Raw genomic sequence first — 72,089 nt, 5'->3', positions numbered from 1 at the left:
CTCTGTGAAACAAAAAGCAGTTTTCAACGCAAGAAGCATGCTTCTGTAAGTGCACAAAACAAGCTTTTGACTAATAAACAGTTTTTTTCTTGCAAAAGACATCTTTTCATGTTCCTCTCCATGCTCTGTTCAACAAAAAGCAGTTTTCAGTATAACCAGCATGATCCTGTGAGTTGAATGTGCACAAAACAAGTTTTTGACTAACACATAGTTTTTTCTTGCAAAAGACATCTTTTCATGCTCCTCTCATGCTCTGTGTAACAAAATGCAGTTTTCAGTATAAGAAGCATGTTTTTGAAAGTGCACAAAACAAGCTTTTGACTAATAAACTGTTTTTTTCTTGCAAAAGACATGTTTACATGGTCCTCTCATGCTCTGTGTAACAAAAAGCAGTTTTAAGTATAAGCAGCATGATCCTGTGAGTTGAATGTGCACAAAACAAGTTTTTGACTAATAAACTGTTTTTTCTGGCAAAAGACATCTTTTCATGGTCCTCTCATGCACAAAACAAGCTTTTGACTTATAAAAAGTTTTTCTTGCAAAAGACATCTTTACATGGTCTTCTCATGCTCTGTGTAACAAAAAGCAGTTTTCAGTGCAAGAATCATGCTTTTGAAAGTGCACAAAACAAGTTTTTTAACTAACAAATAGTTTTTTTCTTGCAAAAGACATCTTGTCATGCTCCTCTCATGCTCTGTGTAACAAAAAACAGGTTTCAGTATAAGAAGCATGATCCTATCAGTTGAATGTGCACAAAACAAGCTTTTGACTAACACATAGTTTTTTCTTGCAAAAGACATCTTTTCATGCTCCTCTCATGCTCTGTGAAACAAAAAGCAGTTTTCAGTATAAGAAGCATGTTTTTGAAAGTGCACAAAACAAGCTTTTGACTAATAAACTGTTTTTTTCTTGCAAAAGACATGTTTACATGGTCCTATCATGCAAAAAAAACAAGCTCTTGACTAATAAACTGATTTTCTTGCAAAAGACACCTTTTCATGGTCCTCTCATGCTCTGTGTAACAAAAAGCAGTTTTAAGTATAAGCAGCATGATCCTGTGAGTTGAATGTGCACAAAACAAGCTTTTGACTAATAAACTGTTTTTTTCTGGCAAAAGACATCTTTTCATGGTCCTCTCATGCACAAAACAAGCTTTTCCATCCATCCATTTTCTACCGCTTATCCGAACTACCTCGGGTCACGGGGAGCCTGCGCCTATCTCAGGATTCATCGGGCATCAAGGCCAAAACAAGCTTTTGACTTATAAAAAGTTTTTCTTGCAATAGACATCTTTACATGGTCTTCTCATGCTGTGTGTAACAAAAAGCAGTTTTCAGTGCAAGAATCATGCTTTTGAAAGTGCACAAAACAAGCTTTTGACCAACAAATAGTTTTTTCTTGCAAAAGACATCTTGTCATGCTCCCCTCATGCACTGTGTAACAAAAAACTGTTTTCAGTATAAGAAGCATGATCCTGTCAGTTGAATGTGCACAAAACAAGCTTTTGACTAATAAACAGTTTTTTCTTGCAAAAGAAACCCTCTCTTGGTCCTTTTATGCTCGGTGTAACAAAAGCAGTTTTCAATGAAAGAAGCATGCTTCTGTAAGTGCACAAAACAAGCTTTTGACTAATGAAACGTTTTTTTTCTGGCAAAAGACATCTTTTCATGGTCCTCTCATGCACAAAACAAGCTTTTGACTAATAAAAAGTTTTTCTTGCAAAAGACATCTTTACATGGTCTTGTCATGCTCTGTGTAACAAAACGCAGTTTTCAGTGCAAGAATCATGCTTTTGAAAGTGCACAAAACAAGCTTTTGACTAATAAACTGTTTTTTCTTGCAAAAGACATGTTTTCATGTTCCTCTTGTGCTCTGTGAAACAAAAAGCAGTTTTTCAGTGCAAGAAGCCTGCTTCTGAAAGTGCACAAAACAAGCTTTTGACTAATCAACTGTTTTTACTTGAAAAAGACATCTTTTCATGATCCTCTCATGCACAAAACAAGCTTTTGACTAATAAAAAGTTTTTCTTGCAAAAGACATCTTTACATGGTCTTCTCATGCTCTGTGTAACAAAAAGCAGTTTTCAGTGCAAGAATCATGCTTTTGAAAGTGCACAAAACAAGCTTTTGACTAATAAACTGTTTTTTCTTGCAAAAGACATCTTTTCATGCTCCTCTCATAATCTGTTGTACAAAAAGCAATTTTCAGTGCAAGAAGCATGCTTTTGAAAGTGCACAAAACAAGCTTTTGACTAATCAACTGTTTTTTCTTGCAAAAGACATGTTTTCATATTCCTCTTGTGCTCTGTGAAACAAAAAGCAGTTTTCAGTGCAAGAAGCCTGCTTCTGAAAGTGCACAAAACAAGCTTTTGACTAATCAACTGTTTTTTCTTGCAAAAGACATGTTTTCATGTTCCTCTTATGCTCTGTGTAACAAAAGCAGTTTTCAATGCAAGAAGCATGCTTCTGTAGGTGCACAAAACAAGAACTTGAAAAAGACATATTTTCATGGTCCTCTTCATGCACAAAACAAGCTTTTGACAAACACACTGTTTTTCTTGCAAAAGACATCATTAGGTGGTCCTCTCATACTCTGTTTTACAAAAAGCAGTTTTCAGTGCAAGAAGCATGTTTTTGAAAGTGAACAAAACAAGCTTTTGACTAATAAAATGTTTTTTTCTGGCAAAAGACATCTTTCATGGTTCTCTCATGCACAAAACAAGCTTTTGACTAATAAATAGTTTTTTCTTGCAAAAGACATCTTTTCATGTTCCTCTCATGCTCTGTGTAACAAAAAGCAGTTGTAAGTATAAGCAGCATGATCCTGTGAGTTGAATGTGCACAAAACAAGCTTTTGACTAATAAACTGTTTTTTCATGCAAAAGACATGTTTTCATGTTCCTCTCATGCTATGTGTAACAAAAAACAGTTTTCAGTATAAGCCGCATGATCCTGTGAGTTGAATGTGCACAAAACAAGCTTTTGACTAATAAACTGTTTTTACTTGCAAAAGACATCTTTTCATGCTCCTCTCATGCTCTGTGTAACAAAATGCAGTTTTCAGTATAAGAAGCATGTTTCTGAAAGTGCACAAAACAAGCTTTTGACTAATAAACTGCTTTTTCTTGCAAAAGACATGTTGACATGGTCCTCTCATGCTCTGCGTAACAAAAAGCAGTTTTAAGTATAAGCAGCATGATCCTGTGAGTTGAATGTGCACAAAACAAGTTTTTGACTAATAAACTGTTTTTTCTGGCAAAAGACATCTTTTCATGGTTTTCTCATGCACAAAACAAGCTTTTGACTAACAAATAGTTTTTTCTTGCAAAAGACATCTTGTCATGCTCCTCTCATGCTCTGTGTAACAAAAACAGTTTTCAGTATAAGATGCATGATCCTGTCAGTTGAATGTGCACAAAACATGTTTTTGACTAATAAACTGTTTTTTCTTGCAAAAGAAACCCTCTCTTGGTCCTTTTATGCTCTGTGTAACACAAGTAGTTTTCAATGAAAGAAGCATGCTTCTGTAAGTGCACAAAACAAGCTTTTGACTAATAAACAGTTTTTTCTTGCAAAAGACATCTTTTCATGGTCCTCTCATGCACAAAACAAGCTTTTGACTAATAAACAGTTTTTTCTTGCAAAAGACATCTTTTCATGTTCCTCTCCATGTTCTGTGTAACAAAAAGCAGTTTTCAGTATATGCAGCATGACCCTGTGAGTTGAATGTGCACAAAACAAGAATTTGACTAATAAAATGTTTTTTTCTGGCAAAAGACATCTTTTCATGCTCCTCTCATGCACAACCAAGCTTTTGACTAACAAATAGTTTTTTCTTGCAAAAGACATCTTTTCATGTTCCTCTCCATGCTCTGTGCAACAAAAAGCAGTTTTCAGTATAACCAGCATGATCCTGTGAGTTGAATGTGCACAAAACAAGTTTTTGACTAACACATAGTTTGTTCTTGCAAAAGACATCTTTCATGCTCCTCTCATGCTCTGTGTAACAAAAAGCAGTTTTCAGTATAAGAAGCATGTTTTTGAAAGTGCACAAAACAAGCTTTTGACTAATAAACTGTTTTTCTTGCAAAAGACATCTTTTCATGCTCCTCTCATGCTCTGTGAAACAAAAAGCAGTTTTCAACGCAAGAAGCATGCTTCTGTAAGTGCACAAAACAAGCTTTTGACTAATAAACAGTTTTTTTCTTGCAAAAGACATCTTTTCATGTTCCTCTCCATGCTCTGTGCAACAAAAAGCATTTTTCAGTATAACCAGCATGATCCTGTGAGTTGAATGTGCACAAAACAAGTTTTTGACTAACGCATAGTTTTTTCTTGCAAAATACATCTTTTCATGCTCCTCTCATGCTCTGTGTAACAAAATGCAGTTTTCAGTATAAGAAGCATGTTTCTGAAAGTGCACAAAACAAGCTTTTGACTAATAAACTGCTTTTTCTTGCAAAAGACATGTTGACATGGTCCTCTCATGCTCTGCGTAACAAAAAGCAGTTTTAAGTATAAGCAGCATGATCCTGTGAGTTGAATGTGCACAAAACAAGCTTTTGACTAATAAACAGTTTTTTCTGGCAAAAGACATCTTTTCATGGTTTTCTCATGCACAAAACAAGCTTTTGACTAACAAATAGTTTTTTCTTGCAAAAGACATCTTGTCATGCTCCTCTCATGCTCTGTGTAACAAAAACAGTTTTCAGTATAAGAAGCATGATCCTGTCAGTTGAATGTGCACAAAACATGTTTTTGACTAATAAACTGTTTTTTCTTGCAAAAGAAACCCTCTCTTGGTCCTTTTATGCTCTGTGTAACACAAGTAGTTTTCAATGAAAGAAGCATGCTTCTGTAAGTGCACAAAACAAGCTTTTGACTAATAAACAGTTTTTTCTTGCAAAAGACATCTTTTCATGGTCCTCTCATGCACAAAACAAGCTTTTGACTAATAAACAGTTTTTTCTTGCAAAAGACATCTTTTCATGTTCCTCTCCATGTTCTGTGTAACAAAAAGCAGTTTTCAGTATATGCAGCATGATCCTGTGAGTTGAATGTGCACAAAACAAGCATTTGACTAATAAAATGTTTTTTTCTGGCAAAAGACATCTTTTCATGCTCCTCTCATGCACAACCAAGCTTTTGACTAACAAATAGTTTTTTCTTGCAAAAGACATCTTTTCATGTTCCTCTCCATGCTCAGTGCAACAAAAAGCAGTTTTCAGTATAACCAGCATGATCCTGTGAGTTGAATGTGCACAAAACAAGTTTTTGACTAACACATAGTTTGTTCTTGCAAAAGACATCTTTCATGCTCCTCTCATGCTCTGTGTAACAAAAAGCAGTTTTCAGTATAAGAAGCATGTTTTTGAAAGTGCACAAAACAAGCTTTTGACTAATAAACTGTTTTTCTTGCAAAAGACATCTTTTCATGCTCCTCTCATGCTCTGTGAAACAAAAAGCAGTTTTCAACGCAAGAAGCATGCTTCTGTAAGTGCACAAAACAAGCTTTTGACTAATAAACAGTTTTTTTCTTGCAAAAGACATCTTTTCATGTTCCCCTCCATGCTCTGTTCAACAAAAAGCAGTTTTCAGTATAACCAGCATGATCCTGTGAGTTGAATGTGCACAAAACAAGTTTTTGACTAACACATAGTTTTTTCTTGCAAAAGACATCTTTTCATGCTCCTCTCATGCTCTGTGTAACAAAATGCAGTTTTCAGTATAAGAAGCATGTTTTTGAAAGTGCACAAAACAAACTTTTGACTAATAAACTGTTTTTTTCTTGCAAAAGACATGTTTACATGGTCCTCTCATGCTCTGTGTAACAAAAAGCAGTTTTAAGTATAAGCAGCATGATCCTGTGAGTTGAATGTGCACAAAACAAGTTTTTGACTAATAAACTGTTTTTTCTGGCAAAAGACATCTTTTCATGGTCCTCTCATGCACAAAACAAGCTTTTGACTTATAAAAAGTTTTTCTTGCAAAAGACATCTTTACATGGTCTTCTCATGCTCTGTGTAACAAAAAGCAGTTTTCAGTGCAAGAATCATGCTTTTGAAAGTGCACAAAACAAGTTTTTTAACTAACAAATAGTTTTTTTCTTGCAAAAGACATCTTGTCATGCTCCTCTCATGCTCTGTGTAACAAAAAACAGGTTTCAGTATAAGAAGCATGATCCTATCAGTTGAATGTGCACAAAACAAGCTTTTGACTAACACATAGTTTTTTCTTGCAAAAGACATCTTTTCATGCTCCTCTCATGCTCTGTGAAACAAAAAGCAGTTTTCAGTATAAGAAGCATGTTTTTGAAAGTGCACAAAACAAGCTTTTGACTAATAAACTGTTTTTTTCTTGCAAAAGACATGTTTACATGGTCCTATCATGCAAAAAAAACAAGCTCTTGACTAATAAACTGATTTTCTTGCAAAAGACACCTTTTCATGGTCCTCTCATGCTCTGTGTAACAAAAAGCAGTTTTAAGTATAAGCAGCATGATCCTGTGAGTTGAATGTGCACAAAACAAGCTTTTGACTAATAAACTGTTTTTTTCTGGCAAAAGACATCTTTTCATGGTCCTCTCATGCACAAAACAAGCTTTTGACTTATAAAAAGTTTTTCTTGCAATAGACATCTTTACATGGTCTTCTCATGCTGTGTGTAACAAAAAGCAGTTTTCAGTGCAAGAATCATGCTTTTGAAAGTGCACAAAACAAGCTTTTGACCAACAAATAGTTTTTTCTTGCAAAAGACATCTTGTCATGCTCCCCTCATGCACTGTGTAACAAAAAACTGTTTTCAGTATAAGAAGCATGATCCTGTCAGTTGAATGTGCACAAAACAAGCTTTTGACTAATAAACAGTTTTTTCTTGCAAAAGAAACCCTCTCTTGGTCCTTTTATGCTCGGTGTAACAAAAGCAGTTTTCAATGAAAGAAGCATGCTTCTGTAAGTGCACAAAACAAGCTTTTGACTAATGAAACGTTTTTTTTCTGGCAAAAGACATCTTTTCATGGTCCTCTCATGCACAAAACAAGCTTTTGACTAATAAAAAGTTTTTCTTGCAAAAGACATCTTTACATGGTCTTGTCATGCTCTGTGTAACAAAACGCAGTTTTCAGTGCAAGAATCATGCTTTTGAAAGTGCACAAAACAAGCTTTTGACTAATAAACTGTTTTTTCTTGCAAAAGACATGTTTTCATGTTCCTCTTGTGCTCTGTGAAACAAAAAGCAGTTTTTCAGTGCAAGAAGCCTGCTTCTGAAAGTGCACAAAACAAGCTTTTGACTAATCAACTGTTTTTACTTGAAAAAGACATCTTTTCATGATCCTCTCATGCACAAAACAAGCTTTTGACTAATAAAAAGTTTTTCTTGCAAAAGACATCTTTACATGGTCTTCTCATGCTCTGTGTAACAAAAAGCAGTTTTCAGTGCAAGAATCATGCTTTTGAAAGTGCACAAAACAAGCTTTTGACTAATAAACTGTTTTTTCTTGCAAAAGACATCTTTTCATGCTCCTCTCATAATCTGTTGTACAAAAAGCAATTTTCAGTGCAAGAAGCATGCTTTTGAAAGTGCACAAAACAAGCTTTTGACTAATCAACTGTTTTTTCTTGCAAAAGACATGTTTTCATATTCCTCTTGTGCTCTGTGAAACAAAAAGCAGTTTTCAGTGCAAGAAGCCTGCTTCTGAAAGTGCACAAAACAAGCTTTTGACTAATCAACTGTTTTTTCTTGCAAAAGACATGTTTTCATGTTCCTCTTATGCTCTGTGTAACAAAAGCAGTTTTCAATGCAAGAAGCATGCTTCTGTAGGTGCACAAAACAAGAACTTGAAAAAGACATATTTTCATGGTCCTCTTCATGCACAAAACAAGCTTTTGACAAACACACTGTTTTTCTTGCAAAAGACATCATTAGGTGGTCCTCTCATACTCTGTTTTACAAAAAGCAGTTTTCAGTGCAAGAAGCATGTTTTTGAAAGTGAACAAAACAAGCTTTTGACTAATAAAATGTTTTTTTCTGGCAAAAGACATCTTTCATGGTTCTCTCATGCACAAAACAAGCTTTTGACTAATAAATAGTTTTTTCTTGCAAAAGACATCTTTTCATGTTCCTCTCATGCTCTGTGTAACAAAAAGCAGTTGTAAGTATAAGCAGCATGATCCTGTGAGTTGAATGTGCACAAAACAAGCTTTTGACTAATAAACTGTTTTTTCATGCAAAAGACATGTTTTCATGTTCCTCTCATGCTATGTGTAACAAAAAACAGTTTTCAGTATAAGCAGCATGATCCTGTGAGTTGAATGTGCACAAAACAAGCTTTTGACTAATAAACTGTTTTTACTTGCAAAAGACATCTTTTCATGGTCCTCTCAGCACAAAACAAGCTTTTGACTAATAAAATGTTTTTTTCTGGCAAAAGACATCTTTTCATGGTCCTCTCATGCACAAAACAAGCTTTTGACTAATAAACTGTTTTTTCTTGCAAAAGAAACCCTCTCTTGGTCCTTTTATGCTCTGTGTAACAAAAGCAGTTTTCAATGCAAGAAGCCTGCTTCCGAAAGTGCACAAGCTTTTGACTAATAAACTGTTTTATTTTTAAAAGACATCTTTACATTGTCCTTTCATGCACAAAACAAGCTTTTGACTAATAAATAGTTTTTTCATGCAAAAGACATGTTTTCATGTTCCTCTCATGCTCTGTGTAACAAAAAGCAGTTTTCAGTGCAAGAAGCATGCTTTTGAAAGTGCACAAAACAAGCTTTTGACTAATCAACTGTTTTTTCTTGGAAAAGACATCTTTTCATGGTCCTCTCATGCTCTATGTAACAAAATGCAGTTTTCAGTATAAGAAGCATGGTTCTGTGAGTTGAATGTGCACAAAACAAGCTTGTGACTAATAAACTGTTTTTTTCTGGCAAAAGACATCTTTTCATGGTCCTGTCATGCACAAAACAAGCTTTTGACTAATAATTTTTTTTTCTTGCAAAAGACATCTTTTCATGGTCCTCTTATGCTCTGTGAAACAAAAAACAGTTTTCAGTGCAAGAAGCCTGCTTCTGAAAGTGCACAAAACAAGCTTTTGACTAATAAACTTTTTTTTTAAAAGACATCTTTACATGGTCCTCTCATGCACAAAACAAGCTTTTGACTAATAAACAGTTTTTTTTTGCAAAAGACATCTTTTCATGCTGTTCTCATGCTCTGTGTAACAAAAAGCAGTTTTCAGTATAATCAGCATGATCCTGTGAGTTAAATGTGCACAAAACAAGCTTTTGACTAATCAACTGTTTTTTCTTGCAAAAGACACCTTTTCATGGTCCTCTCATGCTCTGTGTAACAAAAAGCAGTTTTCAGTATAAGAAGCATGATGCTGTGAGTTGAATGTGCACAAAACGAGCTTTTGACTAATCAACTTGTTTTTCATGCAAAAGACACCTTTTCTTGGTCATCTTTTGCTCTGTGAAACAAAAAGCAGTTTTCAGTGCAAAAAGCCTGCTTCTGAAAGTGCACAAAACAAGCTTTTGACTAATAAACATTTTTTTGGGACTCCAGGGCCTCCGCATTTGAATCACATAGACGACTAGCTGAATTTTAGCTCAGTCTTGCGAGTTAGCACTTCCCGATGTCGTCCTGTCTTATCTAAAAGTTCTCAGGTGAAAAATCAACACCATAAAGAGCGTTCTCTCCCCTACAAAAAATACAATGTTTGTAGGGATAATATGGGACTCGACCCCGATGCAGGCACGACTGTCTCCTGCACGTGTCGAATCTATCAGGCTAGGCCAGAGAGCTACTCATCACTTTCAAAGAGTTCTAGGTCTCATGGCGGCGGCTTCCACGGTGATACCTCTGGGACGCCTGCACAAGAGACCGTTTCAGTTGTGGGCTCAAAGCCAGGGGTTTTTATTCAAGGGCCAACCCCCAGAGGCAGACAAGGGTGCATAGTGTTTTGGCTTTTCACTCTTACTATGTGGTACAGACCTCGGTTTCTGACTTTAGGTCCCACTCTCGGTCCATGTTGTCATTGCAAGGTGCTAACGACAAACGCATCCCTTATGGGTTGGGGTGCGGTCTTAAATGACTGTCCAGCCCAAGGGATCTGGAGGGATCATCTTGTCGATTGGCACATCAATTGCCTCAAAATGATGGCTGTATTTCTGGCCCTGAAATACTTCCTCCGGCAGTTACGAGTCTACCATGTCCTAATGCGTGGGGATAACCCTTCAGTAGTCTTGTATATAAATCACCCTGAGGCAGGCTGCAGTCGTGCCATCTGAACAAACTGGCCCAGTAAATCCTGCCCTGGAAGAGGGCAAATTCTTGTCCCTCAGAGCGATTCACATCCCGGGGCATAGGAATGAGGGAGCAGACGTGCTGCCCAGACAAAATGTGACAAACGGGGAATGGAAACTCCATCCCGAAATAATCAAACAAATCCGGAAAGACTTTACGAAGCGGAGATGGACCTCTTTGCTACGCAAGAGACGGCACAATGTCCCCTCTACTTCTCTCCGACTCATCCAGCTTCCCTGGGTCTGGACGTGATGGCCAATACGTGGCCCAGACTGCGTCTTTACGCATTTCCTCCATTAGAAGGAAATACGCCCTAACATGGAGCGATGTTGACAGATGGTGCATGGCACACCATGCAGACCCAATTACTGCCAGATCGTTTCAGTGTTGGAGTTTCAGCAAGAGAAACTGTCCTCAGGGACAAGCCTCGGTACTCTCAGGGATTATGTGGCCGCCATTTCGGCCTGCCACACCCTGATTGATGGGGTTTCTGTGGGAAACACCCTTTAGTCGCCCGCTTTATTGTGGAGCGAGGCGGCTGATATGCCTCCTTCTAAACACATGAGACTTGGCGACAGTGCTCGAGGGTCTAGTTAGCACCCCATTCGAACCTATAGAGTCAGCACCTGTCAGGCTTCTGACCTTTAAATGCTTTTTCTCGTCGTCCTGTGCATTCGGTTGGTTCTAGAGGCCTTCTGCCCTCCGCCGTTTACGACGTCGGAGCAGGAACGATTACACCTACTGTGTCCAGTACGTGCTCTTCAGACTTGCGTCCACCGCACTAGCCAGTGGCGTAAATGAGAGCAAATTTTTATATGCTATGGGGGCCGCAACAAAGAGGCGACTGCCACCAAGCAAACAATATCACATCGGGTGAGGGATGCTATTGCTCTGCTCACCTCTAAGAGTCCAGACACTTCCAGTGCGGCGGCGTTGGTATTCTCGTTCCCATAGCGTTTGAAACGCAGCATCGAGTGTAGCTTTTGATAGGGAACGTCTCGATAGTATTGCTTGATACATTGGAGTTTGGGTTCCTCGCCACAGCAGGGCAGTGTTGGCCTGCTCACCGGGAGACTGCATTCATTCATTTATTTATTTATTTAGAAATTAGATGTTATTTATTAGAATTAACTTACTCGTTGTATAAATACCATGCACTGTGCTGTGTTTTAACTTTTCTGTTTTTCCTGTTTGCCCCTGTAAAGCTGCTTTGAAACAATACACATTGTGAAAAGCGCTATATAAATAAACTTGAATTGAATTGATCTGCTGTTGGCGACCTGCCATTGGCTTTTGACTAAATGATGAGACAGGGCTTTGCTAGGTCCGTCTGGATGCCGTTTTGGGTTTTGATTTTGTTAGTCATTCTAAAAACAATTGTAATATAAAAACTGTATCTAAACTATCTAAACTGTATAGGCACATAAAGCATTTATTTGTAAATTAACAGTCGAATGCAACAATGAGTCGAATGCATCAGAGGACAAAATAAAAGCTGTCATGCTCCAGTCCAGCCGCTGTTACTATTCTGTGAAGTGAATAAATGAGTGAGGCATTTATTGTGTATTGCTGTACACCCAAAGCTCTTTACAATCATATGTGGGGAGTCTCTCCTCAACCACCACCAGTGTGCAACAGCCGTCTGGATGATGCGACGGCAGCCACAGTACTACGGCGCCAGTGCGCTCACCACCAGCTAAAGGTTAAGAGGAGAGAGAGGCAATTCAGAGGGTGGGGCAATTCAGAAGTGAGTATAATTAAATTAACATCATGAGCAGAAATTTCAAGTGCGTTCTATCATTACTCTCATCACTTCATGAGTTCACCTTAGCAAATAATTACGAAGGGGGGCAGCGTAGTTACGCTGAGAATTTAGAATGCATATTTGGCATGTGTCCGAGGAGAGTGCTCCGGGGTTGGCATTCTCTCCCGACCCCGGAGCGCTCCCCCTTTGTTCGGGGCGGGGGCTCTGGTCTCTGTGTTTGCCCGTGCCCCGAGCGCTTTCCCCCCCAAAAAAATGCAACTAGTGCGGGACAGCAGCCAAAGCTGAGCGTTATTGGCCCCCCCAAAAAATAGCAAAGTTATAGCGGTGGGTTGCTGGCCTTCATTTGAGTAGGGTCCTGGCTGGAGCCTCTGGCTGGGTCGGTTTCTGTGGCTTCTGTGTGGTATGGATACTGGTGTGGTCGTTTGAAATGCGGATGGAGGCCCCTGTTCTGGAGGTGCTGCTGCTGCGGATGGAAACGTGTATGGGAGCCCCTACTTGGACGGCGCTACGGCTGTGGCGGTAAAAGGCTCCTGCTTGGGGGGTATTGCTGCGGCGGATTTAAATATAGATAAAAGGCCCCTGCTGGGGCAGCACTGCTGCGGCAGTGTGAAAAAACAGATAAAGGCCCGTGCTGGGGTGGCCCTGCTGCTGTAGTGTGGAATGCAGATAAAGGCCCCTGCTGGGGCGGCGCTGGTGCTGCAGTGTGAAATATAGATAAAGACCCCTGCTGGGGTGGTTCTGCTGCTGCAGTGGGACTACAGCATTGCATTGCATTGACTACAGGTTTGAAGAGTGTTTATGAAACTTTTGACAAAGTAGCAATCCTTCCTCTTATATACACACACAAACGCGCACAATACTAGTCCACTCAAGCCCTAACAAAAATGTTTAATATTATTTCTTACCATACGTAATATGATGTATAATTATTACATAAATGTTACTAAATTTGTCTAGTGACTGTCAAACATAGTGACTTCAGGGCCATGATCTCCTTAGGGGATCAATCTAGCAAACTAAGAGAACTGACAGAGAAAGACAGAAAAGTCAAGGTTTATTCACCTCCATGGCAACCAATGTGAGCACCAAAATGGGATCTGACCAAATTTCGACAGGATCACTTGATGAAGACAATAAACGATACAAAAGTCACAAAAATGATAGAAAGTAAGAATCCCTTTATTGCAGACAATATAAGGTCATTACAGTTGTCAAGGACAAAGATGTGCAAAGTACAGCCACAGTTAATTCCTAATCCCATTAAGATTTAAAGAAAAATAAAGGGGCTTCTTCTAAATGTTGTAGATAGCGATGTTATGAGAGCTAAGAGAGGAGAAATCCTAAATTATAAAAAATCCTGCTAGTGCACTTGTCAAAAAGGGAAGCCAAAAAGTCTGATGTAGACAGGAATGAGAGACTCTTAGTAACTGCGGCCAAACAGCGTATAGTACTGGGCAGGTTCTTTGCCACTAATACACATCTGACCAAGCTGCAGGGTCTTCAAGGGATCAAAGGGGATACACAGACTCTTGGCTCCCATTGAAGGTGCACCAGGCTCAAGATCTTGATCCCTATAGACAGAAATAAAGGAATCAATCAATGGCTAACTGCTTGTTAACATACAGTGTTAGGTAACCAAAACTAGGTATGTAGTCACTAACCTAGCTGTGGTTTTCTTAATCCAGTCCTCACACTCAATGCCTCCACAGAAGGGAATCTGTACAATCTGAGGGAAGATATACGGGTCGATTTTCAACCAAAATGTACATTATTCACCTTTTCTATCTAAAATCTACATTTACTTACTTTTCCCTCGTCCAGATCTTTTTGGAATTGCTCCATACTATCTGCCACAACCATGTGTTTCTTAAGGTCATCAGATGCCCTGAAACAAGTTAAAAACAAGCAATTCATAAAGTCATCCAACATCTGGCCACCAGACACAGCAGAGCTTCAATGTGAACATGTTTTGCAAATAAAACTCTGTAGGATTTTTTTAACTAATGTTTGTGCACATTAACATCTGATGACCATTGTACCTCTTAAAGAGATTGTTCTGAATCTCCTCGAGGAGGCTTGTTATTCTCTTCTCTATTTCGGCATCTGGCAATATAATCTTCTCTCCTGTGTCTCTTCTTACTGACACACACTGACCCTGCTTCAGGTCCTTCGGCCCAACCTCCAACCTTATGGGCACACCCTGCATTCATACAACAGGTTGTCCAACTTCAGTCAACAAGATATCCTTCAAAAAACTCAAACTCTCCAAAAGACATCATCCATACCTTTAGCTCCCAATGGTTGAACTTCCAGCCAGGCGAGTAGTTCTCACGAAGGTCAGCCTTCACTCTTATGTCGACCTTCTGCAGCCTGGAAAGATACTTTGAGCACTGGGCTAACAGAAGCTCTTTCTCTGCTTCTGGCAGAGTTGCTGTGATTCCACAAGGAATGATGATCACCTGTGAAACAGAGTTTGTCATTGAGCATTTAGTGTTTTGATTTGAAAAAACCAGGTCATGTGGATGGTTTGAGGTGAATGGACCTCCAGCATACCTGTAGACATGCTACTTTGGGTGGCAGCACCAGCCCCATATTGTCTCCGTGGACCATTGTCAGGACTCCGATGGTACGTGTCGTGATGCCCCATGAGTTCTGGTAAGCAAGCTGCTTCTCGCCTGGCTTTTTGGGATCTTCAAAGACAATCTCAAACATTCTGGAGAAGTTCTGACCCAGGTGATGAGATGTGGCACCCTGGGGGAGTGATTGGAGAATTTTAATCTTACTACAAGAGTTTAATAAAATTAATGTGCTTTTGAGAAATTCAAGACTTACCTGAATAGCTCTGCCGCTGGCTGAGATATAAGCCTCCACGGTGGTGGTGTAGTCTCCTCCTGCAAACTTCTCCTTCTCAGTTTTTTTACCCTTGACCACAGGGATGGCCATGAGCTCCTCATACACTCGTGCATACAGCTCCAAGATCTGTAGAACCTGCACATAATGAATAAAGAGTGGGGTGGTCAAAAACAGAGTATAGTTGTTCCCGGATGAATAGACCAATAGTAAGTCGTAAATGAGGTACGATGCGCCGCATCTAACCTCCTCTACAGCTTCTTCCTTTGTGGCAAAAGCTGTGTGTCCCTCTTGCCAAAGGAACTCTCTGGTCCTCAGGAAGGGCTGTGGGTGTTTGAACTCCCAACGCTTTAGAGGAAAAAATACAGCTTTATGAATCCAACTCCTGCTTATTTTATATTTTATGTTGGTAAAGGAGATTTAAACTGACCACGACGTTGCACCACTGGTTGAGTTTGATTGGCAGGTCTCTGTGTGACTGGACCCACTTGGCATAAGCCGGGTACATGACTGCAACAACAAAGATAAAAGGTATGAGATAATAAGCCAAAAGTCTATCTGATTATTTCAAGTGCTTTCCACCAACGTTCGCTCACCTGTCTCACTAGTAGGCCGCACAGCAATGGGCTCAGCCAGTTCTGTCTTTCCTGATCTTGTCACCCAAGCAACCTAATAAGAATTTGCAGATAAAAGTTTAAATCATTGACTTGAAACAGATCATAATTATCTCCATGGTCTCTAGTTTTGCGTATGCCCTCAAATAGGACCCTCAGATTTATCGCTTTGACACACACAATTTATTAAATAAGTTTAGTGCTGTTAAATATGATTGTAGACATAAAAAAATACTCAAATTGACTTTATTGTGATTTAATTATAATGAGCTGACTGAAAGTTATCAGAGTGTCTCTCCTGTCTAATAAAAGAAAGACTGACTGATAAATAAACGGTATGTGTGTGTTATATGGTGTGATGGCAAAAATGTAGAAAATGAACTGCTAATAATAAATTATTTTATATTATTCATATTTATAATATTAAATAGCATAAGATTTACCTTCATTGTTAGCTTTTTAAATTTTTTTACTCTCACAACATACCCATGATTCTGTTCGGCCAACTATTTTACCCCCAAATCTGATTTTATAAGAAATTTCTCTCAATTTTGATTGGATGAGTTACATTCAAATTACCTCTTTAAATGATGTAAACGATATTCATACTTGAAACTTCAAATCTCCATATTAAGTGATTTTTCGCCATAAATAGGGCTGGGCAATATACCGGTATGTACGTGACTACCTGTATTATTTTGCGCCATGATATGAATTTTGCTATTTCATGAATACTGTTGTATATTCATAAACTCTAATTTTGCATTTATAACGTTTTGTTCAATTTGTCATCTGTTAACACTGCTAATGAAGATATGTCGAGGGTGAGCGTTTAATCTTTTGTCCTCTATGACCAACTCCTCGCTACACAGGCATTAGTAATCAAACAGAGAGCGCCGCAACAGTCTATGTTATAGCACAACCCGCCGAACGTTACTCAAACACGCCACAGGAACAATCAAGCGTGCAAAAGAAACTGCAGCTTGCGTTTGCGAATTCATGAGATTGAAAGTGAGATTTGAGTGAAAAAATGAGCGAATGCACAGAAAGTGAGATTGTTGAACAGTACGAGGAGGAATTAGTTAAAAAAGGGGGGCTCCTCTGTCGTATGGAACTGGTTTGGGTTCAAAATCTCCGACATCGACCAACGAACTAGGGATGGACATTTAAAACAAAAATAATTTTCGAAGATTGATGAGGAACTATTCGAAAATTATTCGAAATTCGCACCCCTCCCCCACATGGACGCATTTACAGTATTACACACACACATCAACGGAGAGCGATCATTTACGCTTTTAATGCGTGACGACACACTGCTTTTATTTATCATGGAATAGGCAATCTTACATCAACTTATACATTAAGATAACGTGCTGAAACAGCAATATATTAACAACCGAATGACGGCACTTATTAACAGTACGTCGATCAGCATCAACCGCTCATAATGCTAGGACATTTCCTTGTAAAATATGAGCATATGCATTTATACTAGGGGTGCTCCGATCAGGATTTTTGGGGACGATCACCGATCCTCGATCACTGAAAGCTGTATTGGCCAATACCGATCACCGTCTCATGAATTAACAAATGAATATTAGTAAGTAACATATTTAGTAACACTTTCCTTGAAGCATGTATGTATAATGCATTATAAAGAGTTATTAATGGGTAAAATGCATTATTATTATTCATAATGTGTGTTTTAATGCATTATATGTAAATGCAAAGAATTATAAACAATTTAAAATGTGTAGTGTAACAATGAATTGCTTAGTGTTATAATGTATTAACTGTAATAAAAATTATCTATAAGACATTACAATGCATTAAAATGTGCATTACAATGCTTTAAAACTACTTTTATAATGCATTAATCATACATGCTTCAAGGAAAGTGTTACCACATATTTTCATAAAACATAGCACCCTGTGACATGAGTGCCAGAAACCCTTTGTCTTCCACAATATAAAGTGGCTGTGATCAAAGCAAATTTATAACATTATTTATCTGATAATCTGATATTTATTTATGCTTCTTACTGCCCTTGCAGTAGGGTAGATGCTTTTAAAAATGTCTCAATGTTTCTATTGTCGGACATAAACATTTGCTTGTAATTAGATTATTATTTTATGTTCATATATTCAATCAGTAACAATGACAGGTGCCTGTGAAAGGTGTTTTGTACTCACAAGAAAGCAGTGGTTTGGTCATATATGTGCTGCTTCTGCCGCTCACTGAACAGAGAACACGCAGTGAAGGATTTTTCCACTCACTGAAAGCTATTATTTATCCAAAAAGACGCTATCTTAAGAGGTAAAAACTCTGTAAAGACAGCACCACAGCGCGCCTGTGTGTATGCGTGCACGGGATGAATGTAAATAAATGTCACACCAATTTTGCGTCATCTGATCGGCTTTTCTGGATCAGCCTTTTAGAGACCGCCGATCATACTTCCCAAAGTGATTATCTGCCGATTATGATCGCCGACCGATCAATTGGAGCACCTCTAATTTATACCAACTAAAAAACAGCAGTGTGATTGATCAAGGAAAATATAATAAAGCCATAAAGATTTTGGACCAGACTTAAAACGCCTTTAAAACATATTTACCGAATGACGGCATTTATTAACAGTTCGGAACAATTTCATGAGTTAACAGCTCAAAAGGCTTCCATTTCTATTGTCATGAAAAATTTGGCAGTGATAGTTTTTCTAGACTTACAGTAAAGTCGGGCTGTACAAACTACATAGATTTTTAAAGCCCTCTCCTTCGACAAAGCCGATCGGACGCATATCCGGAAGCATATTGCTCCCATGCAGCAATCAATAGTCTTCATTTGCTGCCGGTACTCCGTATGACAAGGCGAGTAAAAGATGTAAAGACATATCCAGTGCAATAACACATCACATAGCGAAGGACTTGGCACCCATTCAAACTGTGGAGAAAGAAGGTTTCAGAAAGTTGTTTCAAACTCTGGAGCCAAGATACGAGATCCCCAGCCGTAAATATTTTGGTCAAACACAACTCTTCACCGGATGTCAGGAAAGAGTTTACAACGAAATTAATAACATTTAATTTTTCCTCATCACAGTATTTTATTTTCTTTTAAATAATATTTAATTTAATATCTTCCTCATGTTGAAAGTTTTCACTGTTTGGGAAAAAAAAACAATTGCACAATTAAAAGCTAAGGTAAAAGTTATTATCAGATATTTTCATTTTCTTTATCCCATGTGTTTAATTGTGTTTAAATAAAAGTATTTTAAGGTCTATGTCCCATCTCTGACTTTTTTGTTATACGAGGTTAAAATACATATTTTGCCTATAATAGAACTAAGGTGTACTAAAATTGGATTCCATATTTTAATCATATCGTAATATCGATATCGACTGGACAGTGAAAAATACAATGATATGAATTTGAGCTCATATCGCCCACCGGTAGCCATAAATTATTATTATTATTCATAATTCATTCGTCACCTTTTATGTTTGTCACTGGGTTTTGAAATTTATCTAACCAAAAGAAGAATAAAAAGTGCTAGTCAACTTTTATAACACCGTATTTAATTATTTAAAAAAAATTAAGATGTTTTCCATTTCCTGATAAAACATCCAAGGTTTCAGAAGAACAAAGGCGATATTTCTTATTATTTGATACCTTAGTGTAAGAATCAACTTATATTAATAAGCCTATAAACCACTCTGCAAACACTTTCTGTTTATAAACGTCAACTGAAACGGGAAGTGCTTCTGGACCAGAATTGTTTGTATCTAGCAAAATGGTCAATAGATTTGTTTATCCCAAGGAATTGAATTATCAAACATTAGTACCTTTTATTCCATCATTTCATAACAGGAACAAGCCACAATCTTAGTCATTCTTGCAAACATCCTTTATCTTTTAAACACTGCTTTATCAACCCACTCTAGACGTTTTAAGGCCTGTTTATACACGAGCCTGTCTCCGCTTCGCGAGCCTCCACTGTCCGGACGCGCAACTCCCCAAACGGACGAGCATTTATACTTGACGCGTTCGCCGTTGAGATATTCTTTGAAATGACAGGAGGCCCACAAACGAAATCGTTCTGTAAATCCGCAGGAAGTAGAAGAAAAGTAGGAATTTTACCGGAATTACGTCAGATCATTCTGAATGGCGTCTTGCGACAAGGAAATGTAGAAGATTTTGTGTTGTTGCTACTATCAAAAAAATGGCTAAAACGGAGATGGAATGTTCACCCACTGCATGCCACAAAACGTGGAGATGTAGAATACATCGCTCTTGTTAAGCAGAATATGTGCTGGATGAGGAAATGCATTTTGAACTATTGTTTGTTGATTTAATAAATTTTTATATCAAAATTTTTGTTCACTCTTTCATTTCTGTGCATAATGCAGACACATTTCTACATATTGTTAGTTATCTATGTACATTGCTTTAAACCATTGGATGTCTTTATGTTATATAAAATGAGAAGATATAAGAACAGTTCAAAAGAGCAATGTTAATAAATATTGTTTTATTCTGAATACAATATAAAACAGACACACTGATGATAAAAGATGTCTGTACAGGCGTACATGTTCAGCCAAAATCTCTTCAAAGCTTTCATGTTGACTGCGGCGCCGCGCGAACTGTTCGCTCGAGTCACAAAAAATGTTGTGGACGCAGCCACGCGTAATGAGCTCGCGCTCACCCAAAGCGAACTCCGCGAACACCGCGATGACGTCATATTTGGCGCTCGCCCCCAGGCGAACCAACGACTGCGTCGAGTATAACCAGCCCTTTACCCCTCCCTCATCCCTTCAATCTCCTCACCTCTGGAGCAAAATCTGCAATGTGGGTTTTCTCTTTCTCCAGAGCAGCCTGAGAAACAAACATGGGGAAGTAGCAGTTCTCCACACCCAGTTTCTTAATCTCACGGTCAAAGAATTCTTTGATTGCGTCCCAGATGGAATAAGACCAGGGTCTCAACACGTAACAGCCACTGACGTCATAGTACTCAATCATCTCAGCCTTGGTGATCACCTGAACACAAGAGTAAAGCAAAAGATTAACTCAACACATAGGTGACATGATAACTATGTGAAGTTAAAGTTTGAAACTGATGGCACAAAGCGTACCTGAGAATACCAATCAGCCAGGTTTTCCTCTTTTTTTGCTTCAAGTCCCAACCTATATTGGAAACAAAGATAATTTTTTATTCTTGCTTTCACAGAAAAGCAACATTTTCAATATGTAACTCAATCTTTAAAGCCATCAGTGACATAATTAAACAGTCAAAAACACAGTTTTAGTCTAAATAAGTCATTCAGACAGAACTGCAGTGTTTGAGGTTTCATCTCGGAGGACAGGACCAGCTGTGACAGTACCACAACAACAGCAAAAATTTCTTAATGGTCCGATCAAGTATGTTACAAATATTTAAGTGTCAATATGAGTTTTAATATCCTTTAATGAGTCTCACCGTGTTTGTTTCTTCGGCCCCTGGCCATCTCCTGCTCCACCAGCTCCAGCATCCTGACCTGGTTTCTCTCCGCCCTTCTGCTGCTTGCGACCTCCACCTCCTCCTCCCTGTTTCTCAGATTTATTCTCTCTCTCCTTACGGCTTTTGTCTTCTCCCCCCGTGTTTCCTCCTGGTGTGGTCACAGGCTTGTACTCTTCTCCAGTGAGTGCTTTATACTGACCCTTCAGCTCAAGAAGAGTCTTCACTGCTTTATCAACTTGCTCCTGAAGAAATTAATTACAATGTAAAAAGGGTATTAATTTATTGCTCATGTCAATCACATACTGTTGAAAAGGTGCAGCTGAATACACAACACGAACCTTAAGGGCTTTCTCTGCTTTGAGTTGTCTCACTTGCTCCCCCTGCTGAGCTATATCTGCAAACAGCGCTTGGGCCTGAGGGGAGGAGCTGGACTGAGGTTGGGAGGAGCTGGTGGAATGTTGGGCGGGGCTGGATTGAGCAGGGGCAGGGCCTGTTGAAGGAGGCACACCTGGTTTGTAGTCTTGTCCAGTTTGCTGCCTGTACTTGGCTTTCAAAATCAGCAGTTGCTGCACAGCTGCATCTTTCTGATCCTGTAAAAAGTGAAAGATGGCTAAAAAACCTCTAATAATAATGTGAGAAACAACAAAACAAGGAATAAAATGAAAACAAATACAAACCTTGGGTGCCTTGTCTGTTTTCAGTTTCCTCACAAGATCTCCTTGTTGAGTTGCACGTTCATAAATGGCCATAGGCGAGCCGTCAGAGGAGCTTGATTCAGTAGAAGAGGTGCTGGCGGGCTGGGCTGGAGCTGAAGGAGAAGCACCAGCTGGAGGAGCTCCGGGCTTGTAGTCCTGGCCAGTCACTTGCTTATATTCTGCCTTAATGGCCAAAAGCTGATTTACTGCTGCATCAATCTGGTCCTGAAGAAAATTTATTATGTTACTGCTTGAACGAAAAAAAAATTAACAACAAATCAATATCACAGACGCAGTTGCAGCAATTGACTAACCTTTGGTACTTTATTGGTTTTCAGCTTTCTGACGACCTCTCCTTGGTCTGAAACACGACTGTATAAGGAAGCAGGGGAAGAGTCAGATAAAGAGGCGGGGTGTGAGGATTTTGTGGGTGGAGCCATATCTGCTTTGTAGTCTTGACCAGTAAGCTGTTTGAACTCAGCTTTAAGAGCCAAGAGTTGTTTCACTGCTGCATCTATTTGCTCCTGTAAGAAGGTGATGTGAACATGGTCAATAATATTTTACCGTTTAACAAATACAAATAAAGTAAATAGGTAAAAAAAGATTGATATACGCTTCATTTTTAGTCGAATGAAATGAGTAAATAATGAATTGTATTACAGTCTATTACGTAGAATTCTTTATTAATGTTATAGACATAACACAACTACTGCTGGATCAAACTTTACTTCCGGGTAGACCTCAGCAAAGAATAAATAAATGTTGAGTAGTTAATTTAATACAATCAAATTAAGGCTACAAGAACTAGTCGATAAAATTGATAACAATCCATAATAACAATTTTCATTATCGATTTGATGGCCTGTGACGTCTGGCGTGCGCGCGCGTCCGATGAAACCGTCTGTCCTGACCGTAGTGTCATCTCAAAACCATATCTATCTTAACTTTGTGGAAAACAAAAAATGAAAAAAAGTGAAAGAAAAACTAATGCAGTATGTTTCAGGAAGCAATGTGTAAAATTTGTAATATGTAAAATTAAGTCAAGCCATGATTCAAGGTTGTTCACCCCCAAAACGAAAATTCGGTCATCATTTACCACTGGTCCATTGACTATTGCATGAAGAAAAACTTGATGGGGAAGAATGGTTTTCTGTCTTCCTTTAAAATATCTTTGTTTGTGTTTATACAGTTCATACATTATACAGTCTTACAGGTTTGAAAAGTCAAGAGGGTGGGTAAATGACGACAGAATTTTCAGTATCCCATTCCGTATACGACTTACAATGCAGTTCGTTCCTGTTAGTCTACAGGTTAGCTCTGTTGGCTCGCAGTCTCATGTTGCGTCCCGCTCGGACCACATGCAGATTTATACATGCTCTTATCCGGACTTTCTTTATATATTAACAACGCATTAAATGCTGTAATATAAATAAAAAAACAAATTTTTCTACATACAACAGAAGTTGGACAATGGTAAATGATGACAGAATTTTTTTTTGGGGTGAACTGCCTTTAATCATGACTTGACTTAATTTAACATATACATCTTTTTACACATTGCTTCATGGAACATGCTGCATTAGTTATATGTTTTTCTTTAAGGCGGGTTTTTCTCTTATTGCTTTCCATTTTTTGTTTTCCACAAAGTAAAGCTGGAAATGGATTTGAGATGACACTACGGTCAGTATAGACCTTTTCATTGGATGCCAGACTCCCAGTTAACTCACTGAACAGTGCTCTTGGAAATTGTACTGGAGTGTAGAGCGTGCAACCTCAGAAGAGGAGGGAGGGGCTTTGTATATTAGCCAACAAGTTTGCATTTTGAGTGACGATAACTTGATGTGGATTGGCATGCAGCGTTATTTAATTGCATGGCTGCGTATGACGTTAATTAAGCACCAGGTGGCGCTTATTTAATGCCTGGCAGCCATAAGAATTTAATATAATTCGGAAATCAAAAGCACGTAAATTGTGATCCTGTTGGCATTCGATACAACCTGAGCTGTGCTGTTTTTAAGTCAGACGTGTCTCTCCGTGCAGCACGAGGTGCGCAGTTTTAAAGACATGTCTCTTCATGCATGTATCTCTCCGTGCGCCACATGTTGCCCAGTTTTAAAATCAGACGTGTCTCTCCGTGCATGCGTCTCTGCACGCAGTTTTTAAGTAAGACCTGTTTTGCATGCATCTCTTCAAGCTGCGCAGTTTTAAAGGAGTGATGAATTAAAATCACAACTTTAACCCAAGCTTTTGTGACATAAGAGGGAATCGTATTCACATGAACATCATGTAAGTGTTAGAAATGAAAATGCCCTTGTTTCTGAGATAACATCTGTTATTGACACCAGGCCCAGCAAACAGCAGGTTCTGGAATGCACCTAGCTATGACAAAATCGATAGTTTGAACACCGCCTCCATAGAAAAATATAAAGGACAGCTTTTCTAGCCCCTCTTTTTTTCCACGTTAACGTCATAAATTCAACAGGTAAAGTTCAACAGGTAAAGCTGAAGTCACAACATAGTTTTGTGTATGAAATGGATCAACATTTAAACCGTTGAAGCGAATTGTCATGGTCCTGGCCTTCATGTTCTGAGTTTCATACCTTGTGGACAGGATGTAACAGTACCATGTCTGGTGTGTGTCTGTTATGTCTTGTTTGGAGACACGTGCCGTTGGTTTTCACATTCAGCGCGTGTCTTCCGTGTAGCTCCGCCCCCTTGTTTCTTCGTTAGTCTCCCATTACCGTTTCATCTCCCTTTCCTGTCTCCCTTTAATGTTTAATCTTGTCACCTGCCCGTTGCTCTCCCTGTGTCATTATCCCGTGTTAGTGTTCCCCTTCTTAAACCCAGTGTTTTCCTAGTCCTGTGTCGGTTCATTGTTTATTCTGGTTCATGTCGTGTCATACCTGTACGTATTGGATTATTTATTCCCAGTCTCTTCATGTGGGATTGTTCTAGCCTCTTCGTACCTGTGCCTATTGCATTATTTATTCCCAGCAATTATGTGTGGGATTGTTTCAATCCTCTTCGTTTAGATTATTTTGTCCCTTTTATTTTTTACCCCCTCGTGGGTTTTGTTTTCTTGAGTTTGAGTAAATAAAGTCTGTTAACTCTCTGTCCTGCATTTGGGTTCTTCCTCACTCACATCCATTCCGTGACACGAATATGGTGGATCATTGAGTCAGCAAATTGAAGAACCAGATTAACAAATTTATTAATAAAATCTTCTCTCATAAACCGGAGAGTTATAAGAATTAAACTTTAGTCAGTTCCACACAGCGTTAGATGGGCTCACAATAGCTTTTCATTTGGAGCAAACAAGCAGCCATCAATGTAATCACTTTTCTTCAGTTAACCTTCTTTTTTGGCTTCCTTTTTACAGGGACAGTATTGGAGTGATAACCTCTCTGGATGCCTGTCTGAATTTGGAGAACACCGATTTTAAAAAGACAACCAAGATTACCTGGATAGCCGAGACTGCCCGTGCCCCGCTTGTGCCCACTGTATGTGTGAACTACCAGCACCTTATAACCAAACCAGTGCTTGGCAAAGATGATGATTTCAAAAGTTTCATCAACAAGAACAGCGAGGTATGTCATGCTTGAGATTGTCTGATACGGGATGCATATATAAATGCGGGGCTTTAGGATGGGGTTGAGAATCACTGAGGTTGGTAAATGGCGATATGATACAGAAAGTTCTTCTTGCCCTATATCAAACTATTATTTTGTTTCCAGATAGAGGAGAAGATGCTGGGAGATCCTTGCCTGAAGGATTTGAAGAACGGTGACATTATACAGCTTTAACGGGAACGTTAAATCTTGATGGCAGAAACACACGGCATTGAGAAGCTAGAAACATATCTATTTACATACTTGCGTAGAGAATGTATCAGGCAAATATTAACGTTGGTGATTTGTGCGTGTAATTTTTTTCTCTCATTGTTTTAATAATTTATTTATTTTTTTGTCTCATTAATTGATTTTGAGATTGTTCAGCCCTAACAGCTGTAAAGAGAGTCCCTGTGTTCTGCTCTACATCCCAGATGGACACACAAAAAAGAGATGCCCACAGCTGGTTCCAAGGACAAAAGCAAAATCCAGGTAGCTGCCAAACCCGTGAGTACACAATTCCATTTTACATCCACCATATTCTATGCCTCTTAGTTTTATACATAAGGGAAAAAACACTATTTATACAGACCTCATATAACAGTATAAAACAATAAACAAGCACAATTGATGAGACCTTTAAAGTTGAAAGGGGAGAGGTGTTTTAAATGACTAAATTAAAGATAACATATTAGTAAAACCCAAATTTTGTGGCTAAATACCCTAATTTGGGGGTTTATTAAGTTCAGACGCGGGAGGTAACGTAGTATCTTTACTTGTACTGTACTCAAGTAAACTTTTTGAGTATTTGTACTATACTTAAGTATATTTTTTTCTGGATATTTTTTACTGTACTTCACTACATTTGAATGTTAAATCTCACTTTTCATGCCACAAAAAAAAAAAGATTTCCTTGATCAACTGTCCCCTCCTTCCCATGTCTCGGAGTGTCACGTGCGTCTAAAAGGACAGACCTGAAACAACTCATCAGCCTTGGTGTGTTAATTAGGGAAACATTCACAACATTTTGGGCTAATGCGTTCAGTTGTGTATAGTTTTCCCATCTCTGATTTAGTTATAGTCAAAAGATCTAATGCAATTTAGATGAGATCCGATTAATCGGAAAAAATAATCGTCCAACTAATCAATCGCCAAAATAATCAGTAGTTGCAGCCCTAAATAAAATATGAATATAAATCAAATATGTTATATTATAACCAAACATAGACCATAAGTTTACTTTGGGCCATGCGTGCGTTTCCATCTATAATGTTTAATATTAATGTTTTATTCTATCAATCATTTTTCTTTTATACTTTTTACATTTTCTATGATATTTTTAATACAGACCTTTGGTGCTTTTGATGCTTTCAGTTTCCGAACGACCTCCCCTTGTTCGGCGACACGAGTGAAAGGACAAGACATAGCAGGGCTTGGACTTCCTGCTGCTGGAGTGTGGGCAGAGCTCTTCGGTGCTGAAGCAGAAGTGGGTGGGGCTATGCCAGGTTTGTACTCCTGTCCAGTCAGCTGTTTGAACTCAGTTTTGAGGGCCAAGAGCTGCTTCACAGCAGAGTCCACTTGCTCTTTAGGGGCTTTATCCGTCTTGAATTGCCTCACCACGTCTCCCTGAGCCCTAATGCTGCAAAACAGGGCAGAAGCATCTCCTGCTATGGCAGATGGTGGACTGGAGGTGGGAGCTTGTTTGTCTTTACTGGGAGCCACAGATTCAGCCTTCTGAAGAGAACAGAGAGAAAAACTGTATAAATAGTGTTTTTTCCCTTATGTATAAAACAAAGAGGCGTTGAATATGGTGGATGGAATATGTACAGTATTGCGTACTCACGGGTTTGGCAGCTGCCTGGCTTTTGCTCTTGTCCTTGGAACCAGCTGTGGGCATCTCTTTTGTGTGTCCATCTGGGATGTAGAGCAGGACACAGGGACTCTCTTTGCAGCTGTTAGGGCTGAACAAGCGCAAAAACAATTAATGAGACATAAAAAATATTAATTATTAAAACAATGAGAAAAGAAAATTACACACACAAATCGCCAACGTTAATATTTGCCGATACATTCTCTATGCAAGTATGCAAATAGATAAGTTTCTAGCTTCTCAATGCAAATTTCATGCATCATTGCATTCAAAAATATACATTTTTTTATTTTATTGTTTTTTTTGCCAGCTACAGTCATGTTGTTTTAGCACAAATAGCACATTATGGCCAAGCATTTCTGTCTGTACTCTGTGTGTTTCTGGCATCAAGATTTAAAGTACACGTAAAAGATGATTTTGTTAGAATAGATTATAGGTTTAACCTGATTGGCTCATAGGGTTGATCACAGATAAAGAAGCCCCGCCTCTGCAGCTGTATAATTTCACCTTTATTCAAATCCTTCAGGCAAGGATCTCCCAGCATCTTCTCCTCTATCTGGAAACAAAATAATAATTTGATATAGGGCAAGAAGAACTTTGTTTCATATCGCCATTTACCTACCTCAGTGATTCTCAACCCAATCTTAAAGCCCCACATTTATATATGCATCCCGTATCAAACAATCTCAAGCATGACATACCTTGCTGTTCTTGTTGATGAAACTTTTGAAATCATCATCTTTGCCAAGCACTGGTTTGGTAATAAGGTGCTGGTAGTTCACACATACAGTGGGCACAAGCGGGGCACGGGCAGTCTCGGCTATCCAGGTAATCTTGGTTGTCTTTTTAAAATCGGTGTTCTCCAAATTCAGACAGGCATCCAGAGAGGTTATCACTCCAATACTGTCCCTGTAAAAAGGAAGCCAAAAAAGAAGGTTAACTGAAGAAAAGTGATTACATTGATGGCTGCTTGTTTGCTCCAAATAAAAAGCTATTGTGAGCCCATCTAACTCTGTGTGGAAAAGACTAAAGTTTAATTCTTAAAACTCTCCTGTTTATGAGAGAGGATTTTATTAACTCTTTCACCACCATTGACGAGTTATCACGTCATTTAAAAAAAAACAGTTCTCCGCCAAAGACGAGTTATTACAGCAATCAGTGATTGTACTGTTTTACAGCAGTTGGCGATTTAAAAACACCATTGGAAAAAAAACAGAATCCCAGAACCTAGAACGTATGTTTCTTATCGGTTTTTAATGATTGTTCGGAGTGTAATCTGGGCGGATTCTTTGTCAAAAAACGTTAATTATCTCAGCTGTTTAATCGAAGTGATGCATTTTTGAAGAAACCTACCCACATCTAAGGAGTGATAAAAAAAGAACAAATGAAGATGGAAGAATACAAGTTATTTTGTTTAAAAGCAGAAACTTTGTTCGTTCATTGGACATATTGTTTGTCCATATAATCTTTACAGAAAATGTACTGTGAGCCATTAAAGTCTGGTGAATATGTAAAAAAAAAAACGCTGGCGTAGGCTGGCAATTTTTTTTAAAAAGGCTGCCGGGGAAAGAGTTAATAAATTTGTTAATCTGGTTCTTCAATTTGCTAACTCAATGATCCACCATATTCGTTTCAACGGTTTAAATCTCAATCCCTTTCATACACAAATCTATGTTGTGACTTTAGCTTTACCTGTTGATTTTGGTGATGATTAGGTTTCCCCAGTTGATGAAGGTGACCATCTCTCCCTCTGTAAACGTTTCGGCATCAGCACCCTCGATTAAGACCTTCGGCCCGTACCACACCTGCTTCATTCCAACATCCGGATTCTGAAAATTCCCACAGTAGACAAGAATGAAAATCGTTTTTATTTGACAAGGTTTACCAAGCCCGAGTAGACAAAACTACAAAACATCAAATAAAAGCAAATTCATTCAAACAGAAGATAATTTTGGACTTCCAGTAAATTTATCAACTGATACTCCTGTCAAGGTCAAATAAACCAACTTTACGTATGCAGCATTTATTACCTTGGGATGTTTGGCAACCTCTTTCATCTCCTCCTTGGCTTCGGAAACGAAGACGGGAATGACCTGTGAGCTCACAAGCGCAGTGTACCTGGGGGCTACTGGGTCAATGACCTACAAAGCGACAAAAAGAGAGAAGAGACATTCAATGACAGGTACTCAGATCACAATTGGCAGTTACTGACAGAGTTAAGCAAGACCAAATTCTTTCGGCTTTACTGCTCACACATTGTTTTGCATGGATCAAAAGAGCAACGTAGACAGATAAAACATTATGGAGACAAGAATGTGACAGGATGGAGAAAAAAGAGGAGAGTAAGAGAAGTAAGAAATGAAGAGCGGGGGAAGTCAAACACTGTTAACTGAACACACTTGCAAGTCATAGAAATGCTCTATAACAATGATACTGCCCACAATGTGTAGTTTTTTATTTGGTAGGTTGTATTCAAAAGTGTTTATACCGGAATACATGGAAATAGAACAAAACACCACAATTCGTTCAAAGCATTTTATTTTCTATGAAATCTGCCAGAAGCTGTATGACGGTGGAGGAGGTGATTTATAGCACAAACACAGATCGAAACAGGGGAGTCTCCTCTCAGAAACATAAATAAATAGATATCAAGCCAAGATTTCTCAAAGGGTTAAATAATAAATAAATAAATCAATTACAGTTGTGTTGCACCAAACCCTTTATGACTTGATAAATTTATTGTATGCATTAATTTTATTAAATTATTTATGCTATTGTATCTAACAAAAGTGGATTGCGATTAATTTATTAATAATAATATACAAAAATAATATAAAAGCTACTTTCTCAAAGCGCATTACAATACAAGCAAATACAACAATTTAAATTAAAATACAAAATAAAGATCAAAATACAGAATATACAAATATTATTGGACAAATTCGAATTAGGTCTCAACAGTACATAAAGAATTCAGTTGAAATGCACCTTTTTTCATATTTTATTGCTTTTATGATGATTGTATTTATTTTAGAGCTTGAAAGTTTTAAACTGTGGTGTATTCAGCTTGTTTTTTTTCATAAAACAAAAGTGGACAAAGATGTCGTGCAGCACAAAAGAAAAAAACTCTCTGAATGAGAAAATAATGAAATAATTTATCTTAACGTAACTTTATACAACTCTTTCAAGCAACTTTCCATGTTTAAGATAGAGATTAGCGAATAATATGTGAGAGGTAAAGAGATAATGCAGGAGAGACGTGAGGAAAAGAAACGGCAAGAAAGAGGAGGAGAAGGAATACCTTTTTACAGCTAACTGGCAGCTTGTAAACAGAAAAGTGAGTTGCATTTTAATGCAGAACAGGGGAGACACAGCTCAGAGATGGACAGAACAGGAAGTGTTTTAGGCGTGCATATTACCATTAGTCATGGAAGGTCACAAATACCTGACCTATATAAAATTAAGAACAAGCCCATTACAGCTGCCATAAAATTAAAAAAACTACTATATGGCCAGAATTATCGTTTTTCGATTTTTCAATTTCCTGGCCATGAAAGCAACAACATTTTTCATCTTAGTCAAAAGACAGTGCCAAGAGATGATGGTGTCAAAGAAAGAATAAACAGCACAAAAACGTTAATAAGATGGCTGACAAAGCTTGCAGCTAGTGAGCCGTGATGTAGAGCTCAAGAGATGCCTGATACAGAAAATGAAGTGCAGATGACAAAAGACAGACACTGAAATACAAACACGTTTACAGCTTATTTTGAAAGATGCCTTTCATATTGAATATTGAACATAGAAGTACAACATAAACCAGAATGTGAATAAATAGGCATGAAAACACAGGAATGATTAAAACACTACAACATCTGACACAACCAACGACAGATGCAGAGGTGAGTTAGTATATGAATGGTGGGGCTTTGCTGTTGGGGCTCGAGAGATTAGTGTATTGATACTTTTAGATTCACTTTAGTCTTTGTTCAAAAGAATGTTGCTGATAATGTGAAAAGATATTAGGCATCTGATTCATTTAGGGTATCATTACTGGGGAATAAATGTGATCACAAGAACCAGGTGCAGGCACGGTGGATCTTAGATGTGGTCGCAATATTTACCTTCTTGTTAAATGACCAGATCTTGTCCCACTCCATGTTGACCACGGATCTTGAACCTCCCTGTAATAGACAGTGAACGAGACTTAGGTTAAATGTGGCCGAAGGTTTAAAAAACGAGTTGGACGTACAAAGTTTTTTTTTGAGTATGATCCTGTATGATGTCATTAGGGACGGGATCCTTGAAAGATGTCTGTATTAGGTATGTAACGATTCACTTAGTTCACAATCTTACGATACGATTTATATTTATAAAATGAGTTGAGAAAAATAAGAAAAGAACAACTGCCGTTCTATCATTTCTCCAATGCTAAACATTTATTTGTTGAAAAAATAAATAGGTTGATGCCAATAACAAAACCAAACTGCAAATTTAAGAGAAATTCCAAATGAAATAAAAATGAATAATACGAATGTCTCTTTATTATAAAAGAGTTTGTCTGTGCTTTTCTTGATTTTTTACATTTAGTAAATATCAGCATTTTCCAAGTTTGCAGTATACGGAGAGGCTCCTGCTGTTCAAAACATGCATTACAATTTATATAACATCTAATAGAATCATCACATATTATAATCGATTTTCAACCAGTATTTTTTTTGTCTTGTTCTACATTTACATTTATGCATTTGGCAGATACTTTTATCCAAAGCTACTTACATTCCATTATACTATACATTTGTTTCTTTGTGTGTGCAATGCCTGGGATCGAACCCATGACCTTGGCGCTGCTAACGCCATACGCTAACCACTGAGCTACAGGAAAGGTTTTATAAACAACAGTTACTTCAACCCTGGATTTTAAGATCATTTGAGACTGAAAGATGACTGGGACCGCAGTCATAAACAGTAAGAAAAACTTTGTCAAATGTCTGCGTTTTGTTGACAAGCAGGATAATGTGATGATGTATGCTCCAGACTCTTTATCTCCGTCCACTGCACTCCACTAGGAACTTGTCTGTTTTTTGAAAGATCCGGTACAGCTGTAGAGGTCTTATATAAATGTGATAAAACTAAGGACTCTTCGGAGACGCAATACCACTCTATAGGTAGTCAAGATAAACATGACATTGGCTGAAGCTGTGCGTGTTATGTCCACAAAAAATACACTGGAAGTGTACAGTTGTGTTCAAAATTATTCAACCTCCACTGAAATTGATTGTTTTGGTCGGTTTGACATTGATTATGATCATTCAGTCATCCTGCTTACAATTAAATCAAAGAGGCACGTGTAGGTCAGACAAATATAACAAAACATCTATAATGAAATAACCACAAATGTCTTTTCTGAGCTCACATCATTATCAGTTTTATTCAACCCCCAAGTGACATTCAATCTTAGTACTTTCTTTAAGTCCCACCAGAGGTTCTCAATCGGATCTAAGTCTGGTGACGGTGATGGCCACTTCAAAATGTTCCAGCCTTTAATCTGCAACCATGCTCTAGTGGACTTGGAGGTATGCTTGGGATCATTGTCCTGTTGAAAGGTCCAACGTCTTCCAAGCTTCAGGTTTGTGACGGACTGCGTCACATTGTCATCCAATATCTCCTGGTACTGAAGAGAATTCATGGTACCTTGCACACGCTGAAGCTTCCCAGTACCTGCAGAAGCAAAACAGCCCCAAAGCATGATTGACCCCCCGCCATGCTTCACAGTAGGCAAGGTGTTCTTTTCTTCATAGGCCTTGTTCTTCCTCCTCCAATCATAGCGTTGATCCATGGGCCCGAACAGTTCTAATTTTGTTTCATCAGTCCACAGAACACTATCCCAAAACTTCTGTGGTTTGTCCACATGACTTTTGGCATACTGCAGTCGACTCTTCTTATTCTTTGGGGACAGCAAGGGGTGCGCCTGGGAGTTCTGGCATGGAGGCCTTCATTAAGCAGGGTGCGCCATATTGTCTGAGCAGAAACTTCAGTACCCACATCTGACAAATCTTTTCTCAGTTCCTCAGCAGTCACACGGGGACTTTTCTCCACTCTACGCTTCAGGTAGCGCACAGCAGTCGAAGTCAGCATCTTCTTTCTGCCAAGACCAGGTACCGTTTCAACAGTGCCCTTTGCCTTGAATTTGCGAATGATGCTTCCTATGGTGTCTCTTGGTATGTTTAACGTCTTTGCAATCTTCTTATAGCCATTGCCCTTCCTGTGAAGAGTAATCACCTGTTCTCTTGTCTTCCTGGACCATTCTCTTGACCTCACCATGTTTGTAACCACACCAGTAAATGTCTAGAAGGAGCTGAGTATCACAGTCATTTTAAAGCTGCCTAATTGGTGCTTATTAGGCTTTATTGCTGCTCCCTGATATCCACAGGTGTTTTCAATACCTGATTGAAAACACTTCATTGAACCTCTGTTCTTCAGATTGTTAGTCTTTAAGGGGTTGAATAATTATGTCAATGAAGAATTCACAAAAGAAACATTTACTACTGTATTACAAAACTAATTGATGTCATTTTAGTTGCATATGGTTCTTTAAGAAGTCCTTGTAGGATTTCATTCTGAATACAATTACAAATGTACACTAAATTCCCTAAAACCATTTACAGCAATCGGGGTTGAATAATTTTGAACACAGGGCTCTAGACTAACTTTTTGCACTGGTTGCACTGGTGCGCCTAACTTTTTTTCTTGGGTGCACCATTTTTTTTTTTTTTTGGGTGCAAATTTTAGACCGCATCGCATTTAACATTTACCTGCTTTGACCAGTTCACTTTTGTTTAATGTCCATATGGGCAAAATTTACTTGTAAATGTTTATCTTACAAACTGTTCAACATCCATCCATCCATTATCTGCCGCTTATCCGAACTACCTCGGGTCACGGGGGAGCACTGTTCAACATTAAGTTCTTTATTTGAAGCACAAATTTACAAGAAAGGTAATTTACTGAAAAAGTGTTGGTGCTTAAAGTGCTTCAGTGAAGTGAAATTTTAACTTAAAAGATCTAAAGATAAATGGACCAATGCTTGAAGGCTCTGTGTCGGAGCATTGCTTATGATTTTTGGACGGATCAGGCCTTAAATTAACATAATTTACCAAAAAGTTGTGAATTGTTCTTTTCATCTTCTCTCATCATCCCCTTCTACATTCACTCTGTTTAACTAACAGCATTAGTCTCCTCACTTCTCTGTCTCACTGCAGCACACGCATTTTCAAACGTATACCAGAGGTTGCGCTAGTGTTTTTTTTTGTCCGTCATTTTGACTGACATGCTCGTAAAAACTCCGTCATAATCTGTCATTACCCATCACTATGGTTCAAGGTGGTGTTAGGTGCTAATTTGTATGTTCGTGACGTCATCACGATGTACTGGCGTCCCGGAACTTGTTGTATTGTGATACAACCGAATGCCCAATAAAGCCGTTACAGTTTTTGATACCATATTCAAGCCCTTTCCAAATCACTTTTTATTTTGCTCATATCTTGTGTATTTAACAAAAGTTATGGCTGATGTCGACTGAAGCGCTGTGATTTTTAGGAACGGAATTTGGAGTAAATCGTGTTTAAAGGTCAATGATGAAATTAAAAGCACAACAGTCCCGTATCACAAGAAAAAGTCACTTTCCAGTGGTGAGAGACTTACTCTATTAACAATTTATTTTAAAAAATCCTAGTGTTGAAGTCTATAAAAATACTGTACAAAACCGTTTGAATAAAACGAAAGTAATGAAAATGGTGCAGCGCACATTTAAAGAACGAGAGCTCTGCCATTATCACTACACAAGAAATTAGCAAACATTACGGACAACAAATAATAAGCAGTGAAGCAAGTTTTATGTTGTTTATCGTGTGTTTATCTAGACTTTTGATCATCTCCTGTATGTTTTGCGATCGCGGTCCGGCTCGCGTGAGGAGCGGTGATAACTCCTGGTGCTGCAGACTGTGAGCTCTGTCAACTCACGAAAACATTGTATAAAAAACTTTTCGTGACATAGTTTACACAGGACTGGCGGGAAATGTGCATTAATACTCCTTCATTCTTCATGTTATGTGGTTTACTTGGATAGGTGAACTGTCTTTCCCGCGTCCCAGCGCGATATCCGACGCATATGTCAAGTCAGTAACAATAACAGGTGAAAACAGGCAGGTTGCTTTTCGAGCATATCACGCTGAAGGGAAATGGGGATTTACAAATTGCCCTCATTGTAATCCGACAAAAAGAACGGACGGCCATCAGATTTTTCCGTCACGGGTGAAAAATCCGTCAATGACAGAGAATTTTCTGTTAACGAGACCTCTGGTACACTCACGTGCAGGAATATCTGGACCACAGCCAATCAGAGGGGGGTCCGCCCCTCACTATCAATGATTGGTTTAGACCACGATATGGGACTAATGTGTGTCTGTTATTGAATCACAGGAAGACTTTCAGAGTTGCGGATACTTTTTTCCCCTCGAATGGCTGATCGCACCGGTGCGACCTCTGATAATTTTAAGTCGCACCATTGAAAAATAAGGTCGCATGTGCGACCAAATTAGTCGCACTCTAGAGCCCTGGAACACAACTGTAAGAAATGCAAATGGACATAATCTTTTGTCCCATTTTGACTGTGTTGATGATACACATACCTGCGCAGCAATGAACTGTTTAAGTCCCTCAACAGTCATTCCTCTTCGTAACACACCTCTGACTGTGGGGAAACGTGGGTCATCCCTGTAGGAAAGAACGGACACAAAAATGAACAGAGTGCATTACTATTTCTAATAGTGCCATCTTATTATTATTAATAAACTCATTAACTCACCAGCCATCCACATAGCCCTCATTGACAAACCAGGTGAGTTTCCTCTTGGAGAGCACAGTGTTGTTGAGATTGAGTCTGGCATACTCCCAGATGTATGGTTTACGCACACCCAGAGCATCTATCACCCAGTAGTACTGCTCGTCTCTGTCGTGATACTCAGTTGTACGCAGAGCATGAGTCACATCCTCGACGCTGTCCACGATGGGGCAAGCAAAGTCATATGTGGGGTACACTCTAAGAGAAGAAAACAATTAGACAGACATATCTTAAAAAGCATTTTTGGATCACAGAAATACATGGGTAATTTAAAAAACAACTTAAAGGGATAGTTCACAAAATATTTCCATCAACTATTCACTCTCATGTCATTGCAAATCTGTATCGGTATTAGGGCTGGGCGATATACTGGTATGTACGTGACTACCGGTATTATTTTGCGCCATGATATGAACTGTATCATGCATACCGTTGTATATTCATGAACTCTAATTTTGCATTTATAACGTTTTGTTCAATTTGTCATCTGTTAACACTGCTAATGAAGATATGTCGAAGTTGAACGTTTAATCTTTTGTCCTCTATCACCAACTCCTCGCTACACAGGCATTAGTAATCAAAGAGAGAGCGCCGGAACAGTCTAAGTTATAGCACAACCCGCCGAACGTTACTCAAACACGCCACAGCAACAATCAAGCGTGCAAAAAAAACTGCAGCTTGCGTTTGCGAATTCATGAGATAGAATGTGAGTATGAGTGAAAAAGATGAGCGAATGCACAGAAAGTGAGATTGTTGAACAGTACGAGGAGGAATTGGTAAAAAAAGGGGGGCTCCTCTGTCGTATGGAACTGGTTTGGGTTCAAAATCTCCGACATCGACCAATTGCACAATTAAAAGGTAAGGTAAAAGTTACCTTATCTTCCATGTAGCAAAATATTTTCATTTTCTTTATCCCATGGTTCATTGTGTTTAAATAAAAGTCTTTAAAGGTCTATGTCCCATCTCTGACTTTCTTTGTTATATGAGGTTAAAATACATATTTTGACTATAATTGAACTAAGGTTTACTAAAATGGGATTCCATATTTTTATCATATCGTAATATCGATGTCGACTGGACAGTGAAAAATACAATGATATGAATTTAAGCTCATATCGCCAACCCCTAATCGGTATTGCAGAACACAAAAGAAGATATTTGAAGAAATGTTGGTAACCAAACAACACTGGACCCTATTGACTTCCATTGTATAGGCACACAACCACACAACTGTTTCTCAAACAATCTTCTTTTGTATTTCACAGTCAAATACAGGTTTTGAATAACACGAGGGTGAAAATATATTAAAAAAAACGTTCATATCAGGTAACATTCAGCCACCTGTAGGCCTTTAAAGTAGAGAGATCATAGCATTTAATTGCTTACTTGTAAGTGCTGCCAGTGCGAGGATGAGGAGCATTTTTACAGCGGTACAGTGTTGGGTCACGCATACAGCCGTTGTTGGAGTTCATGTCGATCTTTGCTCTCATGCAGCAGGTTTGGCCATACTCTGAGCCTTTCTTCATCTCATCCCACATCTGCTTGTTTTTCTTCACAGCTGCAGCAAGACCAAGATCACATTCAATCTCATATTTTCTGCAGTATGGAATAAACTGTGGAAGTAACAGCCAGTAATGTGCCCTCACAGTTACTGCGGTTATGAGACTCAACCCTTTGCTCTCTTTCTTGCTTCATGATGTCTGGGGGCGTGTCATCTATGTAGGCTTTGCCTTCTTGCAGAAGTTTCTCTGCCAGCCGCTGGATGGCGGGAAAGTGGTCGCTGGTGTAGGTGAACTGGTCTGGTTTGATCTGTAACATGGCAACGTCCTCAAGGATCACCTGCATGAAGAAATTAAGTTAAGTTTACACTGAATAATTGGTAGCCATATCATGGCACTAATATTATATAAATCTAGCAATCAGATTTATTTATTTATATCTCAAAATGAGGAAAGGGTGTTATGTCATACCTTCTCAAAGTCCTCCTTCTCCTTCTCAGGGTTGGTGTCATCAAAACGCATGATAAGCTTGCCCTTGAAGCTGATCTGGTAGTGCTGGTTGAGCAGAGCTGCCTTGGCGTGGCCGATGTGCAGGTATCTATGGAGGTGGGGCTTTACCTTAGAAACTCATATCTTTACTGCCAAAGATGAAAACAATGTGGGGATCTTAGGGTTACTTACCCACTAGCCTCTGGAGGAAACCTCACCACAACTTTGCCCATCTCGGCTCCAGGAAGCTCTACAAACTTTCCCAAATCCTGTTTCTTCTCTTTCTCCACAGGCTACAAACACATGGTATTGAGACTTAATGGAGAGCATATCAAAACACTCCACGTTTGTTTAAAGTTTCCCAAAAATCATGCAAATTCTTTACATATTTAATTTAGCTTTAAAGGTCCAGCGTATGAAATTTAGTGACATCTAGCAGTGAGGTTGTGAATTGCAACCAACGGCTCCCCCCCTCCCTCACTTTCAAAGTACTATGGTGGCTCACATCGAACTAAGATGTCGACATGTTTTCACCTCTTGCCGAACGATATAACATATTTATGACATGCGAAACAGCTCATTCTAAGGTAATAAAAACAAAACGCTATACTATGTAAGGTCATTACATAGTTACGTATATCATATAGCATTTCTGTAAATAGATTCTCCAAAATAATGACACACTGTTCCTTAAAAGGGGCAGTCTTTTGCTTTTTTTGAGGCCTTGATTTTGTTTTGTGGGTGTTTAAAAATGGATGTTCATGATTCTTATATAAAAAAATGCTTTATATTTCACATATTTCAAGTCTATTGTTCACCGCTGTCCCTCTTCTCACAAAACGCCTGGATTTCTTCAAGTATATATAAAGTCCCTCCTTTGAAACGCTCTGATTGGTAAATCTGACCAGGTCTGTCTTGATTGGTTCCTTGCAGTGAGCGTGTGTGTGATGTCCCACCCATACCATTTCAGAGCTTCCTTCTCAGGCTGTCGTGATTGGTCGGTCCCCCTCTCAGTGCATGTGTATTCATAAACTTTGGCTTTTAGCAATAAACAGTATCAAAGGTGTCAACTTCACTTAATCAGTTTAACATGCAGATCGATCGGTAACGGTATGTTAGTGCATGTGTAAGCAGATTGACTAGAAGACATTTGTAAACACGACTTCAAAGGACTTTCCATAAAAGTGTTTTAGAGGTATGCGCACACACACACACAACATCATTGTATTACACAGAACAGTTTTAGCAGGCGATGTTAAAGTCATGGAAGTTGTTATATGATCGTTGGTTATCTTAGAATGTGTGTAGCGGAATTCTTATGAACCAGCTGTGATGAAAGTGAAAGTACTTAGGGACGCTCAGTCAAATGTTTACAAACTCTGATAGCTAAACACTCCTGCGGCTCTTCCTCTTCTTTAAGGAAGACCCAGCCCCTTTTTGGTGTAATCCTGTGGGCGGAGGTTATTAAAAACACTCGGAATAGTGACATCATGTACCCATGAGATAGAGGGCTGTAGTCGGATTCCAGCCGTTCTCTGTGGTCCTTTAAAAGCGAATTCTGTTAAAAGTGCCATGAATTAAAAACACAATTTTAACCCGAGCATTTTTCTATGGGAGGGAATTTTTTCACGCATACAAGGGATGCACCAATCCACCATTTTTGCTTCCGATACCGATTCCAATATCTGAGATTCAGTAATGGCCGATACAGAGAACTTGTTCTTAAATTGCGACATACTTAAAAAAAGCTAGTCCTGTTTTTTTAATTCAACAATTTAAATAAACAAATAATGAAACATTCGTTTTTAAATCTTTTAATTAATTGATGTTAAATAATAAGTTGCATGATTTCAGTGTAATACATTTTTTTTTAAATTTATTGAACTAAATTTGATTAAAATTTTTTTTGAACTCTTACAGTCCTATAACAGAATTAAAGAAAAAAAGTCAGATCCGATACTAAGGTAAAATTGCTGAATTTCTTAAACTGTAAGCAATTGTGCAAGGCTTCAGGCTCAACTTTTACAATAATTTCCTAACCCTGTAAATCAAAATAACAAACAAATTGTTCTCAAGTTTAGCAACTTATTTATTAAACCACCATCAGTGGAACAATTGCAACAAAAAAAAACAGGTTCACTAGCTTAAACTTGACGTTTAAAATTAAATTGAAAGTAGGAATTAAACATCCAAAACAAAAGCAGCCAAATAAAACAACACAATCACTAGCTTGGTATACGTGTCCAAATAAATTAGGGATGAGCGATTAATTTGACAATCATTAAAAAGAAAGTTTTGTAATCTTGTAGTCGACTATAGTCTAAAACTTATAATGGCCCAGGCAGGCGGTCCAAAAACTTTGTGTAGTGCATATGTAATAGCCAACAGTTAAAAGACTAAATGTATTATTCAAACAGTCAAATCCAATATCTAATGTTGGTAAAAAGTAGGGATGCACAGAATATTCGGCCAACGAAAATTTTCGGCCGAAAATGGACCAAAAGTGCATTTTCGGCCGAAAGACTTTTATCACCTAAACAATACGGCCGAAATGTTGTGATGAGACAAACAGATACCGCTCCTTTGATGCATCTGTAGCGGACGTTAATCCTTTAATCGCAGCACTAAAGCGTCTCCTAAATTGCATGCACCCTCTCTAGAGTGCGAACAATATTCCTTTACGTGTGTGAACCAGAGGTCGCGTAATCCCAAAAATTCTTTGTCATTGACAGATTTTTTTTACCAGTGACGGAAAAATCTGATGGCCGCCCGTCATTCTGGCAGATTACAATGAGGGCAATTTGTAAACACCCGTTTCCCTTCAGCGGGATATGCTCGCAAAGCGATCTGCGTGTCGTTGTCATTTGACTGACTAGACATGTGATGCGATTTGGGAAAACCCGTCGGGTGTCGCGCTGGGACGCGGGAAAGACAGTTCAACTATCAAAGTAAACCACATAACATGAAGAATGAATAAGTATTAATGCACATTTCCCGCCAGTCCTGTGTAAACTATGGCATGCAAAGTTGTTTTATACAATGTTTTCGTGAGATGACAGAGCTCCGCATCTACAGCACCAGGAGTTATGCCCGCTCCACTGCTCACGCGAGCCGGACCGCGATCGCAAAATATACGAGAGATGATCAAAAGTCCAGACACTATGCACATGATAAACAACTTAAAACTTGCTTCACTGCTTATTAGTTGTTGTCGGTAATGTTTCCTCGTGTTGTGAAAATGGCAGAGCTCTTGTTCTTTAAATGTGCGCTGCACCATTTTCCTTACTTTCGTTTTATTCCAACGGTTTTGTACAGTATTTTTATAGACTTCAACACTAGGAAATGTTTTTTTTACTAAATTGTTATAAGAGTAAGTCTCTTACCACTGTAAAGTGTTTTTTACTTGTGACAATGGACTGTTGGGCTTTTATTTTCATAGCTTAACTTTAAACACGTTTTTCTCCAAATTCCCTTCCTGAACATCATAGCGCTTCAGACGACAGAATAAGTTGGATATTCTATTCTTACGCTACTTATTATCAACTTTAGACATCTGCAATTCTTGGTGCATTTGTTGTTGTTAAAGTTCTACAGTTAACATATGGGCTGTGGGAGTCTTTGTTTGGATACACTATTATGGTGAAGGCCTACAGAGGAAATATTGTTGTATCTTTAAGCAGTTGCACTTGTTCTGAATGCAGTTTCTTGTAGTAGTCCTACAGAGAAAAATGTAAAATGCACTTGACCTAAATGCACTTTGTTTTCATGAGAGAACATTTAATTGTGTCGCAACAATCTTTAGAGACTTTCTTACCGTTACTCGGAGAACAATGCATACATTTAAATCATTTGAAATGCTTGCGTTGAACATAACAGTTCCAAACAAAAGTAAAAAATCATTGGTCTCTCTTACATTGGTTACTGTGTATAGACCCCCTGGGCCCTACACTAATTTTCTGATAGAGTTCGCAGACTTCTTATCAGATCTATTGGTAAACGTCGATAAAGTACTGATTGTTGGAGATTTTAATATCCACGTAGACAGTGCTAACGATCCATTAGCTGTGGCGTTTAAAGAACTACTAGACTCTTGTGGTGTAACACAATACATCAATAGACCTACTCATCGCCTTAATCATACCCTAGACTTGATTATATCTCACGGAGCCGATCTAACCAATATCGATATTATACCTCAAAGCGACAATGTTTCCGATCACCATCTTATAATATGTACACTGCGCACTGCAGAAATCAGTTGTATATCTCGTTATCGACAAGGTAGAACAATCACCTCAACTACTAAAGATAGTTTCGTAAAGAACTTGCCAGATCTGACTTCTCTAATAACCTTTCCAACGAATATAAAATTGCTCGATGACATGACCAGCAACATGGGCACTATTTTCTCTAATACATTAGAAGCGGTCGCACCTATGAAGTCAAAAAGGATAAATGAAAAGAACATAGCACCATGGTATGATAACACCACTCGCGCCCTAAAAAGAGAAACGCGTAAACTGGAGCGAAAATGGAAACAAACCCAATTAGAGGTCTTTAAAATTGCATGGAAAGAGAGTGCAAGATGTTACAAAAAGGCACTAAAAGCAGCAAAAGCTGAGCACTTCCGTAACCTCATAGAAAATAACAAAAACAATCCAAGGTTTTTATTTAGTACAATTGCTAAATTAACAAACAAACAGACTCCACCTGACCTGGGTATTCCGCCGCACCTTGGTAGCAATGAATTCATGAAATTTTTTACCGAGAAAATCGAAATAATACGAGACAACATAGCTAAAACCAAACCTCCAAGTTTGTCGGAAGAATTAGTTTCAACCGTCACCCAAAAAGAAAAGCTAGAGTGTTTTTCTCCTATAAATCAGGAAGATTTAATTAAAATTATTGCAACATCCAAACCGACGACATGCTTATTAGACCCCATTCCGACTACTTTATTAAAAGAGTTACTACCTGCTGTAATTGAGCCCATTTGTAACATAATCAACTCGTCCATTAATCTAGGACATGTCCCAGGACCCTTTAAACTGGCTGTAATTAAGCCTCTTATCAAAAAACCAAATTTAGACCCAAATGAACTTGGAAGCTATAGACCGATTTCAAATCTCCCGTACTTGTCTAAAATACTAGAAAAAGTAGTGTCAACTCAACTGTGTACCTTCCTACAAAATAATGACATGCACGAAAAGTTTCAGTCTGGCTTTAGACCGCATCACAGCACTGAAACTGCGCTCGTTAGAATTACAAATGACCTTCTTATTGCTTCAGATAAAGGAAACATCTCACTCTTAGTCCTGCTTGACCTTAGTGCTGCTTTCGATACTGTAGACCATAAAATACTACTAGATCGTTTACACCATTATATCGGTATTCAGGGACAGGCACTGCAATGGTTCAGATCTTACTTAACAGACCGATATCAATACGTCCATTTAAATGGGAAATCGTCAAATCTTACGCAAGTCAATTATGGATTACCTCAGGGATCGGTTTTAGGACCCTTGCTTTTCTCCATATACATGCTGCCCCTCGGCAACATTATTAGAAAACATGGAATTAGCTTCCACTGTTATGCAGATGATACTCCGCTATATATCTCATCAAGACCAGATGATTCCTTTAAGCTATCCAAACTGGCAGAGTGCATCGAGGACATAAAACATTGGATGACTAGTAATTTCCTCCTTTTAAACTCTAGCAAAACAGAAATATTACTTATAGCACCAAAATTAAGTAAACCGAATATCTCCGATTACAGCCTGCAAATTGAAAGCTGCACTGTTACTCCAACAAATACAGTTAAAGACCTAGGCGTTATATTAGACGGCAACCTGTCATTTAAAAATCACATCTCAAATATCACAAAAACAGCCATCTTCCACCTTAGAAATGTTGCCAAATTACGAAATAGTTTATGTGTTGCAGACGCAGAAAAGCTTATTCATGCATTTGTGACCTCACGGCTTGATTATTGTAATGCTCTACTTAGTGGTTGTCCTGTATCATCGATAAACAAACTACAGTTAGTTCAGAATGCAGCTGCCAGAGTTCTTACTAGGTCAAGAAAATACGATCACATAACCCCAGTTTTCATGATCGATTTTAAAATTATTTTAATTACTTACAAAGCCCTGAACGGTTTAGCACCTACTTACTTAACCGAGCTTTTATCACGTTACAACCCATCACGCTCGCTGAGATCTCAAAACTTAGGACTTTTGACAATACCTAGAATAACAAAATCCACCAAAGGTGGACGAGCTTTCTCATACGTAGCACCTAAACTCTGGAATAGCCTTCCTGATACTATTCGAGGGTCAGACACACTCTCCCAATTTAAATCTAGATTAAAGACACATCTTTTCAGCCAAGCTTTCACTTAATGCATAGTTAATGAACAGCAGCTACGCTAATTATTCTCTTTATTCTCTTTCCGCCTCTGCCTCGGGATGCCCATCCCGAGGTAGGAAGAAGTTCCACCATGTCCAGACGACCGACAGATGCCCATCCCCATGCCCATCCCGAGGTAGGAAGAAGTTCCACCATGTCCAGACGACCGACAGATGCCCATCCCCAATTTGAGATTACACCAGATACAGCTGCAGACTGACTGACCATCCCAGCTCCATCTAAGGCAATTCCACCAGCTGCCAAGAGAAATATGACCATCGGACCATCCCAGCTCAGACCACTACATCCCCAACCAAGAGCAAAGACGGACTATTTGTCTTATTAATGCTGAAGTTACAATATTTGGTATTAAATGCTAAACTAAAATCACATGTCACCAGTCTGAGTGCAGCTATGACACGTCAGAGGGGATCTGGCCCTCCCGGTTGAGCCTGGTTTCTCCCGAGGTTTTTTTCTCCATTAATCAATCATTGGAGTTTGGGTTCCTCGCCACAGCAGGGCAGTGTTGGCCTGCTCACCGGGAGACTGCATTCATTCATTTATTTATTTAGAAATTAGATGTTATTTATTAGAATGAACTTACTCGTTGTATAAATAACATGCACTGTGCTGTGTTTTAACTTTTCTGTTTTTCCTGTTTGCCCCTGTAAAGTTGCTTTGAAACAATACACATTGTGAAAAGCGCTATATAAATAAACTTGAATTGAATTGAACAACTTTTTGAGCAGGCCCAGTAGACCTGTACATTATTATTTAATATACACATGAGTTGGGTCAAGTTAAACATCTTCGTTGAATTTTATTTTATACTGTGCATTGTTGCAATGTGCAAAATAAATATTTGCATAATTTGTAATTTATTTATTCTTTGAAACTTTAATATTTATGCAATTGCAATGCCTTGATTTTAGTAAAGTTAGTAGTCATAGCCATAAATGCAAGGGTACTAATAATTGGCCTAATTTCTTTCGGTGTTTCGGTTTTCGGCCTTGGTTTCCTCTTTTCGGTTTTCGGTTTCGGCCACAAATTTTCTTTTCGGTGCATCCCTAGTAAAAAGGTATATGTATTCGGCTTTTCTGACCTTACGATCAGTAATATTTGTGCCTTTGCTGATGCGCCAACTAAAACCTGATTGGATCGTTTTAGTGTCTGCAAGAAATTAGGTGATGAGCATTTGTTTGCTTTGGCTGTTCTTTGCCTGGGCTTAAAATAAGCCATACGATACCTATTATTTAACATCAATTAATTAAAAGATTTTTTTGTTTGTATATTTAAATTGTTGAATTTAAAAAAACATGCCAACCTTTTTTTAATTATGTTGCAATTTAAGAACAAGTTATAATTAGGGTAGATAAGATAACAAACAAGATAAGATTATAGACATGATATCATGTTTTTTTTATAAAGCAAAGCAATGCTTGTAAATAAAAAAGCGAATAGAAAGCAATGGACACAAAGTACACAACAAGAAACGCATTAGATCTCGCACAGAGCGAATGAACAAGCCGCTAATAAAGCAAACTGCCCATATTAGCTAATTTATAGAACATACATAGGCTAAACACCCGAGTCCGAACGTGATTATGATGTTAAAGAGTAAGTAGCATATGATTATTAAGTTCCTACTTTGGTTTATGGAGAGTTCTACAACATGTTTATGTACATAGAAGGTGTAAAAACACTATTATGTCATAATAATAAGTAATTATTCTTACCTTACTTTTAGACTGACTCTCAAACGATTCTTTCCGCGATTCATCTGTTTTATCCCTTCCTATCCGCTAGCCTAGTGTCATGTGATTGGCCAGGTGGTGTAGTCTGCGTTTTTAACGAGCAAGGCGGGATGATAGCGAGTGATGATAATGAATGTCAGCAGCGCGTTGAACGGGTATCTTCTCTCTTTGGAGGAGATTGGAAGAATAAAAGGAGGAGCAAACAGAGTGTACGAAGATAGAGGACCAGGCCTAGATTTTATGTTATGGTTTATGTTTGTGTGGCCGGCAGTCAACTGTGCGGGAGCTGCTAGCATGTTACTTTCGTTTTGTGTTTTGTTTGTTTTTTATTAAAAGTTGTTGAACGTTCACCAGTTCCTGCCTCCTTCATTCCATTCCTTGAACTTGCTACAGCGCTCATCATGTGTTGAAAATGGAACACCTACCATCATTGCTGGATTACGGTTTAGAGGTTATATATTATGTATAGTGTGTAGATAGAGATTGCGGGGATTTTACCTTACCAGTTTGAGCCCGAGTCTGACGAAGAAACATCGAAAGACAATAGTAGATAATAGATAGTAGGGATGGGCATTTAAAGAAAAAATATTATTCGAAGATCGATGAGAACTATTCAAAAATTATTCGACATTTGCACCCCTCCCCCACATGGACGCATTGACAGTATTAAACACACACAAACGGAGAGAGAGAGAGAACATTTACGCTTTAAAACCGTATGACGGCACACTGCTTTATGTATTATGGAATAGGTAATCTTAATACATTTAAATAACGTGCTGAAACATTAATATATTAACAACCGAATGACGGCACTTATTAACAGTACGTCGATCATAATCAACTGCTCATAATGCTATGACATTTCCTTGTAAAATATGAGCATGCACATGTATACCAACTAAAAAACAGTGCGATTGATCAAAGAAAACATATTAAAGCCATAAAGATTTTAGACCAGACCTTAACACGCGTTAAAACATATTAACCGAATGACGTCATTTATTAACAGTTTGGAGCGATTTCATGAATTGACAGCTCAAAAGGCTTCAGTTTCTATTGTCCTGAAAAACTTTCTGCAGTCTGGCAGTGATCGTTTTTCTAGACGGAACAGTAAACTCGGGCTGTACAAACTCCATAATATTTTTAAAACCCTCTCCTTCGACAAAGCCGATCGGAAGCATATCCTTAGCGATCATCTTGCTAGTTAGAGCCGTTATTTGCTCCGCCCGTCTGGCATCCAAATTGGTTGTTCTGACCATAAACCAGCAACTGATTGCTGACCTGTGGATGGACCTGCTTGGTGCTTCGCCCTCAAATGATTGTGCATCGTAGTTGTTGATCCATGATAAGTCAGCTTTGCATTCCAGAGTTTGCATTGCACTTTATTCTCATTCATTTTCTTAAAGGACCACCACACAGAACTCATTTTTGACATTGTCTCAATTCACCGTATCCGTTATGCCACGCGGGTCTACAGTGTGCGTAACTTCGTTAACAATTCTTGTGGGTAAATGTTTTCCTCTACTGTCTCTTGATTGACAGCCTTTAGGTTTTAGGTGCGTCGTTATTGGCAGCGCCACCCTTTGGTTACATGAACGCGTTACATGTAAAAACACGGCAAGTTTTTTAAGATCGAACACACTATTTCTAGAGTTAAATATACTATTCGAATATTCGAAAATCGTGACTCACCCCTAATAGATAGACGATAAAAGATTGAACACTTAATTTAGCTGGTTCATATATAGATAACCAAACCCCAGAAATAACAAGAATGAAATCCTACAAGGACTTCTTAAAGAACCATATGCAACTAAAATGACATCAATTAGTTTTGTAATACAGTAGTAAATGTTTCTTTTGTGAATTCTTCATTGACATAATTATTCAACCCCTTAAAGACTACCACTCTCAAGAACAGAGGTTCAATGAAGTGTTTTCAATCAGGTATTGAAAACACCTGTGGATATCAGGGAGCAGCAATAAAGCCTAATAAGCACCAATTAGGCAGCTTTAAAATGACTGTGATACTCAGCCCATTCTAGACATTTACTGGTGTGGTTACAAACATGGTGAGGTCAAGAGAATGGTCCAGGAAGACAAGAGAACAGGTGATTACTCTTCAAAGGAAGGGCAATGGCTATAAGAAGATTGCAAAGATGTTAAACATACCAAGAGACACCATAGGAAGCATCATTCGCAAATTCAAGGCAAAGGGCACTGTTGAAACGCTACCTGGTCGTGGCAGAAAGAAGATGCTGACTTCGACTGCTGTGCGCTACCTGAAGCGTAGAGTGGAGAAAAGTCCCTGTGTGACTGCTGAGGAACTGAGAAAAGATTTTTCAGATGTGGGTACTGAAGTTTCTGCTCAGACAATACGGCACACCCTGCGTAATGAAGGCCTCCATGCCAGAACTCCCAGGCGCACCCCCTTGCTGTCCCCAAAGAATAAGAAGAGTCGACTGCAGTATGCCAAAAGTCATGTGGACAAACCACAGAAGTTTTGGGATAGTGTTCTGTGGACTGATGAAACAAAATTAGAACTGTTTGGACCCATGAATCAACGCTATGATTGGAGGAGGAAGAACAAGGCCTATGAAGAAAAGAACACCTTGCCTACTATGAAGCATGGCGGGGGGTCAATCATGCTTTGGGGCTGTTTTACTTCTGCAGGTACTGGGAAGCTTCAGCGTGTGCAAGGTACCATGAATTCTCTTCAGTACCAGGAGATATTGGATGACAATGTGATGCAGTCCGTCACAAACCTGAGGCTTGGAAGACGCTGGACCTTTCAACAGGACAATGATCCCAAGCATACCTCCAAGTCCACTAGAGCATGGTTGCAGATTAAAGGCTGGAACATTTTGAAGTGGCCATCGCAGTCACCAGACTTAAATCCGATTGAGAACCTCTGGTGGGACTTAAAGAAAGCAGTTGCAGTGCGCAATGTGACTGAACTGGAGGCTTTTGCCCATGATGAATGGGCGAAGATACCCGTAGATCGCTGCAAGACACTTGTGTCAAGCTATGCTTCATGTTTAAAAGCTGTTATAACTGTAAAAGGATGTTGTACTAAGTACTAAGATTGAATGTCCCTTGGGGGTTGAATAAAACTGATAATGATGTGAGCTCAGAAAAGACATTTGTGGTTATTTCATTATAAATGTTATGTTATATTTGTCTGACCTACACGTGCCTCTTTGATTTAATTGTAAGCAGGATGACTGAATGATCATAATCAATGTCAAACCGACCAAAACCTCTGAACTTTGGCGAAAATTCGCACCGCGTTAACCAATCAGGAGCTTGCTCTGGCAGTCAGGTGATTATGATGTTGCGAGGGGAGGCAGAAATCCCAAACGACAATGGAGGACAAAATCATCGTTGCTGTATGTGGATACTTGGAGCTGTACGATACATCTTACTTTTATCGAAACAGAAATAAAAAGGATCTTGCTTGGAAGAAAGTGAGTGAGGAGGTCGGACAATCTGGCAAGTTGTCAAAAACGATCTTTACACAATTTAAGCAATATATATATATATATATATATGGGACTGGAGCCGCCTGGCAGAAGCCCCTCCCATGACGCGAATTCGTGTCTGCAATTAAGTGAATTTGACGCGCGAATGAAGCGAATTTGACGCGCGAGTAAACTAAAATGTTCAAGCGTCCAACTACGCGCGAATAGCGCAATTCATTCGCGCCATTCGCATTTGGTCTGAACACAACATTAGACAGCACATGCATCACGAACGAGCGACAGTGTTTTGGGGGAGGAGAGTGTGAAGTTTTCGCAACAGTCCAAGCTAAACGTTGGCGTGGTCTATGTCTAGTGACGTAGATACGCGGCGGTTAGATACACGTCTCGTTTGTGTGATTCAGAGTCCACTCACTTTGTTTGTTCGTTTCATTTTCCGATGATTCCTTCGTGAACAAGGAACAGATCGATGCTGGATTTTTTAAATTAAAAAGCAGTGCTGTGCAATCAATATTGGATCCGATAGGAATGGCGCAGCAATCTTATGAGAGTAGACAATTTTTGTACTTTGCGTCACTATTACTTCGTTAGAGATCTCTTGATATTCCCTAAGCACTATTCGCACGAGATTAACCTGGGGACCTCTATTGTTAGTCATTTGTATTAATTGTAGAGGTTGTCATTGATTTTAAGCCTGTGCGAATCTGGATCTCTGTGATTTGGCAGGCTGCTATATCATTTTTCAAGGTTTTTACAGTTTGCGAAAAATGGAGTCTGTTTTAAGTGTTTTGGTATTATTTCCGGTGCTGGGTCATATGGGCCATAAATTACCGGGAGTCTCCCGTTTAATTATTTATCATGGGAACTCTCGTAACATTTAAGACCCACGATCGCGGTGATCTTTTGTCCGGATGACAGGTACGGTCATATATCATTAAATGCAATAAGTCCGTAAATTTGAGTAAAATCATCCCGTGCGAATGCATCACCTGAAATACTGATGTGAGAGGTAATTTATAAATCACACTATACAATGAAAGTTGTGAGCGTTTACTTCCAAGTCTTCAATGCGGCACACCCATTAAAACCGAGCGTTTGTAGAGCGGGCCAAAAAACACGGGTAGAATATAGCCTATTACTTATTAATTTTGATGTTTTTGAAAGTAAAAACCATGCAAACCTCATAAGTAGACCTCATACAACAGAATAAAACAATAAACAAGCCCAGTTCATGAGACCTTTAAAGACAATATCTCGCTCGGCATTACACTTCAAGCTTTATAATTTTGCGGGTATTATTTATGCTTTAACAGCAACATTATACTCTCACTTAAGGTTGAAAAATGGGATTGCGGGGACTGGCCACTTTAAGGATATTCTTTTTTTATTCACTTATGAAGCTATAAAATAAATACCTCAATAATGCCAATCCATTTCGATGCTCTGTCCCATTAACTATATTTTAAGTGTGTTAATGTAAACTTGATTTTTGTTTCACATTTGTGGCAAGTAGGGATGCAACAATACTGCTCACCCACAGTTCAATACGAACCTCGGTTTTTTCCCATGGTTTCGGTTTGGTTCTGATGGCTTCGGCTAACAGCAGTTTTTGGTTTCCTGTTCATGAACATGCCAGTAAAATAAGCTTCTTGAAGGTTTTAAGTATTTAAAATGACGTAATGCAAAGCTTTCGATTGCTGTAATTGAAGTAAACGTGCACTAAATGGGAAAGGCCAAAGATAATATATTAACAAGGTATCGAACCGTGGAGGTCGTACTGAACGGCTTAATATTATATTGAGTATTGTGGCATCCCTAGTGGAAAGTGAAACAATGCTTTACTCACAGCGGTTTTGCTGGCGGGGATCTTGCTGGCCCATTTATTGCCTACAGAACTGAATGGCACCTGAGAGCTCATGAATGAAAACCAGCGGCACAGATGTGGGTAAGAGCCTGACTTGACCTGTGACTCTGCATTACCTGTGAGTCAAGACACATTTGATTATTGGAAACTACCACAACAATTAAAGAGAAACACAATAGTTTCAGTTGTCCTTACATCTAGCAGAGCAGATCATGTAAAAACAATGTTTTTAGTTACAAGTAAACATCCAGATTAACTGCATAGATTTATATTTCAGGGATTACAATAAACATCACCATTGTATCTTTAATAAGCATTCCTAGATTTTGAAACCATTTTCGTCTGCTCTTATTGTGAACAACGTTTTGGTGCTTGCATTTATGAACTGTACAGCTAATAGCCTCACCTTTGAGAGCGGACCACACGGAGAGGTCAGCCAGGGTCACACTGCGACCAACCAGGAAGGTTCTCAAAGCCAGAGTTTTATCCACTTCAAGCAGAGCAAGAGACAAATTAGACCGACCACAGAGACGACGGGCACTAAACTCCAGCCAATGATCAACCTGCAAAAAAAGAACAACTTCAGAGATCAAGTAATCCTTGTTTGATTATTTGTGGCCAAGCAACAGTGCAGAATCATACATATTCTTCTTTTGTGTTTTGATTTATCCTTTTTTGTGTTTCTAGGTTAAATCCAAATTTTGCATCCTAGATCTGTTTATCACCATCATTACAACAAATCAGTCAACCACTATTCATTACCCAATAAAATTATGCGTAATAAAGAACGTGTGAAATGTAGTGTATGATTCTAACCTCAGTCTGCTCCATCATGTTAGAACCATACAGTCCCAATGCTGGCGCCACTCGGGCGAAAAAACGTGTGATTGAATTCACATCACTGAACAGCACTTGACTAAAGAGGAGAGACATAGAATGAAAGTTCATAGTTAGTTTTTTGTCTACATTCAGCAAATCTTCTAGTGATCATATACTTACTCAGACACATAAAGCTTGGTGTCTTTCCCCTCCTCCACAGAAAGATTGACACTACCTTTCACATGTTCTGCAGCCAACAGCGCCCCTACAGGCAGAGAGATACATTTTCATGTATGTCATCAGTGAGACAGGGACACCAAGTAAAAGTTATAGTAATCTTTTGTGTTGTGCAGATTAAGCAAGTCATACATGTTTGAAATAACAAGGCATGAAAATGTTGAAAGAATTTAAAGTTTTAAGGTGAACTACTCCTTCAAAAAACCATGCAAGGGAAATTGACTCCTAATCGCATTGGTTTCCTGCGTTTAAAGAGCTGCAAATCCAGGGGTTTTCTGCAAATTTAAGAATAGTCAGTGGTATCCCCAGAATGTCTCTGTAAAGTTTCAGCTCAAAATATCTATACATTATCTCCACATATCTATCATTACAATTTGTTGAACATGGTCATTTGTGACTGCAATGGAATGTGTGCCGTTTTTATGTTTGTCTCTTTAAATGCAAATGAGCTTCTGCTCCCCTTCCCGTATGCGCAATATGAGGTAGAGCGCTTACACATGTGCTTTGGATGACATCCAGACAAGCAATATGGCAAAAAGCGAAATTACGTCTATTAAGCCTTGCCCAACCAAAACCACATACTAACTTCAATAAAAATCACTTTATTGCCTTGTTCATAAATACGAATTAAATGGAAAATACAAAAACATAGATAGAACAACATATGCTGATTATTTCCTGTATGAAATGCTGGTCATTGATGATTAATCATGTGCATGAACACTATTAACAGACATAAACACGGATATAGGCATAAACAACCATGTCTCAGGTTTAGCCACAAATATAAAAACAACAGCTGCTAACATGCTAATCACAATATTTAAGAAAGGCACTTTAAAAACATTCAGTAATACTTACTTCCAGCGGTGGAAAGTAACGAATTGCAAACAAGCATTTTGGACAAAGACATTTATTTGCATTGCCCTGCATCACGTAATGTCTGGTTGCCGTGTGGAAAAGACACACTTTAATAGACTGCTGCTGTTTCCGGTGGCTTGCATCAGCCAGTGACACTGCGCTGGACGGCGCACTTCACAATCATTAACATACAGTAACTAGATTATAACAGCATTTTTATGTCTAAATTGTGTGATGGAGAGGACCTGAAATAACCGTAATTCTGGTCTGTATGTGACGGTGAATTTGGTATTCATAATGGCACCATACAAATACTTTTGATTTGAACTAAATAGCTATCCAAAAGAATTATAAACACTCCTGCTTTGTTTGTTTATTCAAATTTATAGCGTTGGAAAGCAAGAAAGACCAAATGTACAATAAAAGGCAGATGATAATTGCAGGCTATGCCACGGTGGCACGAGGAGGATATTCTGCGTGTCAATACATTGATCCCTTTGCAGACGTATTTCCAATTCTCGCATGCAGTAAATTTAAAATACACGTGTTCTTACCTAAAGGTGGGTTACTGCTGTTTATAGTCAGATTTAAGGCCATTTCGTTCCAACCGGTCTGCTCGTTATACTGATAATGTCACACTTTCTATATCGAGTTATTTCATGAACCAACCACAGGCCGCTCAGTGAGTTCCGCCTGCTGTGCGCAGCACTTAAACGAACCGGATAACATCAGACCCAGAAAAAAAGGTTCCGATGTAAAGCAAAATATTGTTTGGTTGTACATACATATAAATATATATGAATACGAATACGAGTAGACCATTCTATATTTAATTGGTAACATCTAACAGTACATGCAATTAAAATATGATTTAAAAGTGGCAGAGCATTTTCAATAATAAATTCATCAAAATCCATCAGCTTGATATTACGAAATTGCACAAATTTTTTATGGGTTTTTGCTAAGGTATGTGGTAAACCAAACCTCTAAATATTTAGGTTTTTTAAACCTCAATACGTTTTATTCTATGACATAAAATTATAAACCCGCTTGTGATTTTTTTTTCTTAGGCACGTTTGACTTGATGCTGCAACGCAAGTTCCGATTGGCGGATGACATCAAAGTACCTCGAGAGCGATTCGAAAAACCATACAAAGTTTTTTTCGAATCGCTCTCGCTGTAGGCTACTTTGATTTCACCCGCCTGTCGGATCTTGCGGCTCCGCGTAAAGACGAAGCTGAACTCGCCTACAGTATGACGCGGTATCCGTGCCAAAACCTTACGTCCGATCGACCTACCGTCTAATCGAACGTCTTGAGCTTTGAGCTTCTAATGTTGTGTTCAGACCAAACGCGAATAGACGCGATAGACCTACTTGCGGCGCGAATCTCGCAAAAGAGGCGGCGCGAATGAAGCGAATTGTGGGAATAACGTGAATCGCGCGAGTTGAAAAATCTGAACTTTGGCGAAAATTCGCGCCGCGTTAACCAATCAGGAGCTTGCTTTAGCAGTGATCGAGGCGATTGTGATGTTGCGAGCGGATGCAGAAATCCCAAACAATAATGGACAACAAAATAATCGTTGCTGTATGTGGTTACCTGGAGCTGTACGATACATCTTACTTTTATCGAAACAGAAATAAAAAGGATCTTGCTAGGAAGAAAGTGAGTGAGGAGGTTGGACAATCTGGCAAGTTGTCAAAAACGATCTTTACACAATTTAAGCAATATATATATATATATATATATATATATATATGTATATATACGAGACTGGAGCCGCCTGGCAAAAGCCCCTCCGATGAAGCGAATTCGCGTCTGCAATTAAGTGAATTTGACGCGCGAGTAATGTTACTCAAAATGTTCAAGCGTCTAACAACGCAAGAATAGCGCGATTCATTCGCACCATTCGAGTTTGGTCTGAACACAACATAACAGTGCGGGTGACCCACGTGACGACCTGACGTGACGTCAACGTCTCCAAATTAGCGGTTCTTTTTAAGGAAGGACCAATTTACATTTATCAAACGTGGCCTGCCAAGTGACGTAAAGTGTAAAGTCTGTATAGGAGATCGGGGTTCTAATCAACCTCTCATTGAAAATGCTATTTAACCCTATTCTATTACCTTACATATTATAAATTCATTTGTTTATGAATAAATTAATTTTAAGTTTTAAATCAATTTTATTGTACAGTTTAAGGTTAGGCTATCATTTATATACAGTTGAAAGAAAAAGTATGTGAACCCTTTGGGCGTACTTCGATTTCTTCATAAATTGGTCATAAAATGTGTTCTGATCTTCATCTAAGTCACAACAATAGAGAAACACAGTCTGCTTAAACTAATACCGCACAAACATTATACGTTTTCATGTTTTTATTGAACACAACATGTAAACATTCATAGTGCAGGGTGGAAAAAGTAAATTGCTTTTTCACCTCCTTTTTTTGTTTTGTTCCAATACACACAATGGGAATAAACATGTGTACAGCAAAACATGTGTACAGCAAAACATGTGTTAATGCAATACTTTTCTGTGAGAAATACTTGATTTTCTGGAAAAAATTCAGGGGTGCCAACAATTTTGGCCATGATTGTATATATATGCAATAATAACAGAGTGTAAATCATTATATATATATAATGTTTAAAACAACAATACTAAGGTGCAAATAGTTATGTTATCTGCAACTATTTATAAGTAAATAGCATTGTAATACTATTTTTACTTAATCCAAAGAAAATACAGCTATTTTCGGTTAGTGTAAAAACCTTTGGAGGCGATCAATGCAAGCAGAGGTAGTTTGGCCCACTCTTCCGGAGAAAACTGCTCCAGCTGTCTCAGGTTTGATGTGTGCCTTCTCCAGACTGTCAGTTTCAGCGGTTTCCATAGATGTTCGATAGGATTCAGATTAGGACAGATAGAAGGCCACTTTTTGGGTCATTATCCTGTTGGAGGTCCCATGACCTGTGACTAAGACAGAGCTTTCGGATACTGGGCAGTACCTTTCACTCCTGAATGCCTTGATAGTCTTGAGATTTCATTGTGCCCTGCACAGATTCAAGGCACCCTGTGCCAGATGCATCAAAGCAGCCCAAAAACATATCCTTGGTTAATTCAAAATAAATAAACTGGGGTCAATTTTCAAAAAGCGACGGATGATGCGACGGATGATGGGGTCGAAAAGCGACGGATGTTGCGAGCAGAAACTGACATACCTTCCCCTTGGAGTTCAGCTTGTATCTGTTTGGCAGTTATCCTTGGTTCTTTTCCTAGCATTCGCACTATCCTTCTGTTCAATCTGGGGTAGATTTTCTACTTGCGATTCCACAGACCTTACATTTCTTAATAATATTTGAACTGTTGTCACAGGAATATCGAGCTGCTTGGAGATGGTCTTGTAGCCTTAACCACCTTCACCATGCTTGTCTATTATTTTCTTTCTGAGCTCCTCAGACAACTCCTTTGCTTTCTCTGGTCCATGTTCAGTGTGGGGCACACAATGATACCAAACAGCACAGTGACTACTTTTCTCCATTAAAATAGCCTGATTGACTGATTACAAGATTGGATACATGTGTGATACTACTTAAATAAACTCATTAGTTTGAAATATCACTATCACTAACAGCCAGCCTCTTTTGCGATGACCTTTTGTGTCTTGCCCTCCTTGTCCAAGGTGTCAATGGTTGTCTTTTGGACAACTGTCAAGTCAGCAGTCTTCCCTATAATTGTGTAGCCTACAGAACTAGACTGAGAGACCATTTAAAGGCCTTTGCAGGTGTTGAGTTAATTAGCTGATTAGAGTGTGGGACTAGGTGTCTTCAATACTGAACATTTTCACAATATTCAAATTTTCTGAGATACTGAATTTGGGGTTTTCATTAGTTGTCCGTTATAATCATCAAAATTAAGAGAAATAAAAACTTGAAAAATATCAGTCTGTGTGGAATGAATGTATACATTATTACTTTTTGATGATATTCTAATTATATGACCAGCACCTGTATATATAACACCCCTGGTTGACTCACATAGTATTTATTTTCCATACTATGGCGGTGAATGAGTCTGAAATAAGGCACCATTGACTTTCATAGCAGCAGTGTTTTTCTTACTATGGCAGTCAATAGTTCCCCTTATGTTACAAACATTCTTCCAAATATATTTCATTGTGTTATACAGATTTGGATTATTAAACAATAAGAGAAATTAAAATATCTAAAGACAATATCTGATGAATTGATTTATTAGGAAATAGAAATGTTTTTACTTTTTTAATTTTGTTTGATTTTTGTTGAATTGGTTTTGGTTTTGTCTTAATAGCAACAATGACGTAATGACCTAAGCCTAGTTTCTGTTTAGATATCTGACAGCCTACAGCATTAATGATGTTGATCTTCAAAGCTATGCGGCTAATACCAGCTACATCATTTGTTTTCTTCAGCAGTCATTAATCTACCTGACAGTGCAATTACTCCTTGCGGCTCCCGTACCCCTCGTGTTGTGCCTCTTTCGTGACAGACTTCACGGAGGATTTATGTGGTAAATTGTCATTTTCTCATGTGTTTGTTATAGATTACAGAATAATGAGATAAAGACATAAAGCACATTTTCATGTGAGTGGGCAGGGCCGTATTGTATCGCCGGCTGAGTCTCTCCTCTGCCGCTGTACTTCATTAGAGCTCATACATGCTCTGCTTCTTAACAGCCCTAACAAGTTTGAAAGCACATTAGCATTCACTCCTAATGAGACTCTGGCAGGGAAATGCTGCATCAAATTTATCTTTTTCATAAAAAAAGCTTTCTGCTTTCATGAGTCATAAAACCCAATAATGCCTGATGCCACGGCAGGTACATCACAGACTGATGAAATATGGAAATGTGACTTGTTTGCTCAGAGAAGTTGCTGGTGACATGTTCACACATAAAGCCAGTGTAAGCTTATTAATCTTCAGAAATATTCCATATGTGGAATCACAGAAGCGGTAGAGAGGAAAAAATACCCTCTGAATTATGCTAGACAGCTGTGTAATGAATGTGATGCTAATGTCTTCAAGACAGTCTTATAAGACAGAGAAGAAACCACGGAAAAGAGAGACCTTTCTTTATTTCTTCATCCCAATATCGTCATTAGACCTCATATCAAGTATATAATTACCAGAGAAATGAAGAGTCCTTTGAAGGATCAATCTTGGGCCCATAATTGTCTTGTCATCTCATTCAGATGGGAGGTGTGTGTGAGAAGAGAGAGAAATTGCTATGCCAGCTACACTTGGTCATTTTCGGATCTGGAAATAATAGAATCACTCCAAGGCTTTCATGCACATGTTCGTTTTGGGATTTATATAGTAGAAGGTCTGAGCATTAGGTTTCAGGTTGTTGTAAGCTTTCCTGTAGCTCAGTGGTAAGATTGTGTTAACAACGCAAGGTTGTGGGTTCAATCCCAGGGGATTGCAAACACCTATATAAAATGTATAGGATAAATCAATGTAAGTCGCTTTGGATAAAAGCGTTTGCCAAATACCTAAAATGTAAAATGTAAATGTTGTAAGATCTGAAAATACCCCCATGTGACCAGCAGATGGCGGTTTGTGACTGGACAATGTTTTATAGGGTTGCTTAATGGCAGGCTTAACTGTAGTTTTCCAGGATGCAAGAGAAAAGAGGAGAATGATTGGGAACCCAATAAAAAAACTTTGACAGGGTATGTTTTACATCATGTTGCTATTATCCAATATTTAGGTAAAGTAAATAAAATGTAAGAAGATATCAAATCGAATCCTGATTTTGTAGCATCCAAATGGAAAAAAGAGACAAATTCTTTAAAGCTATTATTAGAACAATCTGCTTCTGACTGCGGCTTATAATAACCTGTATAACAGTGACTGACCTTGTTAATTTTTATGGACACTCAAACAGATTAAGCAGAACAAACAACCCTTATTTGGCTAGAAAACTACGTTTAAAACTAAATTTGTCCTGACAGCAAGCTGTTACAGAGCCACATTGAGGTTTCTTTGCATGTAGGACAGTTGCCTACAGCAGGGTTTAACACAAAAATGCATCTCCAGCACTGGCCATATCACATAAACTCTGGATTTTAAGAATTGGCCGGTTAAGATCAATGCAATTTATTTGCCACAGGGAGAGAATTTTCTCATGTTCCACATAATATTTTATAATAAACAAAACTTTGAAATGTACAGCTCAAGGCTTAATGCACATATCTGATATTTTGGAGAAAAAAAATTGTCCCACCTGTTTACAGTACATTTATTTCAGAATAATATCTGATATCTGGGTCTACATTAATCTCCTGGCCATTAATCTCCTGGCCAGATTGCAGTTGCTAGAGCCAAAGTATTTTATTGCATGTATTCATGTCACAGACACCCAAACAATTACACAAGCATGATAAACGTTTTCTCCACTAACATGAACATCACTCAATCACTTGTGATCGCAGACACGTTCTTCGTTACATATTATATTGTGCTAAGGAGACAGTGCATCATTTTTAATACGTTAACAAGGGGGTTTGTGAATGGATCTTCTCAAAAATCATATTTGGAAGAATGTCAGTATCCAAACAAATATTATCCCCCATATACTGCTGAAGTAGAAAAAATAAATACTATGGGAGTCAATGGGGTAAGATATCTGTTTGGTTACTGTCATTCTTCCAAATATCTTCCTTTGTTTTTAGCAGAACAAAGAAATGTATACAGGTTTGGAAGAATCTGAGGGTGGGTAAATGCTGACAGAATTTCTATCCCTTTAAGGCCTTCTCTTATCAAGCTTGAGTATTCATTGCAAACAAGACAAAAAATAGAAACAACGGATTCCTTTTGAGCTATTCACAAAGGCCGAAAGATACTTATGTCCACCAGTCTAATACAAGACATGTGTAATCCAACACTTCACCTGAAGCGATCACTGTTATTTAAAATTTAGACCGCTTGACAGGTTGGACTACTAGTTAGATGGAAGAGCGCTTTATTGTCCTTGTTTGTATTTTAAAAAATGTGTAAACCTAAAGACTTAGCTGCCCTGGATGATTTATTTCATAATTTTTGCTTCTTTGCGGTTTGTAGGAATCCAAACAATATACTGCTAACATTAGCCTTGACAAAACATTTCTCACCCTTACCAACTTTCTAACGACCTGTATATGCAAGATAGATCTGCTTCTTTTTGATTGTCTCTGTTGTGACTGTGAGAAATACATTGCAATCAAGTATTCATAGGCACTCATAGTATTGATCTAAATCCTCTTATGTTTCTTCAGATGATGTGATGGTTAATGTCACAAGTATTTTTCGGTTTATGGAATCTGCGTTCGTCTGTGATAACCAGACAAGGTATCCGTAAATATAAACAGCTCTCCAGAGTCTTATTTTCAAATGCTCTGCGATGTGACGCTGCTATAAAACTCATTAAATGACTAAGCTGTTGACACACATACAGTTGTGTTCAAAATTATTCAACCCCCACTGAAATTGATTGTTTTGGTCGGTTTGACATTGATTACTATCATTCAGTCATCCTGCTTACAATTAAATCAAAGAGGCACGTGTAGGTCAGACAAATATAACATAACATTTATAATGAAATAACCACAAATGTCTTTTCTGAGCTCATATCATTATCAGTTTTATTCAACCCCCAAGTGACATTCAATCTTAGTACTTAGTACAACATCCTTTTACAGTTATAACAGCTTTTAAACGTGAAGCATAGCTTGACACAAGTGTCTTGCAGCGATCTACGGGTATCTTCGCCCATTCATCATGGGCAATAGCCTCCAGTTCAGTCACATTCTTAGGCTTGCGCACTGCAACTGCTTTCTTTAAGTCCCACCAGAGGTTCTCAATCGGATTTAAGTCTGGTGACTGCGATGGCCACTTCAAAATGTTCCAGCCTGTAATCTACAACCATGCTCTAGTGGACTTGGAGGTATGCTTGGGATCATTGTCCTGTTGAAAGGTCCAACGTCTTCCAAGCCTCAGGTTTGTGACGGACTGCATCACATTGTCATCCAATATCTCCTGGTACTGAAGAGAATTCATGGTACCTTGCACACGCTGAAGCTTCCCATTACCTGCAGAAGCAAAACAGCCCCAAAGCATGATTGACCCCCCGCCATGCTTCACAGTAGGCAAGGTGTTCTTTTCTTCATAGGCCTTGTTCTTCCTCCTCCAAACATAGCGTTGATCCATGGGCCCAAACAGTTCTAATTTTGTTTCATCAGTCCACAGAACACTATCCCAAAACTTCTGTGGTTTGTCCACATGACTTTTGGCATACTGCAGTAGACTCTTCTTATTCTTTGGGGACAGCAAGGAGGTGCGCCTGGGAGTTCTGGCATGGAGGCCTTCATTACGCAGGGTGCGCCGTATTGTCTGAGCAGAAACTTCAGTACCCATATCTGACAAATCTTTTCTCAGTTCCTCAGCAATCACACGGGAACTTTTCTCCACTCTACGCTTCAGGTAGCGCACAGCAGTCGAAGTCAGCATCTTCTTTCTGCCACGACCAGGTAGCGTTTCAACAGTGCCCTTTGCCTTGAATTTGTGAATGATGCTTCCTATGGTGTCTCTTGGTATGTTTAACATTTCAATACCTGATTGAAAACACTTCATTGAACCTCTGTTCTTCAGAGTGGCAGTCTTTAAGGGGTTGAATAATTATGTCAATGAAGAATTCACAAAAGAAACATTTACTACTGTATTACAAAACTAATTGATGTCATTTTAGTTGCATATGGTTCTTTAAGAAGTCCTTGTAGGATTTCATTCTGAATACAATTACAAATGTACACTAAATTCCCTAAAACCATTTACAGCATTGGGGGTTGAATAATTTTGAACACAACTGTACTTCTCCCCATTAATGGTGTTTGGGTGCATATTTCTCAGCCAGGATAGTAGCAGATGCATGTTCAGTACAATAATTTGCAGTTTTTTCTTTAGCTGTCATATCTTTTCTTCATCATGCTTCTGAAAGGGTAAAATGACGTGAGACAGCAGCACAGAGAAAAGGAGCAGCTGATGTTTGCAAACCTTACTCAAATAAAACCCAAATAAACAGCCTACAATTTGGCTTACGATTTAACCTGTTGTGAAAATAGCAACACATGCACGCACGCACGCACACATACACACACACAGTATATATATTTGTATTATATATTTTATTATATGTGCCATTTTCACAGTGACTGTTTTTTATATTTCACATGCATTTCTTTCACACACACACACACACAGTATATATCTATATATTTATTATATTATGACAGTGCCATTTTCACAGTGACTGTTTTTTATAGAATAATGCTTTCATATTTCCCATGTATTTCTGTCTCCCCTCCTATCCGTTAGCCTAGTATTATGTTATTGGTCAGATGATGTGCTGCAAATGCAACATCTATCATCATTACGGGAGTCTGCTGTGATTGGTCAAACGCGTTCATCATGTGCCGCAAATGGAACGCCTACCATCATTACTGGACTACGGTTTACAGGTGGTTGGATATTATATATTTACCATCACATCATCCTGTCCACCCTCAAGGCTATGGGTGTCTCCGGAATGGTGCTACAATGGTTCAGGTCTTACCTCCCAGGTAGGTCATTTAGAGTATCCAGGAGATGTGAGGTGTCTGAGTCCCAACATCTCGACACAGGTGTGCCTCAGGGCTCAGTACCTGGTCCGTTGCTATTCTCTGTATACATGACATCCCTAGGCTCTGTCATTCGGAAACATGGCTTTTCCTACCACTGCTATGCGGAAGATACACAACTCTACCTATCTCTACCTATCTATCTGTCTATTCGGCCTGAAGATCCAACTGTTTCTGCACGCATCTCAGCTTGCCTAGCCGACATCTCGCTCTGGATGAATGGCCATCACCTGCAGCTGAACCTTACAAAAACAGAACTGCTTGTAATCCCGGCCGACACAAAGACTCATCACAACCTGTATATTCAACTGGGCTCATCAACCATCACATCTTCCAGAAAGGCAAGAACCTTTATGTTATTGATTATTATGTTTATGTGGCCGGCAGACAACCTTGAGGAAGCTGCCGGCATTTTACTTTCGTTTTGTGGTTTGTTTATTTTATTAAAAAGTTGGTTAAAGTTTGCTGGTTCCTGCCTCCTTCTTCCCATTCCTTGAAGTTATTATACACTTAAATGAGCCGAGTTCATAGCTTGATAAACAAACTGTAATACCCCAGAAATAACGGTACATGTTTACGTTAGCGTTATATGCATAAGAAAAACACAGACATAAGGTACACAAATATTTCTTGAAGTAAAAGAGTAGGTAACATTAGATCATAAAAATTACATTTCATCCAGTGTTTTATGTTGCCATGTTTGAAAGTAAGCAGTCTGCCAAGTTGTAAGTCCGAAGGTGAATAAATAACAAAGTTGTCGGCTTGTAAAAAAGGGAGTCGACTCTAAATCACGCAAAAAAGACGTGAACGAGTACCACCACGTATATACGTCACTAGACATAGTCCCCGCCTATGTTTTGCTGGGACTGCCGCGAAAACTTCACTCTCCTCCCCCAAAACACTGTCGCTCATTCGTGATGCATGTGCCGTCTAAAACCTGTGTTCTACGTTGTGAAACTACGTGCTTCTTATTTAAACTACCAAAGGAAGAACTTTTGAGGAAACAATGGTTACAATTAATTTTCAAATGACACCAAAGGAGTATAACCCCAGGGTTTTACTGTGCGCGAAGATTTGGACCTTATTTGGACCTGTTAGCTCCACCGAATCACAACCTGTAATTGTGACTATTTATTTTTGTCTGAACTTCAAGAAATATATGTGTACCTTATGTCTGTGTTTAGCTAATGCATTGAACGCTAACGTTAACATGTACCGTTATTTCTGGGGTATAACAGTTTGTTTATCTAGCTATGAACTAGGCTATTTTATTTTAAAGAGATGCAATACCCATGCAACACAGCTGACATTCATTTTCATCACTCGCGTCATTCCCTCTGGGCTCTCGTCCTACCTTGCTCGTTACAAACGCGTTTGACCAATCACAGCAGACTACACCATCTGACCAATCACATGACACCAGGCTAGCGGATAGGAGGGGATTAGACGGATGAAGCGTGGAACGAATCATTTAAGAGTCAGTCAAGAAGTAAGGTAAGAATAATTACCTATTATTATGACATAATAGTGTTTTTACACCTTCTATGTACCCCCTCTTTCAAGGATATGCCGTTTAACATATCCTGATGTGAATGCACCAAGATTATTGAAGCAATCTTTCAGAATCGACTCCCTTTTTTTACAAGCCAATAACTTTGTTATTCATTCACTTGGCTTAAAACTTGGAAGACTTACTTTCAAACACAGCAACATAACATATTGGATGACATGTAATTTTCATGAACTAATGTTACTTACTCTTTAACGAATATACATGACCTTAGACAGAGTTTGTTTGTTTTTACTACATTGTCCCATGATAGGCAAATAAATGTTTTATCTCCAACCCATCTAGGTAGATTTTAATTGTATGAAAGTGACAGTACTCTGATTGCGAGGCCAGTTTTCTTGGAGTAACCTGAGGTTAAGTGAGCTCTGAAGGGCAAAGTGGTGATAGAAAAGGATTGTGATCTCATTAACTTCAGTCCCTCTCTCACACCAATTTAGGACAGAACTTTTAACCTTTTCATTAAACCTCAATGCCCAGAACAGTTAGTACACCATCATTAGACTCCTGTTACTTTCTTAGAAGCATAAACCCATTAGCAGTCCATACTGTCAGTAAGTTTACACACCTGCTTGGAGAGGTAGATATTTTACCATTTGTGTTAAAGGGACAGTTTACCCAAAAATAAGCATTCTGTCATAATTTACTCACCCGAGGGGTTCCAATCTGTGTAAATTAATTTTTTTCCGATAAAAACAGAGAAAGATATTTAGAAGAATGCTTGTAACCTAACAGTTCTTCGCTACCATTGACTAACAAAGAAGGATTTACTCCCATACAATGGGAGTAAAAAGTTTGCTTCTAAATATCTTCTTTTGTATACAACAGAACAAAGAAACAAGGTTGTCAGTGGTGGCCAAGAACTGTTTGGTTACAATCATTCTTATAAATATCTTTCTCTGTGTTCATCAGAACCAAGACATTTATAGAGATCTGGAACAACTTAAGTGTGTGATATATCGTTGAAGTCATTGAGCTGTGGAATTTGTGTATTTTTTTAAGTAAACTGCTCCTTTAATTTTCTGCTCTATACTACGGTCAATAGCAGTATAAAACCCTCTTACAACCTAAGATAATTTGTTCCAATATGATGCTTGGCTCTGCTATATAAAGTTCTATTGCCTAAATTTCAGATACTTGTAGTCTCCTAAGCGCTCTATGCTGCATCAATCTTTTTTAATAGGCCACTTTTTTCTCCTGGCTACATGGGGTGGACAGTTTTACTGACATTTACAGTTTTTCTCCATTGTCCCAGCTCAACCCAAATATTCAGTAACTCCCCACTCCACCTGCTGTCAATCATTTCAGACAGAAGAAAGATGTGTTAGGATGGAGGTAGAGAAAAGGAGTTTTGAATTTGAATCCGTTGTTTTTTATTTCCACTGTTGATTTATGATATAGTCATCAGAATCTTTCAATTATCCTGCGTAATGAAATGACTCTCATTTCTCTCCTATGGTTAACAACATGTTCGACTTTGACTCAGAAACAGCCTTATAATTTAAGCCAAAGTTGTGTTACAGTTCATGTCAGGTTTAATCATTGATCGTAAAGATTTCATTCTTATTACTGCCAGCGATTTTAGAAATATCTGCCTGCCATGCTGTAAATTGCTGCCCAGTGGCATTCTTACTATAACTGAAATAACTACCTGGAGGTGTTTCAAACATGGCCGCCAAGTGGCACGACTTCTGTAAACAGACTTTGGCAATTTTCTTTGGCAACTTTGTTGCATGGCTAGTCTAGCTAGTCGCTGGAGTCACTGTCAGTTCCAAAGCTACCATTGAAATTAATGGGCTCATTTAAATCAGTTGCTGCCAGGTGTTTTGGAACAGACAGGGCGTTAACGTTTTTTTTTGGGGTTGCTAATCGAAAGTTCCTGTCACGGGGTGACAAAAACCAGAACGGGACTAAGACCTGGTGAATGCAGTTATTCAGGATTTTCCAGTGAACATCCATTCTATGCACTGTGAATCTGTTGCCATGGCAGCGGGGCTGATTGCCTGAGTGGCAGCAGGTGTGGGGCAATTACAGAGAACGCTGTGAGAGGGACACACATTCAGATGGGGCTTTAAAAACAGAGAGAAAACAGACTGTGGTGTGGATCGCCTCCCGTGTGATGCTGTGTTTGTCAGCGGGCTGTTCTTTTTATTGAGGCTGGGCTGTGGAGTGGTGAAGATTGAAGCTGTGGAAGAGAAAGGAAGGAGTGAAGGATTTGTTAGCGAAGACTTGAGGAATATCGTCAGCAGTGAGAAAGACGCAAGTGATGAGTATTGGATCCGTTGTTTATATACACTAACACTGAAGTGGTGTGGAGAGTTTGGAAAATGTGTGGCACGAGTGAACTATTACACCGAGTGAATTGATGATCTGTCTCCAACTTCTGTCCTCTCCTTGCCGAATGTGATGATCGCTGCACCGTTCTTCTACTTTCCCTGAGTGAAGTCAAGCCCTGATCGAGGACGAGATCCGATCTGGTGGGAGAAAAGACCGGTGGGTGAGTGCTGGCCCGAATGCACGGTGTGCGAGTGGAATTGCAGTGCCTGAAGTGACGATTCACACGGTTTGTGTTGTGAAGTGAAATTGGTGTGTGGAGAAGTAATAGAAGTCTGCCGTGCACTCTCCTCCTACAGTCTTCTACCCGCTGTCTCTAAAGAAGGGTTTTGATAAAGCAAACGCCCAACTTCCTGCTTTGAGAAGACCTGGCCCCGTTAATGCCGAGTGCTTCATATATTATTGAACTGTTGAAACTGCGCTGTGTCTGTTCCAGTGCTCGGCCGAAGTGAGCTTCCCGCTCAAAGCGCCCTCCCTGCCTGGTGGTCTCCACACGCCCCTATTGGAAGCCTTTACCCTGTTCAAAAGAAGAGAAGGTATATCAGTTGAAAAGCTTCATGTACTGTCGAACCGTTGAAACTGTGCTGTGTCTGATCCAGTGCTCCGCCGAAGTGAGCGTTCCGTCCAAAGTGTCCTTCCCGCCTGGTGGTCGCCACACGTCCCTATTGGAAGCCTTTACCCTGTTCAGAAGAAGAGAAGGTATATCAGTTGAAAAGCTTCACATACTGTTGAACTGTTGAGACCTTGCTGTACTGTTCCAGTGCTCAGCTGAAGTGGAGTGTCCCGTACAAAGCGTCCTTCCCACCTGGTGGTCTCCACACGTCCCTGTTGGAAGCCTTTACCCTGTTCAGAAGAAGAGAGAGGTATATCAGTTGAATGTTCCATATACTGTTGGACAGTTAAACCTTGCTGTCTCGTTCTAGTGGCTCGCTTGCCCCCACATCCGAGTACCTCCCTCCGGAGTAACACCAGTGACTCGCTTCGCCTCCGCATCTGCATACTTGCCTGGCGGCAAGAAGATTATTTTAATTAGGACTTATCCAATTCCCCAATCTTTTAATTTAATAAATAAACTGTATTATTTTATTCCCTTGTCTGTCTGGTCCTTGACACGTTCCTCGAGGTGGTTCCCGGGTTTTTCAGGGGTGGGTGCAGTCTGGCTTGGCCCGCCCCGACCTGTGACATTCCCTTAGCTCTGTTGGTTAAAATTGTGTTAGCTGGGCAGTAGGGTACTTTATTGTTTTGTTTCTCTCTGCAACAGTAAACACAGAGCTGTAGTCAAGTCCACCTTTGTCGAATCCAAGTGTGGTGAAGTGAGTGACCCGTTGCCACGTCACCCTCATTATGTACCGGTATATAGCCAATGGGGTACCGACCTTGTGTTCATGCCTCCTGGGATGCGTCATTGTCGAAAGCCCGCCCCTTGCGATTCATCCCAAGAGACCGCGGAGGTATGCGTTTCAGCTGTGCAGCTGGTTGTTTTGATTTTAGTGTTAGGTGACGTTGCATTGTTTCTTTATTTGTATTTGTTTAGTGTGACACTCGGCCATCGAGGCTGCTTGTTGTTTGTTCGTGGTGACATCCATACATCCACATTGTAAGTTTTAATGTCGCATCGTAACTCAACTTAAAAGTTTACTTAAAATCGTAACTTAAAAGTTTATTTGTTTGAATGATCTGCAATGCATTTTAGTGTGGCGTGCCTTCGGGGTTTCCATCGGTGTGGCGTCTCTTAGTTGCCATGTCGGAGTGCCAGCTGTTTGTTGACTCACTAACAGATCCATCGTATGACTTTGTGCCTGTGATTACGTGTGTGTGTGGTGTGCCGATATTCAATCAGGGTGAGTACCTTAGCTATCGTTTCTTTTTAATCTGCAGTTGTTTTAATTAGATGATTAATAAATATTTGTTTAGGAAATCTCTTTATTCTTGTTAAAGCCAGGTTGAGCAGCTATATTTACAACTTGCTGCCAGTAACCCTTGCTTTTCGAGTCACCTCTGCTGCTTTGGGGGGAAACTGAATTTACTTGGGATCCCAGCTCATCTGTTGCTCTGGCGATTTGTCTTCAGCTCTAGTGGGCCATAAAGGGTTCTTTTTTTTTTGTTATTTCATGAGTTTGATTCTGTTTATGTGCTTGTCTTAGTTTGTATTTGGTTGGTTCTGTCACCAGTCCTTTGGCTGCAGGATCATCACTGTTTAATGACTTAATGACAGAGATTGATCGCAGCCAAATAGCTTGTCATTGATACAATTTTGTGACTGATTGTGTGATTTGGTGATGTGACCATATCGTCTTAACTGTGCATTCTTTTTGTTTCTGTTATTTGTTTTCTGTCTTTGTTTAAGGGGTTTGTTTATCTTTACTTCTTTTATTTCTGTATTCTGCAAGAAGCTGAGTGTGCCGGGAGGTAGGCCGGTGGTGGTAGCTGCATCGCTTTTACCTTAACACTAGGGGTTATTAGTGCTGTGTTATTTCTGATCACTATTTGTAGTGGAGTCTGAGTTTGAATGGTGATGTTTTGCCGTATGCAGCTATAGCTAGCCTGCCTTCAGGGCCTCAGCCCCTGCAGAGATCAATTTATTTTGTCTTTATTTACGGATCGAGACAATTTATTGTGAGTTGTTATTATTTGGATAATTATTTTCTTTAATAAACATTTCTTTGTTAAATTGTGAATTCACGCCTCCTGCCTCTCTTTAGCAAATGGACTGTGTCCTTTTTTTAATGGGATTATTTCCCCGGTAATTCGGGGTGGCGTAGTCATTACTAATCGAGCCACGTTTTGCTACACAAGACAAGTGTAAGACCAGGACTAGTCTACCTAAAGAGGTTCGAGTCCAAGTCAAGTTCAAGTCCAAAGAGGTTCGAGTCCAATTCAAGACCGAGTCGTCCAGACAGAGACAGAAAAAATCTTCTTCAAAAATCAAGACCACATACTTTATTTGTAATTATTAAAAAGCGGATCAAATTAGGTCGTTTTATTTACTATAGGTATAGAAATTTCACCAGTGTCCCATAAAGCCGAAGTACAACTTAAGATTTTCAGTATTTTTATTGTTGTGTAACAATCAAATTCTGGGCTTCCAATGGAAAATGTTCCCATTCTAAGTCTGTTGACTTGTCAGTGATAACTTAATTGAATCAACATCACTTTTGCCACCGCAATTAATGTTAAAAGAATGTAGAAGTTTCAACAAACATCATTATTGTGATCATAATTTTTCTTAGGAGGCCTTTTTTCTTGTGTTTTAACATAGCCACATGCTTTACTATTTTATGCAACAAATTCATACCTTTTTATATCTGGCTTAAATGTCCTGATGCTTTTTGGGGGCACTGTGTCTCATAAATAATATAATGAAGTTTTGCTGTAAGAACGCTGATAGAGACACATACCGTTGTCTGTTATAACTGTGTGCCAAAATACAATTGTTTAGGCACAGTAACGGTTTAATTTGGCACAGTATCTTAAAGTTGTAAAACAGAACACTCAAATCAGTCATTTAGTATAATTTAATTTTGTATTATTTATCATCTTTTTTTACAGCTTGACACCCATCCCTAAAAGTAACCTACTCAAAGAGGAAAGAGAATTACCTTAATGAAAGATCAGAGTCCAACTAAAGCAAACATAAATGCCTTATCAATGATTTTGTTTGGAAGGAGGAAATATCATCAGACTCAGCCAAGACAAACTAGAACATTTGGCAAGTCCGAGTGCAGATACCAACGATTCCAAGACAAGTCTGAGACCACAGAAAAACAACTCTAGTCCGGACTCAAGTACTACAGTACTAAGTAATCATTGAAAAATTATACTACAGCCAAGTAATTGATTTCCTCAGCAGACATGTCACAGCAGACACCATCACACACACTCACATTCTTTCACTCTTTTACTCTCTCACCCACATTCTGCTGTCTTTCTGGTATCTTATTAGAAACTACTCAACCTTCAATTGTAATGACTCGAGATTTAGATCTGTCTTTTGATGTAGCAATGGCGGATGTTAAATATGTGGCGTAAGAAAGTAGTTCCACACACCTTTTTCTTAATTGCATTATTTGTGTTGTCCAATGAAGTGTTAAAAAGCAATAACACATAAGTGAGTGCTACGGCCACATATCAGCATTGCTGTGGCCTCATGCCCATGGTCAAATTACATCCGTGCTTACATAGCCGTTAAATCGGTTTTGACAGCCAGCCCACAAGTCAACCCTCACTAGGACAGGTCCCTGTGGTGCTATGAAGTATCGCCTTTCTTCCTTAAACGAAGTGCTTTGTTACATTGCATTCATACAGAGAGGCAACTGAAAAACTCAATGATGAGAGCATTACCCAAAAATAATGTGTTTTGCATCTGGAGATTCATGTTCAGGTTGACGTCCCTTTGTATCGCAGGTTCCCTATTTTCATTCTGTCATTGCTCACAGTAGAGATTCAGTCATTAACGCTCGGTTTGCTGCAGTGAAATACAGGTACGCTTCCCTGTGTAGCAAGCCAGTATACAAAAAGATCACAGCAGTCTCTGGAGGGCTCATATGCAGAGCCGCTGAGGAGCGGAGGTTGAGCGTTGGGCTGGAACGCAATTATCACAAAGCACAACCGACAGCCTGACTGTTTTATGCTTAAGAAATGCAACCAACACAAAAACAGAGGTGTAACATCCTCTCTGCAATGTATTTGTTTTCGACCTTTTTGTGAAAAAGACAAATGTGAGCCAAATTTGCATAAACGACCCCCCTACACAACTCGGGAAGAGTAAACGATTGTTAGTGAGCTTCCATTTTGACCTACAAGTATAAGGTCTCTTTGCTTTTGCTTACTTAAAGGTGCGCGGAGTGTTTTTTATGTTGTGATGGCCAAAACTTGCACATGATGCTCTGTTATTTATTTGCGGTCATCCATGAAACAAGTTTTCTCAAAGCAAAAGGGTATTATAATCAACTGGCCTTTAACAAGATAAAAAGAAAAATTTG

The 72,089-nt window shown here is 38.9% G+C and overlaps 1 protein-coding gene across 3 annotated transcripts; it reads right to left on the bottom strand.

Annotated features, from left to right (window-relative positions):
* Positions 1–13,224: 13,224 nt before the first annotated feature.
* eprs1 (glutamyl-prolyl-tRNA synthetase 1) lies at positions 13,225–54,227 on the bottom strand. Of its 3 annotated transcripts, none has more exons than XM_056767114.1 (34): positions 54,071–54,227; positions 52,599–52,683; positions 52,416–52,515; positions 52,006–52,162; positions 51,582–51,715; positions 38,281–38,381; positions 38,071–38,197; positions 37,747–37,939; positions 37,487–37,658; positions 36,065–36,298; positions 35,889–35,973; positions 31,323–31,382; positions 29,232–29,342; positions 28,894–29,030; positions 27,903–28,110; positions 27,645–27,757; positions 27,175–27,292; positions 26,682–27,065; positions 22,038–22,247; positions 21,706–21,948; positions 21,367–21,618; positions 21,008–21,270; positions 20,664–20,715; positions 20,359–20,568; positions 15,513–15,585; positions 15,347–15,426; positions 15,163–15,264; positions 14,899–15,054; positions 14,620–14,817; positions 14,352–14,525; positions 14,106–14,266; positions 13,873–13,951; positions 13,728–13,792; positions 13,225–13,637 (listed from the first exon to the last, which is right to left on the bottom strand). In XM_056767114.1, the coding sequence occupies exons 1-34, from the start codon at positions 54,111–54,113 to the stop codon at positions 13,487–13,489; spliced, it is 5,031 nt and encodes a 1,676-aa protein (XP_056623092.1). In that variant the 5' UTR covers positions 54,114–54,227; the 3' UTR covers positions 13,225–13,486. The 3 variants fall into 3 exon arrangements, with proteins under 3 accessions (XP_056623092.1, XP_056623093.1, XP_056623094.1); XM_056767115.1 differs by having other exon boundaries at positions 26,682–27,062; XM_056767116.1 differs by lacking the exons at positions 51,582–51,715; positions 52,006–52,162; positions 52,416–52,515; positions 52,599–52,683; positions 54,071–54,227 and adding exons at positions 48,492–48,779; positions 48,868–48,918.
* Between the last annotated feature and the right edge of the window lie 17,862 nt (positions 54,228–72,089).

The sequence above is a fragment of the Triplophysa dalaica genome, chromosome 15, assembly GCF_015846415.1.
Source record: "Triplophysa dalaica isolate WHDGS20190420 chromosome 15, ASM1584641v1, whole genome shotgun sequence".
Lineage (NCBI taxonomy): Eukaryota > Metazoa > Chordata > Actinopteri > Cypriniformes > Nemacheilidae > Triplophysa > Triplophysa dalaica.
Note: the sequence above shows the minus strand (reverse complement) of the source record. Positions and strands in the feature narration are given on the sequence as shown.

What these genes read in the sequence shown, in the direction of transcription:
- eprs1 (XM_056767114.1), bottom strand. Translation starts at nt 54,113, where the DNA reads ATGGCCTTAAATCTGACTATAAACAGCAGTAACCCACCTTTAG. An exon ending in ACCAAGCTTTATGTGTCTGA is followed by an intron (nt 52,516 to 52,598) that starts GTAAGTATATGA and finishes TCTCCTCTTTAG; the next exon opens with TCAAGTGCTGTTCAGTGATG. An exon ending in GGGCCGAAGAAACAAACACG is followed by an intron (nt 20,716 to 21,007) that starts GTGAGACTCATT and finishes TTTCCAATATAG; the next exon opens with GTTGGGACTTGAAGCAAAAA.